The following is a 71,122-nucleotide window of genomic DNA, read 5'->3' as shown; positions in this document are numbered from 1 at the left end:
AGTGGGGCATATGAATGTTCCCTCCATGACTTTCTCATACAGACAGCTAAGGAGAGATGAAATCAATAATCAGTGGGTGCACAAATGCTTGGAAAACATGCTGAATTTATCATGGTTTGTCATCAAACTGAAAATTCATTGTTAATAGGGTCACCCAGGGTCTGTTTGGGGCCTGTTTCAGTTTGATATTTTCATTAGTAACTCGGATAATGGAATAAAGTATGCTTATAAAATCGGCCCATCACACTAAGCCAGGAGGATTGTGAGCATATTGGGGCCCAGGATTAAAATTCAAAATAGCTATGAAAAATTGGAGAGCTTTTCCAGAATCAACAAATGGAACCAAAGAGAGATACATGCAAAGTGCTAGGAGGTCAAAAGGCCTTGTATTGAAACAAGAAGTGACCAACCAGGCAGCAGAAGAGACCTTGAGGTGAACACACCCCATCTGACCACAGTGACACCCACAAGGGGAGGTGTGGGATGTGAGAGCTCAGGGCTGAGTGGTAACTTCATGGCATTGGGAACTTCTCAAGTTTTGCATCCAGCAACTGGACATCACCTTTTAGAAAAGACATAAATGAAATAAGAGCCCTGAGAGACCATCAAGGATATTACAAGGTTTGTAAAATCTGACCTGTGAGGAGAGATTGAAAGATCTTGGAGTTGTTTAGTCTAGTGAAGAGAAGATAGATAGGTCCAAAGGGAGTGGGATAACAGCCTTCAAATATTTTTCTGTAAAGAGGATGAAAATCTGTTATCTTTATATCCACTGAGAGTGGACATAAGGAGGAATAGATTTAACAGGATGCAAGGGAGATTTAGCTTAGATAGTAGGACAAACTACCCGGCTATAAACACATATACTCTCAGGAGCATGCTGCCTTTGTCGACTGCGGGAGTGCAGTCATTAGAGGTTTTTAACAATTAGATGATTGGCTGTGGCAGACAGCCTGTCACAGTTCTCATCTCAGCACCAGAGAATAAGCCACAGGGCCCTTGCTGGTACTGCTTTGCCTTTCCCTGCAGTAACTTGCTGGAGTTGCTGGAGCAGAAGGAGTTGTGCCAGTAGCTCTTACTCTGCTGCTCTGTCAGGAGGAAAACCCAGTCATCTGCCTGGGATGTGTGAAAGCACCATGGCTGGTACTCACACAGGCAGTAGACACAGCTGCATGCTTTTGCTCACAGAACAAGTCATTGCAGAGCTCCGATTCAAGCAGTCCTTGGGCTTCCTTGCTCAGTTGGATCTTCCCTTAGCACATCTCCTAAGGCACCCAGAGGCAGTGATGAAGTGCTTCTCTCAAGTCTCATTCCTGATGTTTTAGCAGATTTGATCTTGGACGCAGCTCAGACAGACACGGGTCTAACAAAACTGAGTTGTAAACCGAGTCAACCTCCATGACAGTTCCTAATTAAGGGAAAAAAGTAAAACATCCAAGCTGCAAATAGCAAAGGCAACCACACTGCTTTGTACATTAAAACAACTGTGTACCAACAACTCATTGTCTTGTGACTTCCTTTCTTTTTTTTTCAGAGTGATACAGACTGTGATAAAATATGTTTTAAAAATCAGATGGTTAAACAAGATGTGCAATCTGCTTATTATTTTAGTTTCTACCCCAAGCTGTGAATCAATGCCCCTTCACTCTGGCAGTCTGAGATTATTTAAGCATATAGGTTTGTGTTCTAGGAAACATTAAAAATTGTCTACGCAATGATAAATAATTGCTTCTTCTTTAGAAGCACTTGTTATCACCTCCTCATACTGAATATTTTTAGTACTAGCAAAGTATCTTCTTTTCAGCTCCCTTGAGACATCTGTTCTCCATATGGTGGACTTGCCTCTGCTTACACAGCCGGTTTCTGGGAAGGAGTCTCCTGGTATGACAAATTGGAATCATTTCCAGGTCTTCAAACACTCCACTCGTTCCTGACTCGTGTAATTGAGCCTAACAAGTTCTGCAATATTGTACATGTTTTAATCCCTCTTGCCTACCTAATTTTTGTCATATTACCTCCACTGACAGCAAGCTGCCCTTAAAACATCAACACCAGGCTGTCGGCAGCAAAGAGCCCCTTGGGAGCCAGCGCTGGTGCTGAGCCCTGCTAGGGCACACACACCACCCCACCGTGCTGGGCTGCCCCTCTGCTCCTTGAAGCAAATCTGCTGGAAGCAGCACGGTTACCCCGTCCTGGCCGTGACCGTGGGGCTGCCAGCACAGGAGCACAGCCGCTTTGAGCATCTCTGCCAGATCCTTAGCACTGTGACTAGTGCAAGAGAAATGGGGCTGCCCCATCTCGATGGGCCACACTGTTTGCTTCCTATGGTTTCTGAACTGTGTTCTATGAAGTGAAGGCTCCTACAATCACACAGAAAGGAGACAGGATTTTTTTTTCTCCTTGGTTTGACAGCAAATGCCAGAGGATGAGAGCTAAAAAATAATCACTCATGTTTGTGTGTTAGGCATATATCTACAGTTACCCTCTTATTCCCCACTGTAGCCCTGATGTATGGATACTCTCTGACCTTGTGGCTATAAAACACATGCACTCTTCAGATATATTTCCTCATGCCTTATTACAGAAACTGCCAGTTTGAATCTTTCTAGAAGCTCTTGCAGTACAAAGAGACACAAATCTCTGTCAAGTGATTCATTCCACACAACAACCTGATATTGCAAGTAACAGTGGAGGGAAACCACACAGATGATACTTTAGGGGCAAGACTTTCAATAGAGGACCAGTGGAAGGCACTGAATATTGATACTTCCAACTCACAGTGTTTGTGCATTTTAGTAACACTCAAAGCACCCATTTTCCTTCCATGCTTGGAGAATCTGGGAGGTGCCACATCAGCAGAAGGGAAGAAAGCTGTGTGCATGGGGAGGAGTGGAAGCACTGTGGGGAGCACTCCAGAGCAGCAGTGCTGAGCCCCCAGCATGCTGCTGGAGGTAGGTTATACTGAATGAGCTGTGATTTTGTCTTGAAAATCTAATGCTTTCATTAATTCACAGAGTATTTTTCCCCAGATCCACAGCTAAAAATCCAAGGATACAATATGTGGTCATGAGAAATGCATCCAGCCATACTATTTTTTCTAAGGTAAATATTAAATCCTTCTTAATTAGAAAGAAGTCAATAGTTTTGGCAGCAAAGTGCCACATACAAAGTACCTGGAGAAGAGAAGTACTCTGGATCCTTCTGAGAACAATGGGGGCAAAGTAAAAGCAGAGTAACCCAGATGAAAACTAAAACCTGAGAAAAAAATGTTTTTCTTAAATCCTTGGTTAGTGAGATATTAACCTTCCTGTCTTTTTATTATTTAAATAAGATATATGGAACAAAGGTTTTGTTTCTCACAAATTAATATGTGGACTTGCTTTTTTGAGAAAGCTCAGAAATCTGTATTTTATGGAGTTGCAAACAAACTTTGCTTATGAAGCAGCAGATAGGGCACATTCAGCAAGCATGTTATTGTTTAGCTTCCACGAATGAGATAATTTCTGCAGCTAAACAATATTAAATGTTTCAGTAAATCACTGCATCATTAAGGACCTAAAGGGCAAAGATGTGTCAAACTGAGTATGCTGCTTTGTCTCAACTTTTCCTACATCCAAGGTTACAGCAGGACAGTTCAGTGGCATACTCCCAAACACTGAGCCACTGCCAACATTTTCTTAATGGGATTAAATTCTGCCTTGTTACTGTACAAAGACACATTTTAAGTACACTTGGCCATTTATTTGATGTATGATGTCTTTGGCTGAATTATTAGCCTGGAACTGTGAATAGTAAATTCTTTATTTCATTTCTTGCTGTAGTTCTCCTAAAATTTATGCAATTAGCAATAGAGATTAGTAGAATGGAGAAATAAGATGGATCATTCAGAAATTTTTCCCTTCCGTTAGTATCTCTATCAATAATTGAATAAATAGTGGAAGAAGTAAAGCATATTGATGTACATACAACTAAAAGCCATTGAATTGATAAATAGCTGTCCAGAAGGACTCCTCTGAGTTGACACCCAGCCTTGCAGAATTGGAAGGAAAGGAATACATTTGGCAGTAATACTACCCACAGATGAAACAAGGCACAGGCTGGTCACAGACAGGACTCAGAGGCTGGGATGGAGATGGAGATGGGCATGGAACTTCTGTCAAATTGGGCCTCTGGTACCTTTCTGCTGCAGGCAATAGAGCAGCAGGGATCATCCCTACAAAGACATCCTTGGGCCATGACATACATGGCAGCCACAGTCACAGTAGATTAAACATGATGAAAATATTTGTGGTTGCTGCAAACAGTGAATTAAAATGTAACTAAAAGGTAGTTTTCTCCCCCTTGAAGCTGGCCAAGAAAACAGTGTACAGTGGCCCAGGTTTAGCAGGCTCTTTCCTGCCAGCTCAGCAGCAGTGCAGCAGCACAGCACAGCCTGGCTTCCCCTGCCCTGGAGCCCCCAGCAGGGACTTCCACCAGGTTCAGCAGATCATGGAGGTGCTGCCTGGTGCAGAGCTGGGGAGGAAATTAGGATATTGTAATTAGATCTGTTATATGTAGGTGACATCTCCAGGCAGGTGACACCCCTGCAGGACCCCAGCCCGCAGCTGGAGACCTCTGCATCCCCAGGAGTGGGTGGCTCACCAGAGGGCAGCCGTATGCTGCAGTCTTACACCAGTCGGTATCCACTCGGACACAAACTCTTACTGCAGAGTTGTTAACATCATAAAATACATTCTACAATAATTTCTGAGAACTCCACACTCACCATGAACATGTCACAACTGAGACTCCACTCCTGCAGCTGTCCTTTGCTTGCTAAAACATTGTTTTATTAAAGACTTGATCCTGATCTTATTTCACAGCTATATAATTCCACTGCTATGACATTATCCCAAAAGACTCTAGAATACAATGCATAAATGTGGAAGAATTAGGAGGATTGCTAAATGGTACATGGGCAGAACATCCCTGGGTTTGATCTTGCTACTGAAGACTATAAGCCTGATCCTCCATTCTTGGAGACTGGTAGAAAGCAGGGCATGTGTATGTTGCAATTGCAAGGGTAAATATGAGAGGTTAATTAAGATAATGACTTCTATCACAGATCAGTGTTGTCTTTCATTTGTTTATATTCTAAAAAACTTCCCATTTCTGTGTATAATCACCAAGGATGTGCATTGGTCACTAACTGTGCTTTGTAATGAAGCAGAGTTGTCCAGCTCCTTCCCACAAAGGAACAAGTCAGCACTACCAGGGTCTGCACTGCTAACAAGGACCGCACCGCCTCCAGTGCAAAAGCCACCATTGGTAGAATTAAAACAAATTTATGGCAAAAATTAAAACATTTATATTTTAACATCTCCAGACTTTATTAGGTGTTCTTTATACAGTCATCTGGTATGTTTAAAGGGTGAGCAATCATATAAAAGGAAATATGGTCATAACTGATTGAAGTAATAAAACCCTGAAACTAAATAACATCTCATAACTCATTACACAGCATATATTAGATTTCATTACATCAGTATATGACTTAGTAGTAAATTCTCCTGTTGGTCATAAACCTCTAAAGTGTTGTCATCCTGAAAAATGAAATTAAAAAAGGGAAGAAGACAATGCCAGGACATTCTGGTGGTGCTTGTGCTGTTACAGCACAGCCCCACCTTGCGTCAGGGCGAGCTGGCCTTGATTGGTGATGCTGGAGATGGGTGATGTGGTTTTCCCCACTGTTATCATTGTGTCCAGGACTGAGCCTGCCCTCCACCTGGGGCATTGGCATTGCCAGGGGTTCATTTTTGTGTAGCTGACCTAATGCTGAGCTTGTCACCCTTGTGTGTTGATGAAGCCACCTGCATCTCTGGCACTGGGCAGCTCTTGCAAGGGTGGTGGCTGAGCACACCCTCCCTGAGTGCATCCCTGTCTGTTCTGGGGTTCAGGAACCCCACTGAGCAGGTGGTGGGGAAGCAGCAAAGCGCTGGTAACAGAGGCCAGAGCCGTGGGCTGGGAGCCTGTGTTCCCTCTGCCGTGGCACTGGGCAGCATAAGCTGCTGCTGCTGTTTGCTGCTACCACCCCAGGCAGCCCATGTGGGGTGGTTGCTGCCACCCAGCTTCCTCATCCTCCCCAAGCTTTCCCCTGCCCTTGTTCACAGCCTGAGGCACGGCTGCAAGCTGGCAAACATGGCTCTGTCACATGCCCTGGCTGCAGGGAGCTGGATGGACACCCCAGATACTCACCACTGGGACTGATGCATGGCTGGAGCCCAGTGGGACTGTGCTCTGGGGCTCTCAGGAGGGACCTTGGAGAGGCAGTTCCCCAATTCATGTTACCCATGGAAACACCAGCATGGGGGATTTCCAAAATACCCTCTCTTTCTAAGGCTGAAGCATCTCCCAGCTGATTTCCAAAGGCCATTCAGGATGCTGGTCCCTTCCCAAATCCTTCAAAGGGCTGACCAGAGGGTCACTGATGACCTGAGCATGCTCTATGAGTCCAGTGACCTGCTGGTGTATTCAAGGGAAGTAGCAGTCACATGCAATGAGGAGAGGAGCCAGGCTTATTTCTGGCATAAACTCGCCATTCCCACCTCTTTTTTGTGCTACAAACAACAAATGCTTCAGAGAAACTGCACAAAAATGAACCTTGGAGCAGGGGACAGGCTCTGGTAAGTGTTTGAGCCACCCAGCTACAGCATCAGGGACCTGCTCCCCATCTTCTTGCAGCTCCCAGAGTCTTGAACTCTTGTTGCACTGCAGCACAGCACCAACACCTCATCTGGAGCTCTGTCCTCCAGCTGCTCAGGCCAGGTCTGAGCAGGGGACCAGCCCTGTGGCTGGGAAAGCTGATTTCCCCCAGGGCAGTTTTTACCCAGGTTGCCTCTTTCCATTTGAGTGTAAGGGCTGGTATCTACTTCCTCAGGATCAGATGGGTTTCTGCTAGTGAGGTGGGCAACAAGTCCCTCATTCTAGGCTAGGAGATTCTGCTAAAATGATTTCTGAGCAGATTGGCTAGGATCAGTCCACAGCAAACCCCTTCCTGCAGGGCTCATCTCTATGCAGCATGCCATAGCTCAGGTCTAAAGCTCTGAGACATGTCCACTCAGGCACAAGCAGAGACTCTTGTGGCTCTTGGTGTCAGCTGTGAACAGTGGATCTTCCTCTCTACAATTCCCCAAAAAGCTTTTATGTTGTTTCATTTGAGAACCAACCTCCCCTCCTCCATCTGACAGCTTATAATTACCCAGAGCAACTGATCAGCAACTACACCATTTGCAACATCTGGGAGATCTTAAGGCAGATCCCAGTCCAAGCTGCACTGATGTAATTGTTTTGCTGGGTGAAGGATGATAACTGTCCTCACTTAAGATTATACTCCTTCAAAATAATCCAATGGTTTTTTTGAGGCTCACTTATGTCAACACGTGCTTTATTGTGTCTTATGTGTTTTTAAAGTGCTGGGTGGAAGCAGCTGGAGAAGTCCCCTTTCAAAGCACACTCCCTCTTGCTCTTTTTGAAGTAGCTTGTTAAATAAGGCTTTAAGGGCTTTTTTTGGACATGTTCAGGTGCACCACTGGGTTTGATATACTTATGAAAAGCTAAGGATGGAAATTCATGAAGGAGATCTCCCAGAGCTCCAAAGGTGAAGGTGACTGCGCCCCTCTTTTCCACGAGAAAGAGCAAGAGTCTGTGATAAAAATCAAAGCTGTACTTCTGAAAGGAAATATGGTCTGTTACTTTTACTTTTCTCTAGATTTTTTTGTGTGTTGCTGCTATATAAAATATATAAATAAGGCATGTCTAGTTGCTGTCAGTGCAGCCCCATGTCCTGACTTTGCCCTGCCCTAGGTGCCCAGGTGCTCCTAGGCAGGGATGACTGCCTCCACAGAGCTCTGGAATGATGATCTCACCCCTCCTCTGGTACCTTGGCTTTTGCAGTGTGCAGAGCAGGGCTGTGCCAAGCCTCACCCGCAGCAGGATGCATCTTGCTTTTTAGCAGAGCCACCTCTACCCTGCAATGACACTGTGGGGAGCTCCAGCAGGCTGGCTGAGTGCTCAGCATTGCTGAGGGCTTGTTTGCACATTGATGGAGTTTTCACCCACCTTCTTGAGGATGAGACACTGCACTGATAAACGTGGAGAACTTGGAGAATTCTTAGTTTATTGAAGCAAACCAAATAGATCAAGCTGCTTTTATGACTATTTCATAATAGTATCTTTTTAAACTAATACTCCACTGGGGAACACAACTTGCAGACAGAAAACCTTCTGAAGTGCCTTGAAGAGATCTGAGCTTTGGACTCTGAACTTTGCTGCTTATAAACAATCATTTCAATCTGCTAGGCTGCAGTGCTGCAGTGGGAGTATGAGGCTTCATAAAAGGGCTTAGGTGTTGGAATACTGAGTGCAGCAGTGCTTAACTCCATGTCTCACTATGCAGCCGCCCCTTGCAATCCAGAAGATTTAGACACAAAGAGCCAGATCCATGCAGGCCAGTGGGGAACCACTTTAGGAAGGGCTGAGGAGATCACAGTCCAGCTGTGCTGAGTTACCTCCTTCTGATCAGGTTTCAGGCTCCAGGTCCTTTCCCAGCACAAGAACCAAAGCAGCACACTCTCATAAAGCAGCAACAATTCCAGCGCTTACTTAGGCTTTGGAAGAGAAAGATCCAGTGCTCCTCTTTTGCAGCAGAGATGTGAGCACCCAAAACTCAGACCTACCCTGTAATTGTGGGGGCATCTTCTTGAAGATGTTCTGGTTTTCATGAAAGAAACAGATGAGGTTGGGCCATGGGAGATGGACGCTGAGCTCATGTCTGGGCACCCTGGAGGCAGGGCGAGGACAGCTTGGGTTCCACTCACAGTAAGGTTCAGTGGATGATCTTTGAATATTCTTTAGGGAAAACTTAAGCCTCAAAGAGTGCCATGAACTTGGCATTCCCAAAGTTAGAACACACAGGTGTCACTCTGCAGTGGCCTGAAAAGCACTTTGCCTTTGTCAAACTACCTCATACCTCTCTCCACATGCCCATACTCAGTGGTCCCATTTCTCAAAATTTATTAAACTACATGTTTGCACACAAATGCATCAACTCCACCTCATCCTCAGCATGCACCTCCAAAGCAGGCAAAGGAGATTGAGGACAACTTATATCCCTTATACTTCCTTCAGATCCCTGCACATGATTCCCTAATCCTGGGTCTACCTCAACCCCTCACCCACCCTGCATTCCTCACTCAAGCCCTTGGCCTATCTCCCCGATCCAGTGCCAAGGCTCAGGTACTACAGGAGAGAGCAGGGCAGAAGCTGGTGGGCAGTAATTGCCCAGACAGGCAAGTGCCTCTAGGCAGGTGGAGTCAGGCATTGCCCTTGTTTTGAAGCACATCATTACCCAGCCTAGAGAAAAGCTCTAAGCAACTGATTTGAGTCCTCATGTCTCCTGGTACAGCTTATCAGATTTTCATAGCAGAAGAGAGATAGCCAAAAGGATTAACAGTCCCACTTGCACTCCTGAAAAGATGTAAATATTATGTAAAATATGTAAGCATTCACCAAGAAGGGAACTGTGAATCCACACCTTTTGTGAAGGAAAAGTAATTGAGCTGACAGGCTGCCAGCATAGCCTAGCATTAAATCACCAGTGAGCAGAAGGCATTGAGGGCTCCTTCTCCAGACATGTCTTAACACATACCTTGCCAGGAAGGCAGAGGTGCAGATGCTTTCTGCACTTTGGGACACCACACTTGCCTGTCACCTCATCCCAGTAACACCAGCAGAGGTTCTGGCTGAGTCAGGGACTTCTTGACACTGAAGGGAGCTTACAGCTCCACATGGCCTGCAGGGCAGTTTGAGGGAACAGTTTTGGGATCAGGCCCCATGGTATTTAGATGCTAACACACTGTTTACAATGAAGTTTGTGGCCTACAATTTTTCAAGATGTTGGCCCTTTGGGCCCTAGATAGCCAAGAGAGGTTATGAGAAGTGAAGTCACTCTGGTGTCACCCTGGAGGGGCTGCCTCTCCCTGTTCTGCTGCCCAGGAACAGCCTTTGCCCTGCCCACAGTTTCAGTTCATCAAACCCGACTGCCAACACTGGAGAAATCCTGAAGGTCATCTTTGACCTTTGCTATCTAGAGAGAAAATGCCTCAAGTCAGAATGTGTTTACCATATTAATGCTAAAACACTTCCACTAAAATGACAAGCACGATGTTTCATCAAAATTCTTATGGGATTTGTATCTGCTGTAGCTCTCTCTCAGATGGAAGTTGGATGTAAAACAAGCATATGTTTCTTGTTACAGTGCTGAAAAAAATCCATTGTTTTGGGGTTGACCAATTCAAAATTTAAGGAAATCAGTCTGATATAGCAAACATGATCTTCAGCAATCAAAATGTATTCTTATATTTCATTATGTATTTAATAAAGAGAATTTCAAGTGAAGCACAGGTTTGCTCAAAAGTGATGAAGAATAATTTAAGCTAAAACTATCATCAAACTGCAGACTAGCAATGTCAGCTCAGACTCTTAAATTTTATACACATAATTTGGATGTGGTGAACTACAAAAACACCTCAGTAATTTATGGAATCCCTACAAAATTTATATCCAAAAAACTACATTAACAAAGGTGAAGGTTTTGAAATCAGGAACAAGGAGATGCAAGATTTGCTGCTGCACTGTCCATGATGATATGACCTTAAATTGCAGGTTCACATTTTAGGCACTCTTCTCATTCAGAAATTGTTTACAAACCTCTTCAGTGCACAACTCATCCTTCGTTTCTGAAAGTACCAGGTACAGGCCACCAATACACCATCTTTTATGCAAGTATTTTTGCACTTACCACCAGAGAAACGAGGACAGCGAGAATCCCTGTGAAATTTGCTCCTGCTACCACCACCTGCAGTAACCATTGTGTGTATGGATAAAAAACAACACTTACCCCTAATATTTTCAGAACCAATTAACTGAACCCAGACACAGATGTGATTACTCTGCACTTCTGCAGATGTAGCCCCAAGCACAGATATATTAGCAAAATTTTCATGGAGCTTCTGTGAACCAAGTGTCTTGCTTAGTATTACAGAAGAACCTTGTGATAGCAGAATAAAGAAATCACAGTTCTCCAATGCAGAATGTCCTTTCCTTCTGCATCAGACTCTTTTCTCTTTCCTTTCTCCTTTCCTTTTTCCTTTCCTTTCCTCTCTAGCTATCTGACCCCCTTTACTGTTACTAAGCTTTTCCTTAAAATGAGGCAGCTTTGCAGATAGCAAGCTGATGGCTGCACAGGCCAGGATGATTCAGAGGGCAGGGTCCCACAGAGAGATTCACAGGTGGGGTAGAATCAATGCAGTGAAATTGCAGCTCTGAAACTCCATTTTTGCAAATGCATTCCTTCCCATCCCAGACATTTTTAAGCATTCAAAATTGGGAATCAGGCTGACCTTCCAACTTGTCACCAGCAGGATTCAAATCTTACATATAAGAAAACTCCCATTTCTTCTGGCTAAAATTAATGCTTGTCAACTCAGTGTGCACAGAGGAGAACACCAGAAGGTGAAACATGAAATGTCTCCCAAGCTACTCACTCATTAGCCAGTAGCAGGAGCATACACATCTCACACCACATATCCTAAAGAAGAGTTTGATCTCTAACACAAAGCTGCTATAGCTCCTGGTTCCCAGGCAATAGATGCCACTCTTACACCAACTCCTCCCTATTCCTCATCATTTTTAGATACTCCTAAATGTTCCAAATACACATCCATCTCTGCCAAAAAATGTCAAATAACATTTTCCTTACTAATAGCCTTCCAAAATACAACTAAACAATAGTAAATTTTTCAAAATGCTTCAACAGACTACTTTGGACATTATGGAAATTTAAAGTTAAAAATTATCAATCCAAATCAGAAGCATCTGAAAACTCATCTAAATGAAGCCTCAGTGAATAGGAAAGCTCTTAACAGGATAGCTTCCTTTTTCCTCTTTTCCTTGAGCTGCCCAAAAGATCACTTGGAAAGACGTTTTTCTTAACTTCTACTACTCACCTCTGACTCTTTAAGATGTTACACTTGAGAGTAAAGGGGGTCAGTGATTTCAGATGGTTTAGGCCAACTGTGGTGTGGCTGCTTTGCACTTCCCTCAAAGGTCAGTCTATTTTTAAGCACCTTATGCCAACAAAGCCCTTTTGTATAAAACAAGTAATTTTTGAGAGGCTTTTTTCTTAAGCAAAACCTGTGGTCAAATAAGCAGATAAGAGATAAGAGTAATTCCACAGAATTCTATCTTTAGTAGAAATTTGACCAGCTATGCTTTTAAAGTACTACTTTCACTAGGTAATTAAGTCTTCTAATATAATTCTAAGAGATAATGAAATAGTTCTAATTTCATTAGAAAGTTATACTCTAATAATTCCATAAAGAGAAGTGTGAAACTTCGTGCCCTATTTTTCTCTTGGAAGAAAATCATAAAGTTCCTAAAAACACATCAAATTATGTATGGTTCAATCATTAGATTTTACTACAGGAGAAAAATGAAACCTCAAATTCTTAATATATTTTCCATGCAGACTTTAGACGAATATTGGCAATGAAAGTATTTTTGCAGAATTTTGTTTTGCCACATCAGGCTGTCAAGTTCTGAGGGATCACTGTATCCATCCTACAGATGTAAGGGACTTAAGCAAGCAAGGGAATGTTAGCAACAGAGTGATGAGCAAAGCTAAAAGCTTCTAATCCAGTATTTTACTATTTGGTCATACCAATTCAAAACTGCAGATGTGGTTTGCTTCTTTTTCTTTTTGGTAAATTGAGTGTTGTAGCTGGCAGACAAGCATGCACAACAAAAGGAAAAAAGCAAACCTTGAGGCCATCATGCAAGATTCTGTACTTTATGCAGAAGGTTACACAACAGGCTCAGAATTTCATGCTTTATACCAGTATCTGTCTCAAATTCACACCACCATTGAACTGCAGAAGACTAAACTCCAGGTTTTCAGCCAGTAAGGGCCAGTATTTTCTGGATACAAACCACTAAAAACTACAGCATGCTTTAGGTGATGATAAAACCCCTGAGAAGTTAACTATGTTAAGTGCTATGTTGTTTAAAGTACATCAGAATACCACTTTTACTCTTTAAAAGAATAAAAAGTCTCAAAAAGCTGAAGTGAGACAGTCATCATGGTTTACATGAAAATAGTTTTTAAGGTTTAACAATGTATATGGTATAAAAAGTTAGTGAAACATTTCCTATTTTGTGATGAAGGAATCATCTCTATTTTCCACTTTTACAATATATCCCTGCTTGGGTACACAGAATATTACATTCTGTCTCACAATACCACTGTAACATCAATACTGGTTCAGTATGGTTGTCCACAGTGACAACTGATGAATGAATACTAAATCCTCTTTAACTTAAGAGAGCAACTAGCACCAACAGCCTTGAACATTTCTTACCTCATTCTACTACAGCAGAAAACAGCTGTATGATGAAAAGAGCAAGAATCAAAAGCTGGAATGAAGACTGCATACCACTAAGCTAATGTGTAATGTATATGCTCACAGGAAAGATCCGAACATTAGCTTGTTAACATTTAGAAAGAACTCTTCCAAGATTTTTATAGTTTGACATGTTTATTTTAGTTGGATAATCAGACTCAATGAACAAGCTGAAACAGTATTCCTCAGCCCCACAACTGCCTCCCTATGGACTTCTACAACCTAATGTTTAAAATATCAGAAATATCTGGATATTTGCATGAAGTGGTTCAATAGTTATTTCTTGTTCCATGCTTCCCTTTCTTGTCTTTCACGGATTACTTCTTTTAGGTATGGTTCAAGATAACGGTGATCCTGAAAAAGAAGAGATATATAGAAGAAATACATTTAAACTTAAAGCAAGGTACAGAAACACCTCAAGTCATTCCTACAGATTATTTCTTTCTCATTCATTCCCAGGTTTGCCTGAACACCCACCTATCAAGGAAAACAAACAAACAACCTGCCTTACTTGCTCTGAAAAGGTAAACTTTGTATCTGCCAAGACTGTGATGACAAGTTCTCAACTGCAGCAACCACTAATTCCTAATGCCTCATCAACATTAGCAGGCAAAGTGATGCTTCCAGCTGTGCCTTTAGAAACAGTGTTCCTTTTGGCAGATACTCAAATGTACTAGATCCACTTTAATTAGTTCAAAGTCCAACAATAATACTCCAGATAATCTCTTTTTGAGCTTAACTTCTAAATAGCACTGCAAACTTGTATTTGATAGAACACCCTGAGCATATTTATCACTTACAAACCAAACTGCTGCTTGAGGAAATATGTCACCAATTATTCAAAGCAGCAGCTACCTAAATATGACCTGTAAGACCAAAAGAAACAGCCTCTGCTTATTCAGAGATGCATTAATACCTTTATACTCTCCTATAGTCAAAAGTTTGATGATAAAATTCCTCTCTGCCAGGTAATCTGGAGAAAGCTGAGGTGGACAGTGATGCAAAGTCTGTCAACCAATTCATTACCAAAAAATAAAATTTAGTTACATCTGATAAGGAAAGTGCAGTTTGTTTTTTTAAAGTACAAGGTGACACTTATTTTAATGCATGATTTCCCTTCAAATTATTGTTCTTTGGCACCTTCATGAACAAAAGCTTTGGCCCAAGATTTTCTGCAAGATTAAGAAATTAATCAGAAAAGCAGGAGACCTTCTTTAAGAATTCCAAAGCTATTTACATTGTATCTGTTTATCCGACAGCTTAGAAGAAATATTTTGTCTGAACACAAACAATGTGCTGTGCTTCTGAGGTGCAGCTTAAGCTTCTGTCTTCTTGAGAAAAATTTAGTAATTCAAACAGAAAACCAGATTTTTAAACTGCAATCAAAAGTGTTTTCCAGAGGTATTCCATGAGCTACTGACTCATTCACTACAGAGAACACGTAAACACGTGTCTCCCCAGAGAATGAAAATCCCCATCACCAGTCCCAGCAGTGCCATTCGAGAGCTGCACCTTGGGAACACTGCACGCACATACCTCTTCATACTTCACCCACTGGTCTTTGGGAAGGATCTGATGTTTCAAGCTTAGGTCCAGCGCTCGCTTTATGCGGAACATTCTCTCGTTGTACAGCTGCTCTGGAAGTCTCTTCAGTGCTTCCTTCACATCATCATCTTCATACAATGTATCATCCCGCATTAACCCTGCGCCAAGGAGAATGTACAGTGCCACTGAATCAACGCTCCTCAGTAAGATTTAGGAGTGACACATGTACCCTGGGCAAAACACTTCCAGCACAAAATTATTAAGAAAAGTCAAACTAATCCAGGAGAGGCACTGATTACTCAGAGAGAACGCGCAATCCTAACACAGACTCCATTTACTTTTTTCACTCCTTTTCTTAAAGAGGAATAAGGAAAATGGGTATTTGATTCAATGTGTTTCATGAGAATATACATAGACAGAAAAAACGTCTCTGGATCTAAGGAGAGAATGTCTGTGCATCTAATTTTGTATCTCTGTTAAAGATGACTGTCCAGGTAAAGGGTTTTTGAGAGCTCTGAATCCATTGGAGTCAGTCAGCCACAGATGGGACTCCTTCAGTGCTGAAGAATTTTACTCTGAGCTTGTTCATGATGACCAGATCTCTGCTGACTATACGAAGCTATGGAAACCCAAAGCTCTATCTTGGTGTGTGAGCTCCAAATCAGAAGTTAAATCAGAGAGAAACACCCAGACTTCTCAAAACTGAGCACACTCGCACACCTTCTGTGAAAGAAAGGATTCTTGAAACTCAACCAACCTTTCTGTAAGGTTCAGTATTAGGAAAATAGGACAAAACATTACTTCTGTGGCATTCCAAGGTGATTACTACAACATACCTACTGACTTGTGGTTAAATGTTTTCATCTCATGTGACTGATTTGGCAGTAGTGTCTCAATAAAACAAAAATTTCTTTTGAGTCACATATTTTTAAATTCCATTTTGTAATTTAGTTCACAGGCACGGGGAGTACTGCTGCTAGTTTAATCACTATATTAAATTTGGTTTTTTACTCGCATTTCCAGAGAAGCAGCAGAAGTAAGAATTTCAGCAGACAGGCACTATAAAAGAGGAATTAAAGAGGAATTAAGCACTGCATCTCTGGAGGAAGGATCTAAGCTACTTGTTTACAGTTTTCTTGTAATTCTTCTCTAACTTCTCCAGGGCAGATATGTTAACTTCCTTTAAGAGATTTGTTTGTATTGTGGTGAGCAATAAATTGCAGCATCTGAATATTCAGATTCTTGTCATACAGGAACTGTTCTGCCATCTAAATGGTTGAAATAAACTTGGTAAGAACTCTGAATAAACTGAGGGCAATATCATTTAGGGACCCTCTTCTCCTTAAGGAAGCCCTGTTTTGACACCTATTCCACCCTGTGCAGGCCAGAGTGATGCCAGCTGAAGTTATGGTGACACAAAGGGCAGAACAACTACAACAATCCTTTCTGCACTTTGGATACTCTGCATAAGCACTGCAGATAGGCTGACTACTATCAGTGGGAACCTCTCCAGCTCCAAGGGCAGTCTGTGGGTTAGAAGACACTGCCCAGTGAAAGTGACTCAGCGGGGAAATGTAAATAATTGAGTTTTCAGGACTGCTTTGTGAAAACTTTTTCAACTGCCCCAGCTTGGCCTTAGCTGTTATAAGTTAATTCACTGAAACATGAGCAAACACAGAAATAATGGAAATAACAGAAATAACTGAAGTTATTGCCAACTTTTTTCACCACAGAAGTAGTAGCTAGTTTTGATCAAAAGGACTTATGCCAACCTGCATGTACATATGCCAGCTATGAACCATAACTAGTTTGAGAACTGTTACATTTGCAATTTTTAAAGCTCAATGAAACACTTACCATATTTGTTGAACCCAGCTGCATTATAGTACCACTTGCAAAGCCTCTCAAACAGGCGACCACCTCCTGCAACTGAACATGCAAATGAACATGAACATCAGTTGCACAGCAAGGTAAAATTCAACATTTACACAGTACTGTGCAGTACACAAATATCTGCTGGCCTCCACCACATGCAGCAATGTAACAATGCATCAAGTGTGATTTTGACCATACATGACTTGGCCTCCACTTCTCAGTATCCCATAACTGACACTGAACACATTACATACAAGAGTTTAACCCATTTCACTTAATCTGAACGTTAGGCTGCTTTAAGACTTGGAAAAATGCTACCAATTCCTCAGCAAAGACAGCAACAAAACTCTTAGACTCTGTAACACTTACATGAGCCAAACCCATAGTGTCTGCATAAAGCAAAACCATCAGGCTTTTCCAATAATTTATCTAGGTTCCCTGGCTGTCGCTATGTGACTTCAAGCTCAGCTATTATTATATTGTTAACCTTCTGCTCTCCTCTCCAGATACTTGAATGCTACTTCTTTTTCTAGGAGCTGCCAAAGTCAATCATGAAATCCACACTAAAACCTCAAAAAAATCCCAACCAAACAAAAAAAATTAACCAGACAAAAAAAACCCCAGACCTCCATACCACATATAGCACGTTCCTGTAGTTTGCGACGGCAGAGGTGCTTTTACACATAATCAAATACCTCAACAAGGGGTCTAGAAGGCCACGAACGGCACGACACGGGCAACACAGTGCGGGCGAGCTGTTTCACGTGACTTTTAAGTCATCTGTCTTACCAGGCTATCCCCAAAACACCCCAAAAGAGCTCATTAGAGCACTGCCTCAGCAGGTTGCTTAGTTATCCCTTCGTCCTTCAGGGCCAGACAAGCAATAACCTTAGCCCGACTGCGCGCCGAGTGGGAACCCGCGCAGGACAGCAAAGCCCGAGGCCCCGCAGGAGCAGCCCAAGGCTTCCCCCAGTGCTCCCGAGCGCTCTCTGCGCCCACACAGCTCAGCTGTGGGGGCCAGGCTCCCCCCCCTGCCGCGGGAAGGCCGCCGAGGAGACTCGCCCGGCGGCTCTGGACCGGCACTCCCCGTCCCTGTCAAGGGCACACGGTGCACACCGGCTCCCCCTCTCCCGGTCACGGCCCGCCTCGCTGCCCAGCGCGGGCCGAGGTGAGCCCAGCACCGCAGGCGGGAGGCAGCAGGGACAGACCCAGCCCCGCCGCCCGCTCAGCGCCCCTGCTGCCCCCCAGCGCCCCCGCCGCCTCACCAGGCGCCCTCGCCGCCATCTTGACCTCGGCGCCGCGCGGCCTCCTGGGTACGCGCGGGGGGGCGGGCCCGCCAATGCCGGCTCGGCGGCGGCGCCTGCGCTCTGGCCGCGGGGCAGGAATAAGTGACAGAGGAAAACAATATAAAAATAAAAATTCGCTTTGTAAAGCACGATAAGCAAAGCAACAATGGGTCACTCCAAGGAGTTGAAAGCTAGCTCTGCTCAGGTATCGCAGCCGCCAGGTGAGCGGGTGGCACAGAGCGCTGCATCTGCCCAGGCCTTCCTGGAGGAAGGGACCACTGCCGTCTGAAAGAGACAAAATGCAGACGTGGGTGGAAGAAATAGGTAAAAGGTAACGTAGTGGGTAATTTCAGCCAGAAGAGTTTCTGATTTGTTTTATTTTTAATCGTAAAGCCACAAAGTTTTTGTCACGATCCTCAAAAAATTCTTCGATCCCCTCTCCCCTTCCATTTTAGTATTCTCTTTAAAAGTTTTGTGCACATTCTTCATCGTGGTTCGGGGAAGCTGTTTCGGCGGAGGCTTGTGAATTCAACAATTCAAAGAACCTGGTTTCGCTCTGGCAGCAATCATTCCTACATTTAAAATTATTAAAGGAATTTAAAGCTCAACGTTTGAGACATTCAAAATATACAGACTCTGTAATACAATTTCTGTTCAATGGTTTGTCTCATAGTAATAAGGCTAGTGGAGAAAATCTGCAAAAGTTAACTCCAACATTATGAACCCACATATTTTCTATTAACATTTTTACTGTAAGCATTATTTTTTAAAATATTATTTGAAGATTACAGTTTGTTATTAGCATTTAATACAGTCAAAAATCCAAGTACGCATATTGGACTTTGGATACTTTTACTTAACAGGAGGAAATGGAGGGAAGTGCTTAGTCAGCACATTTCAGCCACCATGAAATGTGTTATGCATCTCCACCAAGAACAGTCTATTCAATAGAGTATTTCAAGCAATCTTTCCAGGCCAATGGAACAGAAAACATGAGAAAGAAGACAAAAGAGAGAATCTCAGATATATATTGCAGACAATGAATGTGGCTTTTCAATGTGTTTCAAGCACTTGTTTTTCTAATTCTTAATTTGGATGAATAAGAATTTATCCAAAGTCATACTCCAGAGATCATAACTATTCTCATTCTTTAAATCTCTTTAATCTTACTTTATTTGCTACCTACTAGCAGAATTTAGCCTTTTGGGTTTTATTCTGCTGTGTGCATAAAAATTGCTATTTTTAGCTTCAACGGTGAGGTTTTAAAACATTGTGGCATTTTCATTAAATAAATCCCAATTAAAACATCTGGATTTCAGATTTCCTGAGCTATTTTTAATGAAGGAATTCAAACTTCTAAACAATATCAAACAGTTCTGCATGTGGATTTAGGCAGCTTTTTTGTTTTGTCTGGAAATTTGTTTCACAAATACACTGTGAAGCATTTGATAATTCCATATTAACGTGCTTTGTTTAATGATAAGTTTAAGTATTTTCAATACTCCCATGATGCCCAATGTCAGAATTTACTCCAGCTGTTACAACTGACCAACTCCTATCACCTTAATATATACTATAGCCTCTTTTCACATGGTTACTTGTGTATTAAAGCCACATGGATCTCCTTGGTGTGGGGGGGAGAAAAAAACAGAACACAGGGAAAAGAAAAGTAACTAAAATAAAGTTCTTCTAGATTTCAGGGATAGTAACATCTTTATTTTTTTTTCTTTTTATAATTTTCCTAAATTCCATTTGCTGTGGGTTTTTTTGACATTTCTAACCAGCTTCTAGGATACCAATTTCAGCAGCCAGCTTTGGCAAGAAACACCTTTGTAACCTATTGATAAAATGCCTTTCTGTATGAGGAGCTTCACATATTAATGGTGTGATTCTTTCTACCATACAAGGAAAAGAATAACATTATTATTATTAGCTCAAGCAAGTAAACACATTACTTCACTATCACAGTATCTTGCTATTCTAACTTTTGGGGAAGAGAGTGAAAGGAGAAGATAACAGAGGGCAAGACTGGAAAACTGGCTCGTGACTTATTCCCTATCTCCCCAAATTCTGCCATTATCAAAAGAAAAAAAGAGGAATTTGAATTTACCTTTCTGTTAATGTGCTGCATCATCCACTCTGAATTAAGTTAGTGATTAATTACAAGGCTTGCATTAGTAGCAATCAACATATTGGCTCAATCCTTCTGAAATACATTTTTAGGCTACTATAAGTATTACTGTAATCCTTTAAATCCTACACGCTTCATAAACAATGAATTCTTAAACCAGTAATTAAAAAGTTAAGAGACCTTAAAGGGAAGTAGTTTTATAAAGTATGTTTATTTTGCAACTTAATTCTATAACTTTTTACATGTGTTACTAATCAAAGTGTTTTTAAGAAATTTTCAAAGTCCTGCATAGAGGCTTTGGCAATCTCTGTACAAAACACCTCATCGGGCAGGGATACCAGCTGATCCAGGGAGATGTAGCTGGGCTGGGCTGGGTCATACTGGGCTCTTCCCAAGAAGGCAAGAAACATATGCCTCTCTCTGATTCGTAATAGCTTTGAGTTGAAAACCTAAGAAAGAAAAAAGGGAACCATTTTTTAGGTTGTCTAAATTTCAGACCCCCAGGCATAAAAAATTAGAGCTTTTTTTTAGCTAAACTGAAGCTCTAGGAAGCAATATATGCTTATTTTCCTTTAGTTTACGTCAAACACCAGGTAGGTTACATTTATATATAAATTATCTAAACTCTAAATAAATACTCCAATACAATATGCTGACATACACAACAAAAACCAGGGAGTGATACAAAAAACCTAATGTGCTTGAGAGTTGTTTCTATATAACAACTCTATTACTTTGTAATTACTGTGTAATCACAGCCAAGACAGTGGAGGCATTCAGTAACAGGGAGCACTCTCCCTCTAGCATCAGACAGATTCAAATAACCACTGTTACAAGGAAAAAATGAAGAGGTGACCACAGGGCATAATGCAAATAAAAACTGGCACGGTGGCAAGGGCAGAGGTGAGTGGATGTGACTCCTGTCATGATAATGTGGGCAAAAGGCACAGTGTGGTGGTTCAAAGCAACCATTTGTGTTCTGCTGCACAGCAATGCCTACCTTTGAAGATACCTGCCACAAAAAATAATCGAGACAGACAAAGGTGAGAGCAATGGTAGGGGAAACACAAAAGAAATCAGCAGAACATTTGAAAAGAGAAGGAAGTGGGGAGGATGAGATGCACAGTTAAGTCATAAAAGCAAAGATCGAAGTTCATTCCTGAGCAGTACAACTGAACAGAGAGAGATGCTATAGAGGCAATATTGATGAACATATGAATGCCACTGGAAGAAGAGATTTTACTAAAAAAGACTCCATTGATGGAAGAAGAGTTCCATGAGGATGCAAACTAATTTGAACAAGGAAGGAAAAACAAAACTACTGTTCCTCCTCTGCCTTCTTGAATTTTAAGAGGCAGTCAAAATAGAGAAGAAATTAAAAAAAAAAAACACTTAATCAGCATTTGTAGCTGACAGAATGGTTACCACAGCAACTGTAACATCAGATAGAATTTGAAAAAAAAAAATCTTCTATACTTCCTATTTTTAACGTTACTGTCAATCAGGATAAAAGTGAGTATTGATGGAGATAAATATGTATTTGTGAAGGCACAAGTTAAGGCCCAACCATATGCAGACTGATGTGCACTACCTGTATCCTGGAATTCAGTTTTCAAGGGTGAAAGGGAACAACAAGAAAGAGAGGGAGAGACTGTGCCAAGAATATGGAATAGAGGAAACACTCACCTTACCAAACAAAAGGAAGAAAAATAATAGGTGAACCACCATAAAGCCAACAATAAGACAACTGAGAAGAAGTGAGCAAAACTTGTGGTCATTTACAGATCAAGGAGGGCAAAGTGACGAAGTTGAGCATAAAAGCAAGCATCCTTGTTAAGTAAAGATAGATTAAATAGCAAGATAATAAAAATACTGAGGAATAGTTTTATTCCCCCGTGCAATTTTGGCTTTCTAGCCACTTAGGTTCTCTACTAGACTTGCTTTAGAAAGAAAATTACTGCAGTTCAGAAGCTGAAATTTCTGCTTTCATTTTTACCTTGTAAGAAGATAGTGCAACAGCATGTAGGCATTGAATGAAGTGACTAACACTTTTAGCTTTCAATTTGTGAGGAAATAGCAGTAATGAGGAGGTAGGAAAAAATCCAAAATAGTAATCAAGAAACAAATCTATTTTCAATCCCGTGGTATTTTAGCAATTGCCGCAGCAATAAGAAGACCAAGGATAATCTAATTGTCTATTGGACAGAACTTCTCTTACCTTTACACTGTATTTTCAGATCCTACAATTTCTAAAGGTTATTTTTTAAGTAGACAAACTTGAAAGAAATATTTATATTTATATTTATATTTATATATATAATGTTACCTAATGAACAGATCTTCTTCATAATCTGTCTTCTCTTATGTCTCTTAGGTAAGATTTCAGGAGAAGCAAATCCCTAAGCAGGCAGTAATCTCTCTTGCATGAACACAGAAAAGATGAGCATGACTACCTCTGTTAAAAACCTTAAATATCACAAGACTGTGGGTAGTGATGTCACACGTGCTAATGGAAAATAAGCAGCAGTTCCATCGGAAATCTTCAATAGTTTCTGGATTGCTAATAAAAGTTTTCCCAATTAGAGTAAAAGCCACAGGCTAGCTGGAGAATTCACTTATGTTCTGCACAGAGCAAGGCTCCACCTTCAGCACATCAGTGAAGTGTCTGTGACAGGAGCACCTACAATTTATTCCCAGATCAACAGCTCACCTGAGGAAAGCGAGTAAGCATGTGGTGGGGAATGCCCATTATGTTGTGTAAGTAGTCAAATGTCTGTTTGAGTCTCTTTTTACTTGCAGTTAAAATCTTGGGCGTTTTACACACTATCTGTTGAATTTCATTACGTTGAAAACCAAGTTCAATTTGACAAACCTGAAAAAGAGCACAATTTTATCTTTGCAAGTCAGTTTATTTTACAAACAGCAAACTCAGCTTATTTTAATGTGCCACTGAAATAAAGTAATGCAAAATTCTTCTATTCTTTTTTACACAGCAACAAGAATGAAAACCACAAAAATATCTGCCACTTCAGTTCTTCTCAAGTCAGACAATACAAATTATTTATTGTTCTAGATTAAAGTGTCATTTGTTTATAAAATATCCCCAAAATAAGGATAACCTCTGTGAATATTATGTATTTTTCAGTTTGTCTGAGACACGAACAAAAAAGCCACATCTCTATATGTATGGCAGTTAAAAGCATAAAGATTTTCCCCAAAGAGTCCTGTATCATTTTCAATACCAAGCTGTCAAGAGACTTTCTTTCTGTGGAGCTGTTGAGCTTTGTAAAACACAGCAATCGAATAGGTAGTGCTACTTTTGCTAATGTATCCAAGGTACATTTTTTAAAATAGAGAGTATAATTTCTATAGTTTTCAACTTAAGTCTGCTGAACTTAAAAGAGATGTGTAGAATACATAGGGTATTTGATTTATTCTACAGTTCAATAAAGTCTAAAGTAAGATGTCTTTTTCAGAAACTGACTTGACTTCAATTATGATTTCCCAAAAGGAAAACAAAACACATTTTTTCAATCAAATCATGAGCACTCCTCCCAAAGTGCAGAATGGCAAGCAATTCATTGAGTTGTTGAGAAAGAATTCAGCATACAAGAGTGTCTGTTAACTCAGTCATTTCTTCTATCCTCCAGTGACACTTACAAGCAGCTTGTTTTCAGTCATGAAGTGGGTGTGCTTGCCAGCTAACATAACCAGACTTTCATATCAAACTAAGGTACTTCAATTGGCAAGAAGGTGGTGTTTTTGTTTGCCCAGTTTGATGTGCCAAGAGTGTGGCTTTTTTCCAGAACTGCTTGTCAAATATGAATGGAAGGGCTTAGAATCCAGGTTTTGAATTTACCTTAGGACTTCCAAATCCTTACAGGGAACTTTTTCTAGAGGCAACTATAATCAGGTCTTTCAACTCCTCATTTTAGCTTTTCTGCTTTATAAATTTTTGTGCACCACACAAAATACCAATCAACTGAGACAGCGTTCAAGTACGGAAATAGGTGCTTGCACATGAGTGGTACCTTCCACGGACCTGAGCTGGCAGGGGTAACTTCCTGCATCAAGATACACAACCAGAGTTAAGACCCTGTGTTAAATCAGTGCAGAGATAAAGCTGGGCTCACTATAGAGGTAACTGTGGCAAGAATCTTGAGCTTTTATTTTCTACTCTGTGACATGGAACAGCTCCCTCGACATGATCAGTGAGCTCAAGTGTAAGTTGCTTTGACTGCACTCAGTCTGACAGCAAACATGTTTAATATTCAATAACTCTCTAGGCCACACACGCTAATATCCTTATTGCGTAAGCCTCGGCAATAGTCAACAAAGTATGTATTATTCCCACAATAGGAGTGGTAATGAAAGCTTTGACAGGTTTTACCCTGTCAATGAATCTCTAATTGTGCTTGATTAAACCCTCAGAGGATGGACTAAGCAATCCTTCAGCACATTTAGTCCATGACTGGTATCTTACGACAACCAAGATCAGCTACTGTACTTGTTTCTAAATAACAGTCCATGCAGAATGAGGGATGCAACCTGATCACTTCTGAACTGTTGGTATGAGATTTCACTTTCCAAGTACTGTCCTCCCACCACCAGTTTAGGACATACAGGTTTGAACACAGATTCTGAATCCAACCTCCTGAAAAGCTTGAGCTTTTAAGAATTAGTAGATTCCAACAGTGGGGACCTAAAAATCGCTTCCCTTCTTTCCCTTTCTCACACATTTTAAAAATAGAGGTGCTATGCTGTATTTCTTGGTGGATAAACAAGATAGTCACATAGAACTAAAGACCTCAAAAACACATTCATTATAATAATGGCTCCCCAGCCTGTGGAAACAATGTGTGTTTAAAAGAAAGCACTATTAATTAGAACAGTCTGCTACTTTCCAGTCTCCTCCCTTACCACACACACATTTCAGATTGCAAGACTTCTAGTGTTTAATAGTTTCAGAACAGTGAGTCTGTCTGAAAATTATACATTTTGATTTATAGTTATTTGTTATAGAATAATGGAATTTCACAAATTGTTACACTACATCATGCTGTTTGGCCTCGATGGCTTTATAGCACAGTAATTAAAGCAATACACTTACATTTTCAAAAGGGAAAGGAATCCCCATGGGATTGAAGTTATTTACCCAACAGTTGTTAATAATGACCATCTGCTATCAGCCAATAGGTGTCAAATGCACATTTTGGCAGGCTAGTTACCTGCCAGGAGAAAAATAATCAACTGCACATTTCTTGCTCCTAAATACTCACGGACAATCCAAGTTAGCAAAAACCATAATAATTAAGGGAAGGGAAAAAAAGACTTGAGTATTTTTCTACTCATTAAAAGTGGGTAACCATTTATGTCATCATATAGCAACTTTTGGCAGGAAGGCAATGCATCAGAGTAGAAAAGAGAATAAGGTAATGCTCCATGCATTGAATGAGCTTGCATGCTATAGAGGAAAATACATGGTTTAACAGTTACTTTATATCACCACCAAAATTATTTCATTAAATTCTTTCTGTACACAATCCCCTACAAGAATTTTATCTCCTCACAACTCTTCAACTATATACAATACACTTTTAATATCTATTCATAAGCTCACCTGAAGATTTTCTTTTACAGGCTCTATTTTGCCAGTCAGTAGCCTTGGAAGACGAATTACCAGATCCTTTGTCTACAATCAGAAAAATACATAAATTAATGAGTTTTATGGAAGGCTTTGAAAGAAAGATCCTATATAAACTTTTTTTTTCATTTCATTTTGTATTTCATTTTATCTCTACACCAAAGATGAATTTGCATGAAACAGCAGTATGTTAAGATGCAAAACATTACTCAAATATGTTCTTTAAGAAAACAAAAAATAATACAATGTAAAGCTGATAGGAAGAGGGAGTAAAAGCAGGCATCAAAAGGAGAAAGTAAGCTCAAGTACTCAATTTCTCACAGCCCTCAAGTTGTTTCTTCCTATCTTTTTAAAAAAAGTAAACAACACACCACCCAATGGAAGCTATAAAAGGGTTTTTTAGTGGCAGTGGAGCTAACTTCTGAATCTGGTTAGACCACAGTGTAACAGCACTACAAGAAATACTCCACATTCCCTGAAGTGTCTGATTACTTGCAGTCCACCCTGAGTACAAGGTGGTGGCTAAACCTTTTTCCGAGGAGATGTCTCACCTCAAATATGGAAAGGCCAGCAACAGAGCACTGTAGCAGCTATGACTGTTCAGCTAACAGACGAACCCAAGATTCCACTTGGAATTTGGTATTCATTGCAATCCCCACCTACTGCAGGACACAACTAACACTGCCCACTTACTCCAGGCAAGTCCAGCTACTACCTGCCCTGAAGATCCAAAGCAAGGTGCTGAATACCTGCCAAGCACATAATGTGGTGTGCACCCATGAGCAAACACAGAGGTCACTCTTGGTGAGCTGAGCGTATGATTTGGCATTTATCTTGATAAGATACTCACAAATTAGACTATTTTTATAATTTTTAAGTATGTTGAAGTATCTTGAAGAGATGAAGAGCATCAAATAATTTTCCAGAAGTTAAAAGAGCTGCTTGCTTTTTCAGTAATTAATTCAGTCCTCTGACCCACCTCAAATAACAGAACTGGACATACACATCCTTATTTGATAATAAACTGTAACAGGTCATCTTCGGAAGCTGTACTTCAGGTCCTCTGAATGTCAGGTGTCCATATCACTTCCACAGACAGTTAAAACCATGTTACCCTCCTATAACCCTCTAGTGACATTGCTGGTGTTAACACAATGTTTGTTGATAATCTCCAAACACTTCGGAGTATTCATATTGCAAGACCTTACAAGTGTCAATAAAAAATACCTGAACACTTCAGTCTTTACCTTTTTTACACTGAGACCAAGTTCATTTTTGAAGAAACCCAGTCTGTTATCCAATCTTTCCACTGAAAACAACAGCAAATATGGAGCTCTTGAGACCATCTGAGCAATTTCTGACTTACCAAATTTTTTTGATTTTAGGTAAGCCACTCTAGAAAGAGAACAAAACCAAAATAAAATCCAGTGATGAAAATTATATTGCCTCCATTTATTCAGTGATCACTTAAATTCCTCAATGATATCTTATAAATGGACAGATGTTCTAGCATTAACATGCAACCTTGCCAAAAATAATTAAGGTGAAATCTGGAGTTATCGTAAAAGCAAAATACCCTCCCTTCCAATTAATTAGAAGTAAAATAAACCTCAGAGCAGAATGTCAATACTGAAGACAGATTTTAATTCCTTCCAGCTGTACTTAAGCAGATAACAATGTTAACCTACAGTTAACTACTAGTCTGTCTCCTAGACTGCAAACACATTAATAGGGTATGGACAAGAAGATATATACAGCCTTTTGCTATTTTAATGAATTCCATTTCTACTGCTGAAGGAACGGAGTCTATACCTCATACACGCCTGTTTTGCCAATAGCATTGGAGTAGAAATATCATACAAGGATGCTGTGTGTAGAGATATTGTTGAAAAAGATATTTCTACATCAGCTGAAGTTGTGTTTGCCCTATTTTCAGTCACTGGTCTAACAAGCGAGCAACAAACATCTGGTTGTCAGAAAGCAAGAGGAGTTGACTAAGGTTTTGATATTTAACAGAGCTTGCTTTCCTTCCTTCTTTCCAAGTCAAAACTTTTTCCAAACTTTGATTTCAGTGAAAGTGAAATCCTATTTCAAGTCCCACTTGCAGTAGATGATTACCACAGCTCCCAGAAGAAAATGCTTGAAGAGGACAAATACAGCACACCAAGTAAAGAGACACAATTAATCCACATACGACCATGTACTAAACAACTAAATTACAATTTGGAGAGGCTTCTTCTGGTTATAGATGAAAGTAGTTGCAATATGAGAAGTATTTGCAGTCAGATCAACTTAGAGCATACAAGAATTGCCTTATCTGGTAGTAATTAAGATAATAAATGGGTTGCAGAATATTCTGCAGAAGTAGATATTCAGTAAAAAATGGGCTTTTTGGTAAACTATGTCTTGTGGAGAGGAAAAAAAATAAAATTGCCTTCCAGTCACTCAACTTCCCTCTTTCCACAAATCCTCAGAAATTATCACAAGCCAAAAACTCCCAGGTGGAAGATATAAAAACAAGCTCTAGAGGACCAATTCCTAACTGAGCAGGCACCCCAACACAGAAGGTAGCACCCTAGGCTCCAGACAATGACAATGGAATTGGCACAGCTTCCAAGCATCCCAGAAACAGCTAAATGAGCAGAATAAAAATCAAATCTTTTGGCTGTCCCGACTCCACTTCTTTTCTGTTAACAAGTCATTAAGATTCACACTTGGAGTGTTTCTTCCTGGAAAGGCAAGAAACTTAAAAGAGGAATGGCAAGATTGTAGTAACTTGACTGTAGAAACTAAAATATTAAAGGAACACAACTATCCAACCTGGCCAAAGCCTGAGATACATCTGTGAGTGCTGGCACCAAGGTCAGCCCTCGTTCCACTACAGGGCTCAGCAGTTCTCTGTAGCATGTTAACAGTTTTAAGTCATCATTAACACCAGCATAAAACAAAGCATCTGGTGCAGCTGCAGTACAGACACTGATTTGCAACTGTCAAAATTGCTAGGAATTATGGAATGTTTTGACTTTTACAGTGTTTATCTGAAGTCAAATGCCAAACCTATTGAAATTTTGTTTTGTTTCCTGGCAACATGGGATCCATAGCAATAAAACATTCCAGAGTGATGTAACCAATACCACGTCCATCTGCACCGAACTGTTTATGCAAAGGTGATACTCAGCTTTCAAAAGACAGCTATTTGAGACACACTCACTTCACAGCCTTTACAGCACGCACACTTACTTTAAAGCTTGCAGGAAAGCATTCACCAGTGTCAAACTTACAGAAGAATCATACTGCAGAAAATTAAGAAGAAATTGGATTGCTCTGTTTAGCCCCTTCTTTACTAATCAGCCAGTGCCACAGGAGTGTCACTGAAAAGAAAATCTGACTTAATGGAAGAGTTAGGATATTTATCACAAAAAAACCCCCAAGCCTCTCTTCAGAAGAGCAGTCTGGTCTGATACCTAAACTCAAAACTACTTCTGGAAAAATGACGTTGGGTATTTTTTTGGATATTATTTCTGAAAGGCCACTTATTAAACACAAGATTAAAAGAACAGAGGAGAAAGAAGTTAGGTCTATGTTATACAAGAGTCTACTCTTGTGCCTGTTTCTAAATATTGGTACTTTCAGATAGAAATGCTACTACATGCAAGAGTCAAGATGACAGACTTTTTCTCTGGAGTACTGGGAAGTTTTGAGTTCATTAAACATGCACATACATACATGAGTTGTTCTGGGAAAAAAACTATCGAATTAAGAATAATATTACAAATTAAAGTCCATTTTAAGGACTGAAGAACAGTTTAGGGCCATAGAAGTGTGAACAAACACACACACACAAATTAGTTCACTGTAGTGTTGTGCTGAGTTTCAGCTGGACAACAGGAAAAAAAGTCACCAAAACCTCCTGTTGCTATTATATGTCAAAACAGAAGAAATCTGATCTGCTTCTTTGATTGCAGAATTCATGAGGTTTCAAATTGTGGCTGAAGAGTTTAATATTGTTCAACAAATTTATGTAAAGCCTCAGGGATGTCATTTTGGAAAGGAAGCTGACACAAGTAAAGAAAGTGGCCTACGAGGGCAAGCTGCTTCCTCTGTGGCAGAGAGACAGAGATGGGCATTAAAATTTGTTAATAGGCAGTTTTCAGGTGGGTGATGGTGTTGACTTATGATACCATCACACATTAGTGCCAACAGATGGGGAGGCACAAGAATATACAGCCAGGGTAAGAAAGGAGTAAGAAAGAAGGCAGCAGGCAGCACAGGTTCCTTCAGACAAGGTTAAACCACCTGGGAAACCAGATCTTCAAGCCAAGGGGCTTAACACCCTGCTACTACTTGAAAGGCTTACCTGGTTTCTAAAGCTTCCAGATCTTCACCAAGAATGTATGGATTTTTGGTCAGGAATGGTCCTAGTTGATTGTCTTCTACACCCACATCCTTAAGAAACAGAAGTATTTTTTTTACATCTTTTTCAAAGTCCAAGGTCAGTAAGAGCTGACCTGCCTTTTGACGTTTCTCCACTTGGGATAAGTCAACTCCTACAATAAACAAAATTAGAAGTTGTTTTAATTAAACACAGACCCTGCTTTCTCTAAGTGTTTCCCAAAGGCATGCTGGAATTTATAGGACTACTCAATTTTTTGCACTGATTTTGCATACTTTAATTACTCAACACAGGAAAGCTATACCTTGTATATTGTGGAAAGACTCCAGATAAAATAAGCAGTCATTTTAGAAGCTTTTGCTAAGTTTATTTTTTGAAGAAAGACCTTTGCAGTAAAACCTGCATGTGCCACATTTAGAGACCTGCTCTTGTTGCACAGAAGTATGTGCACATGAAATTTCCAAATCTGTTATAAAAGGGGAGATGACAATTTTGCAGTGAAGGGCCTTTGTACACTGACTCACACATGACAATTTCTTACTATATGGGGACAGATTCCTCCTCTCAAGTATTAATTTCTCCAACCTCTTTCCAGTCTTCCTTGCACGTTTGGGGAACAAGGTGGTGAGAAAGCTTGAACTTGGGCATCTCTGTAGTCCAAGTTTTTTTGACACTTCCCTCTTGCCTCTCCAGTGTACTGTGCCTCACACCTAATGTTATGCATAGCAACCATTCTTTTTCTTTCCTCCCAAGGATGAAGAGCTGCAGCTTGTTTTGCAGCAAATCAAAGCATTTTTAACCAGCCCAAAAGAAGAAAGACCAATTAAATTAAATTGCACAGTGATTCCCACCTCCTGAAGCTGTGGGAGATGCCTCCTTCTAACAGAGCACTAAGGGACTAACACCAGCCAGCTTTGTTTCCCAGCAGTATGGCACTGCTAGTGACACAGTCCCCTCCTTTTGTCTGTTTACCCTGGATAACATTCTGCAGCTTTTCACCATTGGTCACTGTTCCCATTTTCAAGTTTGCAAGGTAATCAGTAAGAGCAAAGCACAAATGACAGGATCTGCAAAGCTCTGCATAGGCAGAGCACACAAACAAAATCACACATACCTAGGTGGACAAGTTTTGTAAGAGTTTCTGAGTGATCAACGTAATCACGGAGCGTGGAAGACTGAAGGGGGAGAAGTGGTTCTGCAATGATCTGTACAGCTTCTTCCTCAGAAATCACTTCCAGAGCAGATGAAGGTGGGATGTCATCCCAGTCTGAGAAACAAATATAGAAAACCCAAATGCATTTTGTGAAAGACAAAGCTGCTCCCACCAAATGCTATACAGATCTCTTAAAATCCTTTCCAAAATGCAGGAACACTGTGCCATGTGATAAACAGCCAGCCTATTATTTGAAAACATGTAAACATAAACTCTGCTCCCCGTTTTTGCCTCTGTTCCATCTCCTGGTCACTGCCCATCAACTTTTACTCATATGGCCAAATCTGAGAGTAGCACCCAGCAAGCCTGCCAGTCTGCTGCCTAGACACTGCAGACAAGAGATCAAATCACCCTCTGGAAAAGGATCCTCTTTCATGTCTTCACAAATGCATTCTAGCCTGATCACAGCCAGATAAAAGGCTACTGCCAAGACTATTTTTCATAACCTGACCAGCCCACTGCTTTGTGGCTCTCCTGAAAATGCAGCCTGGAATGCAGCTGTTTTAACTTTCAATGTATTTCACAGCCAACTCCAGCCAGGCTATTATGTCTTATCCATTACAGAAAGGCAGCTGACTGCCACTATCTCTAACAGCAAAAGGAATAACTTCCTACTCACTAAGGTTTCAAAGGGAACATTATTATGCTTGTTTTCCCCCAAGTGTTCCAAGTCACAGAACTCAAGGTCTTTAAAAAACAAATTCTCTAAACAGATCTATTTTTCCCTAGATATGACTTCACAGCAACAAGATTAAGATTGCTGTTTACAGGCTAGCTGCTAGCATCCACATCAATCATCAGTTTGATTACTGAGCAGATGCCCTGATTATAAATTCTTTGGGAAGGGGATTTTCAGTGCTCTACACTTCTGTATAATGGCTTCTGAGAGACCAGGGTAACACTCTTCCAAGTCAAGAAACCAAGGCACACTAGAACTCCACATGTAACTCCAAAGTAATTAGGATGTGCCTAATGCTCCAGGAAGAGTTGCACACACTAGCTTGATAGCTATTGAAGGTCCTGTCTTTTTCCCACAGCCTCAGAAACAAAAGCACAGTACAATGCTTTCAGCAACATTTACACATTGAACAGGAACTCTCTAGGAATATATAGGAATATCAGGTGGTGTTTTTTTTCAACTTGTTGAGGACCAAACCAATATACAATTAAATCCATTCCACATGCATACATGTCTTTATTGACACTTTAAGGTCCTTACACTTCCTATTGGGAATCATACTTCAAGTTACCAAAACCCCCAAAAATTATCAATTATGTTTACTCCATTATACAGACTGACAACTGGGCAAAATGCTACACACACATTCTCCAGTCAGTCTGCTGGCAGATATCAATCTGGCCAGTGGATAAACTACATCACAGGTGCAGCCACATACCAACTGGCTGATCCATCACTTTGGTGCAGCACTGTTTCAGAACCAGCTACACACACAGATCTCTGCTGCAGGTCTGAGCCACCCCAAATAATAAGCTCTGTATAATCCAGGCTGGCTGGGCTCAAAGCAGAATCTGAACACACAAAGCTGCTCAGTAATTCAGAGCAGATTTCCTCAGCATACCTAAAGTAATTTGAAAGGATGGAAGTATTATATTTTTTGTTTAGATATAAAAGTAGGGGTAAAAAGTGAGTAAATTTCCTCAGGGCAACAGCACCAAGGCGCCGCTGCATTTATCTCCTTTCATGTCCTTTCCTCAGAAGACAGTTGGGTGAGCATTTCTCATCAGAGCAGCGCTTGAGGAGGCTTCACACCACTGCCTCCTGTTGGTGCTTCCTAATCCCTCAAACCGTGGAGTGTAAGCTGCTTCAGGCGTGCGGTCTCCCAGCCTCACTCAAAATAAAAAAAAAAAAAACAAAACAAAAACCCCCACAAAAACAACACAACCGACCAAACAAAAAAACCACCAAAACAAAAAAACCTAAGCCAAAAAAAAAAAGAAACAAACCACAAAAAAACCAAACAAAAAAAAAAAAGCAAAAAAACCCCAAACCAAAAAAAAAAAAATTTAAAAAACACCAAAACTAAACGCCCAAAAACCAAAACCTTTTAGTTTGTACCACCACATCTGTGGGGGAAAGGCAAACAGATGCAGGTAGGGTTATGAAAACTTCAAAGAGCAGCTCCAGACCTACATTTCTACCCAAAACATTATACCTTTATCTCACTTTAAAGGTATTCTTTGCATGCCACGTCGACCATAACTATCTGAATTAACTACGGAGCTAATCAGAAGTGAAAGTCAGGAAATCCAGATACATATTTTAGGCGAACAGGGCAAAAAAGGAGAACCCAGTTGGGGTTGAACCACAGCATACTGCAAACATAATTTGAGGATTCGGGAGAAATTGTATCCCTTAAAGCCTCTTACCTTCGTCCAGTATTTTTGCATTCAGATCAGGTAATATTTCTGGTTTTGCTTGTTCCTGTTGCACTGAAGGCAGGTTACTTTCGGGAGCAGGGAAGGCTGCATCCTTGGCGCTGTCGGGCGGGGAGCAGCTCCCTGCGGACAGCCGCCTGTGCCCCCGCAATCCGCACAGAGCCGCCTCCTTTCCAGCGGGCAGCACAGCCCGACCGGCCAGCTCAGGGCCGGCCCGTGCGGGGCAGGCGGCAACCCCGAACCGCCGAGGAAGCTCAGCAGCAGCACGGGCCGTGCTCAGCAGGCAGCCCCAGCGGGCGGCGTGCCGAGCCCACACGGCCATTACCCACGGCAACACGGCATCCTACGGGCAGGAAAAAGCCGCGGGGTGACACGGGCGCCGCCCGCCTCACCGTATAGCCGGGAGCGTGAATCCCCCGGCGTTACAGCAACCCCTCGCTGCAAAGCGCTACCTACGGCCTTCAGGCTTCAAACGCGCCACAAACGGAGGAGCCGGGTCTGAGGCCGCCGCCCGCCGCCCCCTAGAACAGGCGTTCCCTCTGGAGCACGGGGAAGCCCAGCCAGGACCTAAGCCCAGCCAGGACCTAAACCCTCCCGGGGGCACGGGGCCCTCCGCGTAAAACCGCACAGGGCGGGGAGGCTGAGTCGGGCCGCGCCCGCCGTCCTCACCCCGCAGGGCTCCCCACGCCGGTAGCCGCTACGTGCAGCCTGCGGGAGAAGAGACAGTGCCGCCCGGCCCGGGAACAGCGGGACCCACCGGGGCCTCACCTGCGCGGCGCGGCGCGGCCCACGTGTGCGCCCAGCTCCCCGGCCCGGCCTGGGCGACACCACTCGGAAGGAAACAGGGGGGAGTAGGCAGCAGCGTCCTTCTCTCCGCGTGGTATAAAAGGGCGGTATGGCGCAGCCAACTCCCCTCCTGCGCTCCGTTTCTCTCTCCCTCCCTCGCCTCGTGGGCGCGGCCGGGCGAGCTCCGCCCCTCGGCGCGGCGGGCGCGGCGCTGCCCCGCTCGGCCCGCTCGGCTGCGCTCGGCGGGACGCGGCACGGGCGGGCGGCCGGGCTGGTTCGGGCCGCGCCGCGCCGCCCCGCGCATCCACAGCCGCGCTGAGACGAGGGGAGAGAGGGGGCGAGATGGCGTCGTGCGTGGGGAGCCGGACCCTGAGCAAGGACGACGTAAACTACCGCCTGCACTTCCGCATGATCAATGAGCAGCAGGTGGAGGACATCACGCTAGAGTTCTTCTACCGCCCGCACACCATCACCCTACTCAGCTTCACCATCCTCAGCCTCATGGCCTTCGCCTTCACCAGGTGCGCGGCCGCCGCGGGGAGCCGCAGCCCCGCCCCTGGATGCCGGCAGCCCCGGCGTTCCCGGGCAGGGAATGGGGAGGGTCGGTGCCCGGCCCGGGGCGAGCAGGGGCAGCGCGGCTCCGGCCGGGCCGTGCCTGCGGCGCGCTCCCCGGGCGGCTCCTGCAGCGCCCCGCGCCCCCCGCTCGGCAGGCCCGTGCTGAATGGAGAGTGGGCATCATCCCCACTGGGTTTCCTGGGAACTTGGTCATCGTTCTGGGGATATCTGCTAAAGTCTCTACTAAAATGTGTGTTTCAAGGAGTTGCCAGAAATGGCCTTTATTAGGCTATCGAGCAGCCCCGCGGTGACATCACTCGTGTAGATGGTTTCCCAAGCGTGCGGTGCACGGCAGTGGCTGTTCTGTGGCACCGCTTCTGTACCCCACGCTGTCTGTGGCCAGTCTCGGGTGGTCTCAGGCCCTGTCACAGGTGGGCTTAGCACGGGTGCGCTTAGCAGGGTTCAGGCCCTGGCACGGGTGGGTTTAGCAGAGCTCAGGCCCTGGCACGGGTGTGCTCAGCACGGGTGGGTTTGGCAGGGCTCAGGCCCTGGCACGGGTAGGCTCAGCATGGGTGGGTTTAGCAGGGCTCAGGCCCTGGCATGGGTGGGTTTAGCCGCATCCTTGGCGCACCACAGGGAGGGAGGGTTCTGTGGGCATCACCCCTGCAGTCATCCGTGGCCATACTGCCAGGGACGGACAGGTTTTTCAGGAACGTTACTTTGAAAACAAGGGGTATAGCAGTGCAGTCTGAGGGGTATCCTGCATGTTTTTTGAAGCTCTGTATACTTTTTGTTGCCTCCCACTGGATGTGAAGATGATTGTATAATCCTCCTGCAGACTAAGTTGTGTTGTATGTGGGCAGTGATTCCTGTGAGGTTTTGGCTAGGTAGTGCAGTGCGTTTTAGACTCATTTAAACTTTTGTGGCACTGTGTGTACGCAGTCATGGATTTCAGTGGTCTTGTGGCTTAAACTCTGATTGTGGCGAATCCCCCCTTGAAAGCGACCTTAAAACATTAATTTATGACAACTCTCCATTTGATGTAAGAAGATTATTATTTGTCACTAAGCCTGATACACAGTTCAGTGTGTAATCTTGTCTTATTCTAAGAATCAAATGTTTAGTTTTCATCAGCTGTGAAATAATGGCCAAGCCTGGCTTGAGCTGAGACAGGGGCATAAGGAAAAGTAACATAGTGCAGATAGTCTGAGGTGTGCCTTTTCTTGTTTCAACATGTATATGGCCCCAAGGAAGATACTTTTGGTGAGCACATCCCTTGTTCTACTTGGATCCCATCTTAACTCCAAAATCAGAGACGTATTTCTGTGCTCTGTTACAATGTTTAATTACAGACCTTTGGTACAAGTGCTCCTCGTCCCTTTGCCTCATCACTTTTCCCCTGAAGGGCTAATTTAGGTCAAAGTTCTGACTCACTAAGAAATTTTCATCACAGTGTCATTCTGGAGGATTAATGGATTGCTCACCTTTGGGGAAGGAATTTTGCCATTAATTCTTTCAAGCAGAGGGTGAGCTAAGAAGCAATTTCAGCGCTTTGGAGTCTTCTAGGCCCAAATAAAATTGCTTCACTTCTGGTATGTTTGTTTGCATTTTTCCAAGAGGATTGCTGGTGTGTCTTTCTAACTGACTTCTTCAGTTTCATTTTTTTCCCTCTATCTCTGCCTCACTTCCTGTGTTTAAATACCAGTTGACTTCTGTTTAACTCTTCTCTATTTCTCCTCTTCTCAGATTATAGAAGGTACGCTGATTTTACTTTCTCCCCTCTCCTCCTGCTGTTTTCAACTATTGTAGGAGTTTCATAGATCTGATTGATATCAGAGTGCTGCCTCTGGGCCTCATTTGGGACACTATGCAAACCATATACACTCTTTGAGAGACTGGGGAAGAGGAGATACTTTCTCACATGCTTTTACAGTCTGTGCTCCTTTCCATCAGCTTATTGCATTGAGTCTACACTGACTCATGCAATTAAGGTGATGTTTAAGTTCTTTTTCCACTTCCTGGGCACAAGGCCCTGTAGACTTCCCTGTAAGGTGTCACAAGTGATTCTTTGCTTCCCCTGTGCTGTCAGTTGTTCCGTAGCTCTCCTGGGCACTTTGTTGAGTGGGGGATTTTCTATGATAGATTCATGCTGATGTTGTGAAGTAAAATTTATTCTTTCAGGAACTTCACCATAGACAGAGGAAATTCTGTGTTCCTTAAATTCTTGTCTCTTCTATAATTGCTTTGTGTCAAAATTATGTGGAGAGTTTTGAGGAACTTAGAAAATGCTTTTCCCTTGTGTGTAGCAAGCCATACATAACATGAAGTCCTCCTTAGGATCACTGAGAGCAGCTGCTGCTGTCTTTGAGCTGACAGATAAGGGTGAAACTGAACTTCAGATAGCAGGAATCTTCAGGTATGATGATAATAATAATAATAATCCAAAAGAAATGTGTTTTTTAATTTTTCTATGTTTAAGTGGGTAATAGAGAGTATTCTGTTCTTTAAAGCACATCCTTCTAGTGCTTCTGACAATGGCTGCAGCTTCCTTGGTTGTTTCCTGCTGAATGAGCCAGACAGAGGCTCCACTGCTTCTGTCCTGTGCCTCAGGGCAGAGGTGGGGAGTGGCTCTAGCTTTCCCTGTCCTCTTCCACCCTAGATAGAGGAGTGTGGCCCTCTCTGAGCCCAGAGGCAGCCTGCAGGAGTGAGTCCTGGAGGGGATATTTTGTGGGACACAACAGGACTGAGGAGGGTGACAGACTAGTGCCTTCTGGGATGAAGCTGCCTGGGTTTGTGGAAGCAGGAGTAGGACCTGTAGGATGTAGGGCTTTTGTCTTGCATGCCCCTTGATTAATGGGCTTGATTAAACTGGATTATTTAGTTGTATTTAGGTTTGGCTGAGTTTATGGAAGATGTTTTTCCTCTTTCTTCCACGTTCCAAATTTAGTGTCCTAGCTATTTTTTCCTCAATTGAGTTCCCCCCCCAGCTTTTTTTTGGTGACGTAACAACTCATTGGTTGACATTTTTGTCGTCTACTGCTCAGGAGAAGAACAGAAGAGGGATAAAGATTATGCAGTTTTTATGCTCTTTGTTTTTTCAAATTTCTTCTCTAAAAAGCCACAGAATTGATAAATGCCCTTATAAAGTGGGTTAAAATTGAGAATTTTCATCTGTCCTCCCATGTAAGCATTAGAGACCTTGCTTCTGCTGCATGAATGCTTGTATTTCAAAATCAGAGTCAACAATTCTTGGGCTATGTAAGGAGATGATTTAGTACATTTTCCCAATTGCAGCTTGTTATGATTGCATCTTTCCCTTTGGCATTCCCCAGAATAGTTCTTCCAGGTAAACACTATAATTCTTATACCAGCTAGTGTGCAGCAGCAAGTTTCTCGCTCACACCAGTTCTTACCTGCTTCTGGCAAGAAGATTGGGTGTCTATCCCTTGTGAAATGTACCTGCAAGCCAAAGTAAAATGCTTTGCCACTCACTTGGAATGAATTGCAGTTTAACCCTGCATACATCTTTGTTGATTTTGGCGGGAAGTGGTGCCAACATGACTAGGAGAGCTTTTCTGAAGCTGAGTAGTAACTCAGAATCCTGATATGCAAAGGGAGGACCTTTAGTCTCACCTGGTGCAGCAGTTAAGTGATGTGATCACAATGTCTTTCACTTCTTTGCTGGCTGTGATGAATTGATGTGATGCAACTGTACTTATTTGTTCTATCTAAAAGGAAAACACCAGTTCATCCTCTTGGTGGCAGCCATGACAGAATGTTTCAGTGTGTTATTTACATGTGTTAAAAGAGGGATATGGTTCTGCTGTCTGGGGCATCAGAGCTGCAGGCTCTGGCCAGGAAGTGCACTGGATGGCATGAGTCTTGGGATTGCCAAGGGAGCCTGAGTTAAGCTCTGGGACCTGGAGTTTATGGCTGGTATAAAGTGTCAGCCTTTGCAGCATGGCTGCTGGAAAATGACTGGTAAGGCTGAACTCAGCTGGTTAAAAAAAAATGCTGCGGGAAGTCCCTAAGGCCTGCAGAGAAACCATTTGTGTTTAATGCACTTTTTCCTTCCATACATTTAAACTAACACAGTGCTTAAATGCCTCACAGTGATGAAAGCCTGCTGTGAAGCTGTTAAGGTTCAGTTTTGAGGAAAATAAAAATAATTTGGCTAAGTGAGAAATATTTTCTAACTGCAGCAAGTATCTAATGTGGAGAGCATTTATGCTGTCATGGATTCTTTACTGAACCACCCAGAAATGTGACAGATGCTCTTCCAGGAAGAGCTTTATACCTTCAAAGTTTGCTAGGAATTATTTTGTTATTGTGTTGTGGATAAATAAACAAATATACTCAAATGAATAAACTGATCCTAAGTGCATGCTAACTACCCAGATAGTAAAACTTTGACTTTAGTTGTAGTGGGTATTATGAAATATTCACTGTTTATACTATGATAGACTGAAGTTTGGTTTTTTGTATTACTGAAGTATCTCAGAAACTGTCTGCTGGTTAGTAAAGTTAGGGGAGAGTTATTTTGTTAATCTTCTACCTGCCTGAAAAGAAAGGGCTCTGTCAAGTTTGCCTCAGCTTTCCAAACTGAATTCTTAGGTCTGTCTTCTGGCTATAATGTAACAGCAGCCCAACGGATGCATGATGCTATATTCAGAGCTTTGGCTTAATAGATCTTAAGTAATTGATATTTTTCTTTGGGTCTTTCAAGTTGTGCTGTGTCTCTGTTACAGATTCTAAGCTGTACATTCATTATTTCTAAAGACTGATTATAATAATTATTTCTGCCCTCATCTCAGGCATTTGATGTTGAGGATAGGCAAAAGGAAGTGAAGGATATTGCAAGTAGCACCAAAACAGCAGAAGGAAACCTAGGAATTGCATCCAGGCTTCCAGAAGTTTTAGTTTAGTTGTAAAAGTAAAAGTTGCTGTGTAAAAGTAATTCAATGATGTTTCTGTAAGTATTAAAGCAGGAAGATTTTTTTTCACCTTATGTTAAATTTGATCATTATTTCTACACTCACTTCTAACAATGCTAATGGGTTGCATGTGTTTACTGAATATTTAACCCTCTTGTAAGAAAGAGACACCCAGAAGTGTAGTGTGAAAATCATTCAGTGCAATTACTGTCTTAACTTGTAACATAATGGGCATGCATATTTCTTATATTTAATTTCCTTTTATTCTTTATTTAAATAATTTATCTTGAGAGCCTTTTGACTTCATCCTTATAATGTAATTTAATACTGTGTTGTCTGTTTCTTTAGGGATGATTCTGTACCAGAAGATAATATTTGGAGGGGTATCCTCTCTGTGATTTTCTTCTTTCTAATCATCAGTGTTCTAGCTTTTCCTAATGGTGAGTAAGGTTTATACAGCTTGTTCTTTGTGTTTTTTAAATGTTTCTCTTTATTGCCACTATATTTACTTGGACTTTTATTTAAATACCAATTTTCAGTGTATTTTTCTTTACTCACTGGAATTCTTTTATGTTAAGGAACAGTCTAAAAATGGGTTGTAGTCATACTGAGCAGAGATAAGTGTTATTTATAGCTTGTTATTTATAGTCTGTGTTTAACAAGGAAGTTAAGTTCTCAAAATCAGTGCCCTATTTGCAGATGTGCAGTTGCAGCTCAGATTGTAAGTAATGATGCTAACAGACCCTTAAATAATGTTTAGGAGGACTTTGCCTCAGTGTGTTTCAACAGAAGTATAATTCTAAAAGTTCTCAGACACAGCACCTTACCAGAAGATAGTAATACAAATGGTTTAAGTTGCATTTACAATGTAAAACCTCAGTTGCTCAGTAGAAATTAAAGTTGGACAAAAGTTTTGGTAGTTGCGTGAGGAGCAGAAAGTATAAAAATGTAAGAACGTTTCTGTGTCACTTAATTCTGTGGAAGAAATGCTTATACATGGTTTGTCTGGTTTGGTTTTTTTAATTTTTGCTTATTCCTGTCAGCAAAATAGTGATTCTTGGGTTAAGTCTAAACTGTATGACAGTTGGCAATGTTCAGGAAAAAATAGTGATCATGTGCAGGGCAGCTTTGTACTGCAGAGTTGGGATATGTTTTCCCCAGATGTTAAAGTTCTATATGCATGCTTTTCACAAAGTGCTGCGCAAAAAACTGAATGCCAGAGAAAAAGCAGCTTGATGCATACAGTGGTGGAAGAGTGGTCTGCAATGTGTGCTGAAAATATTTGTTGAGCCACTTCTTGCTACCTAAATGTCTGATTCATCTTTAGATGTTTTCCAGTTTCACCAGATTTACCTTCTCTGCTGTTCACATTAGCTGAGAGGTTTTTAGTCTAATAAATCAGTTTCATCCCTGGCTCTAAAGTAAATAATTTGACACCAGTAAAGAGCATAGATGTCTTCCTTCTTGTCAGCTATATATGATGCTCAGTTTGGAAAGTCCAGGAGGCTTGTTTGGTAACATTTCTTGTTGGTCTGAAGACTAAGGACCATGTTTCTTTGTTAACACAGACAAATTTGTATGGGATATCTTAACTGGGAGCAAGCTGCATTCTGGAAACCAGGTCAGGACATCCTCAGGTGACACCTGAGATGTGGTGTCTGCTGAACAAACAGCATGCTACTGTTCTGGACATGACTCCATAAAAACAGTGAAAAATTATTTTCATGTTACCAACTGGCAGTCTCCTTTTCCCACTCTGAAATCTGCTGGAATTTTTTTAACAGCATAGAGCTCCAGCTTTCAGGTGTATTACATAGTTTGATGAAGAACTGATCCATGCTCATGCCAAGTAGTCATATGCAATGACTCAAAAATAAATTTTGTGGTTTTTACTGACTGTCTCCTAATAAGCTTTTTGTTTGCTGTCTATAGGACCCTTTACACGTCCTCACCCTGCTCTATGGAGGATGGTTTTTGGTAAGTTTGTGTTTCCAACTTTTGCATTGATTTTGCAGGACCTGCCTTTTTAGCTTTCTGATGAACGGAATTGTCATGAAACATAATTGTGTGTCAAACTTGTGTGAATGTTACTTTCCTCCTGCTCCTGAGCAGTTGCTTATAATCTATTCTTAGTTATGTCTGGGAATTTCATTGTAGTCACTCTGTGTTGGGATGGTGTAAATGAAATCACGAAAAAGGGATCATTAATTCTGTTACAAATCCTGTTTTGTGCTTCCCAATCTCCTTCCCCCACACCTTTCCTACTTTCAGCTCTTCCAACCCCAGTTACTGCATATGCTGTCTGATTTTTAAACACAGTTGAGTAGTTGGTTTCTTTTCCTTATTGGCAAAATATGCTGTTACTTTATTTGTTTGCTAAATTGCATAGGTTAACATTTATGAATATTCTTGACATGTATGTATCCATATTCTTAACTTATTTCATTAAAAGTACCTGTAAAAATCAGTTGCATTTACAGTTCCAAAAATAATTCTGTTAGCTACAAAACTCACAAGTGAAATCCTGCTCCTTAAGCATCTGAATTACCCAGCAAAATCATGAGGAATTTTATTTTTAAATAATTCAGGGTTCACAGAGCATATACTAGACTGCACATTTCCTTATTTTTTAGGCAGACTGAATGTTCCTCTCTCCTGCCACCTTATATCTAAAAATAAGTAGGTTCCTAAAGTAGCTGATTACTCATCTGTTGACATTGAGAGGATACTGCTGATTAGACAGTTCTCATTAAACAAACCTACTTCTTGGAAAGTTTGGGAAACACTACTCCTACTGCAAACACTAGATCCTACTGCTCACTTCAAGTTTCACCACATGTAGAGTGAAAGGTCATTCTCAATGTTGATGCTGTCAGAGCTTGACCCCTGTACTTTTGGGAAAAGGCTGCATGCAAAATCAGGAGCAGCATTTTTCCCTGAGTAATTCTCCTTCTGGTGTGGTTCATTTAGCTGTGTTTCAGTTCTCAGACCCTTCAGTAGATGAAGGGCAGGACTGGTACATCCTCAACATTTCCAGATGCACCCTGGCCTGCAGGCTGTGCTTCATTTAGCAGGGTGACATCTGTTGCCCTTGTGTTTCTGGGAGGGAATGCAGGTACTTCCTGTGCATGTATGTGTCTCTGAACAAAAGTTGCTTTCTGGTGTACACTGTGGGCTATCAGCATGTGAGTCCTGGTTATAGTTTAAAAGGCCTTTTTAAAATTGCTGCAGTTTATTTTGAATGGCAGATCCTAAGTTTATTCACATTAATCTTTCTGCCTTCCATGACATTGCTGCAGGATACATTCGAAGCTCTAGAAATGGTGTTTGTATGCCTCCTCCAAATGTGGTCTTGGATATCTGGGATCTTGTGAGTAATGTGAAGATATGGTCCCAACAAAAGCTTCATCTGCCCACAGTGCTACACCTAGGGCAATAAGTTTTTCTTTTTTTTTTTAAAAATCCTTATTCAGACTGGAAGAGTGAAATGGTACTCCTAAATGCAGTTGTGTTCCATAATTTATAATGATGTGAAAAGAAATAATAATCATATTTATCTTTAAAAGGTTCAAGCAGCAAATTTTCCAGCTCACAAAAGTAACTCAGACATGCATTAGTTTATAATTACTCTTTATTACCAGCACAGCTCAGAATTGCCGGGTGGCATTATTAAGTTGATCTTTATGTTGAAATCTGTGTAAAGGCTTAGGGACTTACATTAGTGACACCAAGAATACTTAAAGCAAAGGGACAGAGCTGATGCAATCCTGGATCCTAAGGTATCTCTTACTAAGGAGCGTCCTGATCACAGCCTTGTACTGCACATGTCTAAATTGATTAGACTGATTTTGTTCCTGCAGTTGAGCATGTGTTGTATCACTTGTCACAGGAGGGGATATGAAGGGCAGAGTGCTCAGACATTGCCATCTGACTGGGGTCTCTTCAGCTTTTCTGTATGTAGCTGCTGCATATAGAAATTCATTTGTAGAACAGCTGTTTGAAAAGAGCTTTTTGAACTCTATGTTCCAAGCAGTTTTGAGCATGATTTTAAAACTGAGTCTTTTTGCAGGTCTCAGTGTGCTCTATTTTCTGTTCCTGGTGTTCGTGCTCTTCCTCAACTTTGAGCAGGTAAAAGCAGTGATGTACTGGCTGGACCCTAATCTTCGATATGCCACAAGGGAAGCAGATATTATGGTATGTATCCATGGCACTTTACTGTACATACTTTAGGCATGTTTTATATGAGTGGGAATGGATAAATCTAAATTTGTTTCCATGACCAGTGCAAGTTTGTGCCTATACTTGACAGTCCTTTGTGTCAACAATTTATTTACATTGAAATCAGGTGGTGTGAAAAAGAGTCTTCTCAGTATTTTTTTTTTTTTTTTTTTGCTAATGTAGATGTTTGGATGAGTGTGCAATTTGGAATAGGATATATGTTTGCAGTGGGGTAGTTTTAGATGCTTTTTGGTAATAGATATGAGGATGGATACTGAAAATAGACTTAGCAAGGTAGTATCTAAATGAAGCCTGTATGGTATGTGTCCCAGATCAGGGTTTTTGATGCCACAGTGCTGCACTCAAAGAGCTTTGGTCTCATCTTGTTGCTCTGAGCTTAGTACATTGCTGTTGTGCTATGGAGCCTGTGGAGTATGTGTTTGTAGGGCAACTGCAGGACTCTGCTCCCTTCCAGTCAGTCAGCAACTGAGCACTGATGCTGTTACCATTGGGAAATTATTTCCATAGACCATAATCTGCAGTGGCATAGAGAGCCAGGCTTGTTCTTCTGCTCACTGAGCAGCTTGCAAAGAGTTTTCCTTATGGAGAACATTCCCCTTCAGGTGAGGACACGAACACAGAGAGCTGAGCTTGTAAAAGGAGGCCTGAGAGAAGGGTGTGAGTTATGCAGGGAGGCAGGCAGAACTGTGTGAGCAGTTGGGCACCAAGCAGAAGAGGAGGCTGTGTGGGGAGGCAAGAATCACTGATCTTGCCCTCCTCACTATCACATCAAATTACTCCTCACCATCTGACCAACATGCTCCCTTGACCTTGTGTTTGTGCATCTCTCCACCGTGGTCATCTGTTGACTGCTAGGTGCTTCTGTAGGGCTCATGCCTCATGAGTAGGGAAATTGACTGGCTGTCTTTCACACGTGGCAATTTATTGCTTATGCAGACCAAGGCACAGCACCTCATCAGCTGCAAACTCGTGCCCTGTAGCACGTGGGGGAATGGAAATCTTCACAGGGCAGTAAGCTCATGCTGGCTGATTGATAGTGAGGGCTGCATGCAGGCTCCTTGCCTGGAAAACTGCATGCTTCAGGTACTGCACCTCAGCCTGTCAGCAGTATGTGCTGTGAAGCTCTGGGCTGTGACTTTGGGTTCTGCAAGGAGCCTCCTGTGCTGCTGGAGAGGTGAGGGCAGCCTGCCCTTAGGATGGGGGGAGGGCACATGGCTAAATGGAGCCCCAGCAGCAGTGTCAGTGGTGTTGCTGAGACAAGGAGTCTGTTGGTTTGTCAGATTCACCTGGCTCTCCTGTCATTTAAATTAGAAATTTATTCTAGCTAGGGGAGGACTAGTATTACTGCTGGCACAGAAGCACAGTACAGCAGATTCCCTGACTGTAGCAGTCAGTGGAAACTTGCCCTGGTCTGCTTTGCAATCCAGGTATTGTCATTTGAAGTTGGAGTAAATTTTTAAAATGCAGCTGTAATGAAGGCTGCAGCTTGGTCGCTTGCTCAGGACTAGCAAAGTTGCTTGGGTATAAAAAAAAGTTCAACACATTTCACTGTATGACTGGCAGCACTGCAGCTGGAAAAATGAGATAGGAAAAAGTAAAAATAAAATAAAAAAGCAAGAGCCATGGAAAAAATCTTACTTTTGAAATAGCCTCATTGTGCACTCATCATAGGTATCATAGTGTAGCAAGGAGCCTGCACCTTCTGTGGTGTGTTCCATGCTTCTCATGCTGGCAAAGGAGCCAGTTTCAGTTCTCTTGGTGCACTAAAGCTGCAGGTTTACCATCCTTAGAACAGGTGGTGCACCTTGCTCTGGCCAGCAGCACAGGCACAAGAAAGCACCAGCAGTAAGGGTGAGTTACAGTAACCTACACAACTCCTATCATCCCACAGCGGGACTTAGCTGCCTGCTGCTAGACAGATTTATATGAAATTGTGCTTTCTTCTCTTTGTGGTGGCCAGGATTTAAATCTTTCTCTGCTATCTCATCTTCAACGTGATTAGTGTTCGTTTGTGCAGGATTAGCAATAGTTCTGGCCTGAAAGAGAATTCTTGATTTAACAGCACTGAGCAGTGCTGAGTTGTCACCTGCAGGTGGCAATGTGTATTTTAGGAGGATTGAAGAGCAGAGATTTTTTAAAATGTGTGTTTCCTGTTAGGAATAGTTCAGTTTGTGCCCAGTGATGAGACAGAACCCCACATTTGCAGCCTCCTGATGGCATGCATTTTTTCTTTCTGGGCAGTGATTTCTAGCACTTGCTGTACAACATGTTTTGAGAACCTGGTTCCTTTGTCATTGGTGACTAGAATATTAATTGGTCTTCTTAAGGAATCTGCTGCTCATCTGTGAAAAAACGTTTGCAAGTTCCCTTTGATCTTCCCCGAATTTTTTTTTCAATCCAAGCCTGTGGCTGAATGTCCTCAATATGAATGGGTTCTAGGAAATTGCTTTCATAAGGAAAATAAGACACAAAAGATACTCAAGTGAACATTGACATGAGTAACATTACATCAGAAACTGAGGAGGATTAGCCACTAATGAGCCCAATTTGAATACCAGGCAACATGAATGTGGAGAAATCAATTTCAAATCAAGACTCCAAAGAAGGGCAAATAAGTATTTTCTGGAGTATTGTTTGCTGGTTTTATTGTTATGGATTTTATTGGTTTCATTGTTTCTCTGTCACTTAGGAAATACATGCTTCTTCAGGCACCAAGGTCCATTCTGTTTCCCTTTAAATTAGAGCTGTGATGGCAGTACTGAGTCTTAATACTGGAAGTTTTTTGCCACAGTTTAGAAGGATAAGAAAATGAAATAATGCTGATTTTAATACCTTATAATTCCAGGCTTAATGTACTGGATGGAAAGATGTTTCTTCTTTCTGAAGTTGTGTGTTGATGGAGTAATTTTGTTCTGGGTTTTTTCTTTTCCTAACAGGAGTATGCAGTGAACTGTCATGTAATCACCTGGGAGAGAATCCTCAGCCATTTTGACATATTTGCTTTTGGACATTTCTGGGGCTGGGCCATGAAGGCTCTGCTGATCCGCAGCTATGGGCTCTGCTGGACTATCAGCATCACCTGGGAGCTCACTGAGGTAGGGCACTTCATCTTAATTATCTGCAAAGGGGAGAGATGTGCATTGGTCTTGGGGGAACAGTGAATGTTACTAGAAGGATGGCTCTCTACTTCTCAGTAGAGGTTTACAGTTTAAGTCTTATAAGCCAGATGAATAATTTATGCAGCTGAATGAACAGACAACAGCAAACTGGGTTTTTTGTAAGTGATTTATTACTGCTTGAGTAGAAAAGAAGTCTCAGTCAGCCTATTTGTGCCATTCATAATTTGTTTTCTGCTGTTATAAGGATCATGCTACTTTTTCTATTTCACATATTTCCTGATTCAGAGCAACTGTTCTCCTTTTTCACTTTGCAATATCTGTGATCTACTCTCTTGGTCCCTCACATATAACAATATCACACATTGTGTATAGTGATGCAAATGTACAAGTGAAGTGGAGTTGAGGAATCTTATTGATGTAAACACCCGAACTTAGTCTTTAAAATCAGTTTTCTTTAAAGCTTGCTGTCTTGAGAATGCATGGCTTATCTGATAAAGCATTTGTAATTTAGAAGCATAGATGAGGATTTATTAGTCTAAAATTAAATTTTGGGTTTGAAAATCCTGGTGCTGTGAGTTCCTCTTCAAAATGTGTTTTTGTTCTGTGGCATTGAAGGATACTATGTTTTCTAAGTGATTTTGAAATTGATGAAGATTGGAATTTCACAAGTACCCATTCACAGAAAATACCTCAGCTAGTTCTTGTACTAATTTTTTCCCTCTGGAAAATAATGTATTTGGACTTGTTTCACTCATACTCTTGCTGTTCATCATACAACCCTTGTCTTCAATTTGATACAGCATCAGGTGTCTGGTATTCCCCTTGTTGGAAGGCACATTATTGGAACAGATAATGTGTTGGACAAGGTTCAAAACACAGATATGTTATCACCACTCAAATGGATTTTTGATAAATCAGATAATTCAGGAGAGTAATTAGAAACTTCCAGAAGTTATCAGGGCAGTTACTTAGGGATTTAGCTGAGTATTTCCTATTAGCATTCATGGATTGCAGCCAACTCCTTGGCTCATGCTCCATACTTTTGGATTAAAGTTGGAGAGCAGGCAGACCTTGGTCTCATTGTGAGAAAGCAGCTAGAGAACCTTAGAGGCTGTCAGGCTAACACCTGTGCTCTGGGTCTTGCTGCCTCATTATCTGTGACTTCTGGTGTCCTTGCCTGGATGTTACTGGCATTTGTGGGCTATTGCCCCTCTCAGGCTAAATTAATCAAAAATATGAAAGGGAAATTTTACCAGGACAATGAACAACACTGTATCACTTGGTTCCTGAAGAGAAAGTCAAGTTTTCTTTTTTGTAAAGGTTGAAATCCACATAGCTTGGTCAAAAAAAAAAAACAAACAACTGCATTTGATACATTTTTGCAAGAGTTTTCACAGGAATTGTCATTGCCAGTATTAGTCACTGTAATGTACTGTAAATGAGTCAGCATTCATTCGTGTTGTATACAGAAAACATCCTTGTTCCTTTTCTCAAATCTGATATTTTTCAGTGCTTTATGCTCACATCTCTGAACAAAAGATACTTTATTACAAAATCACACCAAAAATCTTCCACAGCCTCAGTGTACGTACATTAACTGACAAGAATTGCAGTGTGTTTGTGGAGGTACATTCTTTAGTTTGCTGTGTATTTTTTTAATTTTTTCCTTGAGTATTGCTGAGGGACTGCTTAACACATGGCTGTCTTGATTTCCTGTCCATAGGTAACTTCTCCAGTCTATTTTTTTAATTGCAGTGATTTTTCTCATAGAATAAGAAAGTAAAATTATTTTTCTTAGAGGAGAAAGAGAGACAGTGAACCTTTTTTGTAGCTCTTGGTAAAATATATTTACATCTTGCCTTAACTCTGGCCAGTTGTTCCCCTCACTGCATCAGTGGAATGAAATGTCCTCTTAACTTCTTGAGCCATTCTGTATTAAGTATAGCAGCAAAAATTGTTGAAATGCTGTTGAACTCTTAATTTTTTTACAGTCACTAAATTTCCTGAAAATAGAGTTGAAATAAAGAAGTCCTATGTCCTGAACACCACCATGCTTTAGTACTGGCAGTTTTTACAAATGCATCCATTTTACTTGCTGCATCTTGTTGCTGGTTTAGAAAACATACTAGTTAAAACTATTTAGCAAAAATGAAACAAAGATTCTCTTAATTTTATTTTTTAAAGCACGAACCACGTTATTTCCTCCAGGAAATGCAGTTGTTTGTGCTTGTTTCATACATTTCTGTTAATGTATTGTGTATCATCTTTGAGAAGCAAGGGCTGCATGATATCCTTATATACAGCATAGCCTCAACAGGGAACAGGGAGAAGGAAACCTCTGATGCCTTGTGTGATTCTGTTCAAGGCCTTCTGAAGTTCATGGAAGGATATCCATCAAATTTCAGTGGCTGTGGCTCATGTCCTTTTGAAGTATGCTGTGTACTGAAAAGCTGATTTTTGAATGTGTACTTTAAAAGTGAATTTATATTAATTCTGTGCTGTTCCTCACCCAGAGTCTTTTTGTATTCTGTAGCTCTTCTTCATGCACCTTCTGCCTAATTTTGCTGAATGCTGGTGGGATCAAGTCATTCTGGACATCCTGCTTTGTAACGGGGGTGGCATCTGGTTGGGCATGGTAGTTTGTCGTTTCTTGGAGATGAGGACCTATCACTGGGCAAGCTTCAAGTAGGTCTAAATTAAAGCTTGATAAGCATTGTTTTGCATGTAAAAAAGTAGCATGGAATCTGCCTGTGCTAACAGTGCTGTAATTTTATTTTAAATGTTGAATATCAGTGTGATAGTAATGTTCCTGTATGTACATGTTTGTAAATGTGACTCTGTATATGATTTTCCTTTGCAATTTCAAGTTACAAGCATTGATGCCAATGGACAATACAAATAGTAAACTTATTTGCATTTTCAGTTTATTTTGTGTGCATAAAACTTTGAGGAAGTCAGGGAGCAAAACAAATTGTGATTGTTTTTTCATCATATATTTTTAAACTAGATTTGGGCTCACCTTGGTGCACCATTAGTGTGGCAATCTGTCAGCACTAGTAATTGCAGTGAGGGCATGGGGCTGATGGTACCTGTGCTGTGAATTGCTTTACCTCATTGCTGACCTTCTAAAATAAATGGAGTAATTGTAAAATAAAGAGGCATTTGCTGTGTAAAAGGGCAGCAGCTTATGGCCTAATATGTCAGTTCCTAGCTGTCCAGGTGTGGCTTCTTCCATAGCTTTTTGGCCCTGTCCTGCCTTCTGCCCTGCTAGCGGGTAACAAGCATGGATGTCTGCACATTACCAATGGTATGCATGAAACAGGGTCAAGTGCAGTGAATTGCCTTGAGAGAGGGAAAAGGAACTCAGATCTTGATTTCCAAATTTGTATCTTGTGTGAATTTCTGTACTGCTTTCTTTTTTTGCTCGCAGATTTGTTAATTACTCTAAGAACCATCCAGCCTTTAGTCTGAATTCAGTTCTCCTGCATTTCTATTAGTGTTGATGGTCCTTCTGTCTGTAGAGGGGCTCACTGAAAGTTTAAACAGCAGACTATCTATGGCACAACTAGTCTTTACTGTCTTTGTGAAATAATCTTTCCTCATATTCTTTTTAATGCATGAGTAGATTTTTCTGACCTTTAACATGAAGATGCTGCTTCATGAGAATGAGAAGCTTTTACTTGTGCCCTTTTAGTTTTTCTTTTTTTTTTCATTTAATAAATACAGATCTTAAAGTTTAGAAGATTCTCCCTAATCTAAGCTCTCTCTAGCCTAGAAGAACACAAATATTGGAATTATCAAATCTGAGAATTTTTTGGATTTTTTTTTTTATCTAGAAGGGCCAGAGAAATAACAGGGTGAAAAATGGCTTCTAGTCCTGCTAGTCTTCCTTCAGAAGAGGAAGCTCTGAGTTTTTCTTAGATTCTGTGTCCTTTGGATGCTGTTGCTCATCTGAATTAATATTATCAAAAGCAAGAATCAGTAACACGTCAGATGAGCCTACATTATAATTCCCTTTTGAAATGGAATTTAAATGCTTTTTTGCTTTTAACAGTGTTATCACTCCTCTCCAGGAGATCCACATGCATCTGCTATCAGAACAGCAGGACTTGTGTGTGCTGGAGGTGTAGTATTATCAAACCTGTGGAGCCCAGTCCCTGATACAAATAATGAATAATGAATCTTACAGATTCTTGAAGGATTGATGTCAGTAAGCTCTAGAACAAGGAGTGTTTGGGGCAAGAGCAGTAGCAACATAAACTAGGAAGAAATAACCTCTAGATTTTCCAAGGAAGTTGCAGAATTACTGTCCTTGTTTCTTTGTGAAGAGAATGATAAATGTGTTTTGTAGTTAGTTACTGAGTTATTGACTGAGGATAGAGAAGGGCAGAATTTTCTAGCAGAATACACACTTTGACTGAAATGCTTAATAGATTATTTTTCTGAATCCTCCCCCTTGCCTGGTACATAGTTGTGTCTGAGAAGATCTCTGCTGACCAGAAAAATGTGGTTGTTCCTCAGAAGCATCTGTAACAGAGCTGTTGCTTTTTTGGTTTTCTCCTTCTGGCATATTCCTTGTATTTACTGCAGGCATTATTTTTCCCAGGGACATTCACACAACCACAGGGAAGATCAAAAGAGCTGTGTTACAGTTCACCCCAGCCAGCTGGACCTACGTCCGCTGGTTTGACCCAAAGTCTTCATTTCAGAGGGTGGCTGGAGTCTACCTTTTCATGATTATTTGGCAGGTAAGAAATCAATTCTGTGAAATCAGAGCTGCCATCAGCTCAGTTACTTGCTGCCTGTGTTGGACTAAAAAAATATTCTGATGGACTGTGTGTCTGTTACTGAAGTACACAGTTAAATGAAGTGATGATGAGGAATTGGACAGGGCACTTTCATGGGAGTTATGTGGTAGTTCAAGAGTGTAATTACAGAATCTGTGGAAAAAGCCAAATGTTACAGATTGCTGTATTGGCTTTTTGCAATTGACACAAATTTAAAAACTGCTAGTTAGTAGAGTTTAGGTGGTGGAATTTTAATTTATTTTTATTTTGTTGTGTTGATGTGACGGGATTAAGTGTGGTTTGTGTGGGGAGTGTGTGTTAGTTTGTTTTGCTTTGCTTTTCTTGGATTTTTTTCCTTTCCCATTGACTGTTGAATGGATCAGTGATAATCAGAATACTGTCATTGGTCCAGCAAGACTCTATAGTGTGTCACAAATGCTTTAAGATCCTAAAACTAAAACTTTTGTGATTTTTTAAAAAAAATCTTAATTTAGTGTTTTAAAGGAGAACCACAAATATTTGATATAGTTGTTTGAGGTTTTTTTCAAATGTATGATCTCTTCTGCTTCTCTCCCAAAATTGCCTTGGTTATTTGTACTTGATTTAGGATGTGCAAGTTATCAGACGATCTCTACAGGATGAATTAGTGTCTGGTCCCTTAAAGAGTTTTGGGAAAGAGAGCAAATACTTTGATAGAGGTTTCTAGGGGAGAATTCTTTGTTTTACTAGTATATTACTTGTTTGTCCTAGCAAAAGACACAGCAGGAATTCCTTGTTTTAGTTTCCATATTAATCTTTGCACATTTTCTGTACTAATTCATTAGGAATTATGTAAGTTGAACATTATTAACTAGCTTTTTTTTTGATCTAGCTAACTGAGTTGAACACATTCTTTTTGAAACATATCTTTGTGTTCCAAGCAAGCCACCCTTTAAGCTGGGGGAGAATTCTCTTCATAGGAATCATTACAGCACCCACTGTAAGGTAATTTTTTTGCTTCAGCGTTTTTTTCAGTTTAAAGTAGCTTAAGTTCTAGGCATCCAAGAACTGCATAAAGTTTGTGAATAAGTATGGCACATTTCACAAATGTATGCTTTTGCCACCATAAAATGCAAAACAATACTCTCTTGTCAATAAAATGTATTTCCTCACAAATAAAATAATGAGGTAAAATGTACATAACAACTGTGTTGCCATAGGGATGCAGAGCCAGTCTGTTCCTTCTCCTGTTTGTGTAGGATCTCCCTGTTTTGTGAGGTAGCTGCATATGTTATCCTTGAGGACTGCATGTGAAAGTATTCAAGTTAGTGAGTCAGGTGCTCCCAAAAGTGTAGATGAGGAAAACCAGAGCTGTTGATTATTTTAACAGCTCCTGATTGTGATTGAGCAGTAGCTTATTGTGAGAACAGAGCAATATTTATGCAGCGTTGACAGCTGTATAGGAACATGAATCTGCTTTTGGTCATGCATGCTGTTTTACCTTGTTAGCAAAGTTCCTTAATTTTCTTTTTTTCCCCATTCCATAGTTGGAGGTAGACAGAATGCACACAGATCTGAATTTAGAAGCAGAGAATTCCCTGTTCATGTCCAAAGTGATGTTACCTTGGACAGTTAAATGACAGCTATGAATTGGTTTATTCCTCAAAAATAGTGTCTTAAGTTATGTGCAGTGATTTCACACTATTAATTAAATCACCCAAAATACAATGTGACCTCTTGTATAGGTGAATTTGCATGTTTTTTTTTTTCCTTTGTAGCACCTGCACTCCTGTAGAAGTCTTAATTCTTTAGCAGTCCTTGTATTGTTGGAGTAATAACACTTGTCTTCTCCATCTGTCAGTGGAAATCAGAAACTGAGAACAGAAACTTTGATTCCACTTCTTTGGAGTTCCCCTCTCAAAACTCCTAAACTTCTGGAGCATAGAGAGCAGAGCAGAATGGCCTCCATACTGTTTTCAGAATAGTGAAAAATTTTACTGTTCTTGAGAGGAAAATATGCCAGTGGTTAGACCATTCAAACATAATATGGAATAGCCATATTCTTTAAAGATTCAAGCCCACATTTCTCAAGAAAATGTGGTTGTTAATAAATAAAAGACAAACTGTGGAAAAAAATGAGGGATTCTCTAATTCTTTTGAAACTGTTGCAGTTTTTTTATAAGAATTGGAGACTCTGGAGAGGCAGGAGACAAATGTTGCTAGCCTACTAATTTGGGTACTTTCCCAGTTCTTGCTCTCAGGATTGTTTTCTGTGTTGTCTCAAGCTATTTGATATATGTGATAATCTGTCCTGCTAGAATTGAAGCCATCTGGTAGACATCCAGAATGATTACATGTGAATTTAACCATCACCACTTCATTTTCACTATAGATACATCTGTATCAATTTTTTTTTCTAAATGTAAATATTCTGGAGACTTTCAGCTTCACTGAAGAATTTTCTTTCTTTCCTTCTCAGGCAATACTATGCTTACCTCACAGACACACAGTGCAAGAGGGTGGGAACTCAGTGCTGGGTGTTTGGGTAAGTATTCTTGCTGCATTCCTGAAGCACTTGGACAGTTGTCAAGGATGGGTCCAGCACAGGAACTGGCAGTTCCCATGAAGCCTTGTCTTGTTTTGGTTTTGCAAGCTCAGAGGAAAGGGAAATTCTGAATTTGGAGGAAGAACATGGGAAGTAATGGAATGGGAAGTAATGGAAGTAAGGACAACAGAAGGAATAACTAGGAACTGGTGGATAAAGCTAGGCTCTTTCAAAGCACCATTGGCCTTTCTGCCCATTCTTAGTCAGGTGAGAAGGAAAAAGCTCTTACCTCTACAGCTTGATGGCTGTGAGGGTGAAGTTTCCCTGGCTGCCAAGGTGGGCATTGCTGCTGTTAGCAGCATCACAGCAGAGGACAGTGAAATGAGGCATGGTTATCCACTCTTTCTGTGAGTGTGCTATGAACCATGGTGACCCTGACTGCAATCTCTTTTCTCTTTGAGAATACCTTTAAATGAAGAGTTTGCATGCTTGCTTCTGAAGAATTGTTAAGGATACAGAACCCGTCATCCTTGGTCCAAAGCTCTCACTGAACGCATTAATGTAATGTGTCAATAAATAGATACCCAAATATGTCTGCAGGATTGCTTCTGTGTCTACTGCAATAGAACATTGACCCACAGTCTGATCTGTACTTATTCCATACACACTTCCCATTTCCATAGTGAGAAGTGTGTATGGAATAAGTATTCTCCTTCCTACTGCTTACTTCTGTAATCTGCTAGAAAGAACAGAGCATCACTAGGAGTTGCTGTTGATTGCAGAAAAAGATGAAATCTTCCAGTAATGTAACTATCTAGAATATAATTTTTGAAGCAATTAAAAGAAGTATATGGAACATTCATCTCTGTGGTAAACAAGACACTTCTAAAGGCACAAATGGAATTTTAAGCAGCCTAACTGTGGGTATAATTAAAATTAGTGCCTTTCATTAGTACAAAACTGTTTCCTTTCAACTTGACATAACTATTGCATCACTCTTGATAGATATAAAGTGATGTAAAGCATGAACAAGGTCAGTGCAACAGTCTTGCTGAAATTGCACTATTTTCATTAATATGACGCCTTTCAAAAAGGAAAATCTGTTAGAATGTTACAAGACCATTTTGCTTGAAAGAAAACTTACCACATCTAGTTCCATGGAGTGCTCTCATCACCCTTCAGTAGGACACTAACACCCTTCACTGTTAGCATCCTTCTTTCTCTTTTCATCAGCTGTAATAGCTTTCCTATTGTAAAATGTGCTTAACCCAAGTATTCTTGACAGGAATAACAGAAAGAATGTTTAAGTTCAGGGCAAACAGCTGTATTTTTGGAGTCCTTATTAAAAATAGCCTATTGTTTTGTTTATGCCTTTGAGTATATCATAACCCTGTGCTTGTTTCCTGATGGCGGTCTTTCTCTTCCCCCTCTGGTTTCATGATTTCTTACTCTGCAGCTGGATCAGTACAAATAATATAAAACAAGAAGGAAAAATAGTTACTAAAGAGAATAGTGCTGCTCTCAGTTTTTTTGCTAATGTGCATCTCATTGATTTGTGTATTGGTCAGTTGGGTGTTACTGCCACATTTTTAAGTTTTGGCCCCATTTATCATGCTGGAAGTCACATTGAATAGTACAGGGAAAGCTGTGATTTATTACTTATACCAGGACCATCTCTGCAATACCAGTGATTTAGTCAAGCACACATTTTCCTTCCTCTTTTGTGGGGGAAACTGAGTCTTCCCTGAAAGGCAGTAGTGCCATTTTTTGGTGAAATGGTAATTGAGAGTGCTGGTAGGGAATGGGTACTGCAGTGTCAGACTTGGGAGACTAGAACACTTGATGTGAAGTGTGTCTGCACATAGGTGAGGAGGAGTTTTCATGCATTGCTCAGATGTACAACCTGAAAGCCTCTATTGAGCAAGCTAACTATTACACTTGAAATTTAATAGTGTTTTTCATTATTTGCTTCAGATTGAGATGAGTCAATTTCCTGCACTTTTAATGCAGGTTTTTAGTGTCACTTTTCTACACTTATATTGTTAAACCTACCTAATTTTCTCTTCAGGACCTATACAAACTAGATTTATTTTCATGGCAAACAATAGAAACTTTGGATTCATAAACAAGTAGTGGAAAAGCCTTCATAGCTTTTGATCCTGAAAAGATGTAAACGCCTGGTAGCAGGGAGAGAGATTGAGATACTTTTTTTGATCCTTTTAATGTCAGAGAGGAAAGTAAAAACTGCATTTTTTCCTCTCACATTTCTCCCCAAATCCTCTGAGGCTGTTGTGTGGACCTGAGTTACAGATAAACCTGAGCAAATGCATGGGTTCTCAGAGAATTTGAAATGTTGTTTCATAGGAATTTTCTCATATGTGAAAATATGGGAAATACATGTGAAGCAAACAAACTAGACAATTTAGAATTGTAGTAAATTTACATCTAGTAGAGAAATAAACAAAGCTCAGTTCTAGTTCATCCATCAAGGGAGTCTGTTGGGTGTTCAGCATGGAAAAGAAATTCATATGTGGTGAGAACTGAAGCACAGGGGTAGGCACAATTGAAGATTCTCTGCTATTGACACACAGTCCTTGTTCCCTTGAGCCCCATGGAACAGTGAACTGTCAGTCAATCACTTTTTGTGTGCTGTTTATGCTGAGAAAAGTGTAGATAGAAAATGACATTTGTCAGAGCTTCAGTTAATGGTGGTGTCAGGGAGGTGAGTGCTCACTAGAGGGTAGTGCTTGTTTAGAGCTGACGGTCTGGGGTCTGAGTTGTGAACATGTGAGTTAAATCCTTAGTGTTTTTAATCACTCTCCTCCCTGCTTTCATTTACCCATAGGGTAATTGCCTTCCTTGAAGCTATTGTGTGCATCAAGTTTGGACAAGATCTTTTTTCCAAAACACAAATACTGTATGTTGTGTTTTGGCTTCTCTGTGTGGTAAGTGAAATTTCTCATGTGAAACATAAAGCATGACAAAAGCATTGAAAGCATCTAAACAGCTTCCTCTCTGAAACATTGGCAGCAGAGGATCATTGTGGGGCAATGCTGATTAAGAGCCTTATGCATGTCCTAGTAAAAACAAATGCTAGATGGCTTAGAACTCTCATTGAAGGGACTAGAATAACTTCTCATTTCTTGACATAGCAGATTACTGGTGCTTAACAATGAAACAAACAGTAGTTATAGGAGGCTTTATCTTTATGAGAGATGATGTCAGTTTGATTGAGCCTAGCTTTGGTGGAGCTTGCTGTAGTGCCTGCTGGAAATGGATAGTGTTAATAAGCAATGTGTGTTGTGCCACACTGAAGTCTTACAACTACATAAACAACCCTCATTTATCAAGCAAATCATTCTCACTAAGCCTGTAACTTTCTGTACTTCAGTGTGATTACTGCAAATGCAGCATGAAATGCCCATTTTATAACAGTAAATGGACGTTTGTCTTGCCAGACTTGTAACTCTGATGCCAAGCACATTTTTCACAGTCAATGAAAAAGAAGGCATTTATAATGGGCTAACAGATAAATGCTTCTCCCTTCTAATTGGGAACACAGTTTGAACAGGTGATGGGGAGTCAGAATTTATTGTTCTCTTATTTAGCCAGGTGATTTTATTCCTGCTACTTCAGAGGAGAGAAGTACTGAATTGCTTCTCAGGTCAGAGTACCACAAAACCAAGTATGTAACCTAGCCTGAAGCATGGGGCAGAGAAGGAGAATTTGGTTTTCTCCCAGTCTGGTGGTTCTTGATAATATACCTACAAGTGTCTACCAGCCCTTGTGTGATGACTGTACAGAGTGTGGACCGAAATCCTGCTGGGAGTGTTACCTGTGGGTGATCTGGATATATTTTCCTGCTCCCATTGAGAATTGTTCTGCATACCCCATGGTGGCAAGCTCTGTGTGTAGCTTGAAGTTGACACATGAGTCTTACTCATCCTGACAAAAGATGCAGGGAGAAACAGAGCATGAAAGTCTAAATGTGGCATCTCCAGGGACTCTGAGACCTTGAATCAGCAAGGAATTTGGAAAAAGTTTTACAGATTGTTTTTCTTTTTGTTCTTTTTCTTCTCCCCCCTTGTTTAGGCCTTTACAACTTTCCTGTGTTTATATGGAATGGTTTGGTATGCAGAGTACTACGGCCACCGAGAAAAGGTACTTATATAAAAGAAGCCTGGCTTTTTTTCATTCCAGAGTTAAAACTCCAAAGCTCCTAGATTTTGGAATTCTTGACCAGAGTTAGCATAAATAGGGATAAGGGGGGATGGTCTAGAGTGTAACTGAAGTCAAGAGAAAGAGCTCTGAATTCAGCAGGCCTTGGACAGATCCCAAATTACACTGTGGTTTCTAAAGAATGCTGTCCTCTTAGTTACTCAAAATGAGGCCGTAATTTTAGCACAGCATTCAAGGATGAATGGTTAGCTAATGTTCCCATTGTACAGGTGGAATGCTAGGGGAATATTAAGAATACTTGGTTACACAACAGATCACGTGGCAAGTGGTGAGTTCTTACTGTATCATCTATGTGGTGCCTTCTAACTAGGAAGGGAAAAGTCCAAAGTACTGTCTGAATGTTTTATGAGGACTTCTGCTACGGTTTCTAAGTCCATTTCCAAGTGGGAGGAGTACTGATAACATGAATCACCAGCATCTCAATGACATGTGTCCTTGTTTTGCAGACCTTATCAGAAAGTGAAGACAGTCCATACAGTCCAGATGCTTCCTGGCTTCATTCTAAATTCAGCAGAGGTATTGGTGCTTCTGTAGCTGTATTCCTGAAATGGTATAATTAAGGCTCAGCACTAGAAAATGAGGCTTAAGAAACTTACCTAGTTTCAGCTGGACTTGTTTTAACATCTCTGCAGGACCAATGCAGATAAATCATCTACAGAGCTATTTTTCTTTGCTCACTTTTAAATTCTGATTCTTGGAAATGTATTTTTTTTTTTAATTTATCAACTGATTTTTTTCTGTTGTTACTCCAGGCCACATTGTAGGTGTTGGGCATTATGCATTTCATAACTGTTGTGAGCAGGTTTTCTCTCTGAACATTGCATGTTTTGTTTGCTGTACTTTTATTTCTTCTTGCTAAGAAATAGTCAGCAATGGGCCCTGGAGCTTGTGTTCTTACTGACTTTTGCCTTGTCTGTGCAGTCCTGATGGTCATAAGCAGCTTTCTTTGCACTAAGCAAAGGCAGCTTCTTTCTGACTTCTTTTCCCTACACTAGAGGTCAATTATCTGCCTCCTCCATAGGCTTTTTGGTGTGGTCTTGCTTATTGAACATATATCAAAAATTCACACCTGGAAGTTATCTGTCAGAGTTTATGTTCCAGATGTTTGTAAAATTAAAAATATTTCTTATTTATCATAAGTTTGAAAAGCACCTAAACCAGATCTTCTTTATATTTCATACATGATTTTTCTGGATGTTTATTCTCAGTTTAGTAAATTTGTGGACTTTTATATTTTGGAGAAAAATGATTTGCACTCAGAATGTTTTTTCCATTTATGCATGCTGGAGAAATTTGACTAAAAAACCCCTTCTCTGTAACTTCCTGTTACTTCATTAATTACAGGCTTCAAGCTTCTTTCACATTTTGTTCTTGATTTTGCCTAAAGTCTTATTTAAGACTTTGCTTAAATAATTCTTTCCTCTTATTTAGGACTTTGCTTAAATAATTCTTAACTTCTGCCACTAAGAAAAATGAGGAGGCTTAATTATTGATATGATTTAAATTTGAAGATGTTTCACCACTGTACTCTTCTATAGCAAACTTCAAATTTTTTTTTGGGTGGGGGAGGGAGGAGAGGGAAGAATTTTACAGGAGTCTTAAGAATTGCTTTAAAAAAACTGGGCCACTAGATGGAGTACAAGTATCAACCAATTTGTATTAGCCTGAAATAATCCCTATTGTTAACACTCTAGCTCTAAAAAGCCTTACTGCCTTTCGGATAGGAGCTTGACAATGTCAACTAAATAAATAAATAAATAAATATGAATTAAATTTATATTTATTTCTCAGCAGGTGCTGACAATAGTCCACCAAAACATTCAGTCAATAGTGAAAGCCATTCATCTAGAAGGAGGAATCGACACTCCAAATCAAAAGTATCAAATGGAATTGGCAAGAAATAAGAGTGGTATCTAAAGACATTCTACAGTGTGACCAGAAGTGACAAAGAAGATCAGACCCGGCTCTGAATTACGAAATGGAAGACCATTTTTAAAATAAAGTTTAAAAAAGGAGGTGTTGATGAGAAGGATGATGAAGATGGAACCACCAGTGTAGCGCAGATTGTTGCCTGATGACACTTGCCATTCACTGATCTAAACTGTTGCCTGATGACACTTGCCATTCACTGATCTAAACTGTTGCCTGATGACACTTGCCATTCACTGATATAAATCTAGTTTCTTCAGTAGGTGGCATCAAAAGTTCATGAGGGGTATACTGGAAAAAAAAGTTGTTATGTCATAGCAGGTACTCCCTGGTTTGTGTTCAGGTGTTGCAAGGTCATTTTTAATAGATTAGTTGAGGACTTCAACCCAAAGGTTAGTAAACTGATAGTGAGTTGGTGTAGTTGACTGAATTTTTTGGTTTGGTTTATTGTGTTGTTTTCTAGAAGAGTATGCAACCCTTTGACTAAAAGCAGCTCTGCCTTTTCAGTTTCACAACAAAACTTTCCCATGCAACTGTTAGTAAGTATTTAAAAATTTCATATTGCTTGTTTTTATTTAAAGGCTCTTTAGGCCTTATGTCAGGGTTCAACCAGGAAGGAAATGGGTCCAGGTTTCTTGTAAAGGATGTGAAATTGATTTTCAAACACAGGGATTTTTTTTTTCTACATTGTCCTCCTGCTTAAGTCATACATATTCAATTTTTAAAAGTTTTTAAAATACATATATAAAAATTGCTTCATAGTAGAGGGCCATGCCTCCTGTCCTCAGTGACAGAGGTCATGTTATTTCATTGTTTTTCCTCCTCTACTGTAGTGTGTTTTGCATTTTCAAGTGTAAATATGTCTTTTTTTCATGTGTGCCACATTGTGTGCAGTGTTTCTTCCTACTTCCTTCTATTTGCTTCCATCCTAGCTGGACCCAGAAATCAGTTTTCAGACTGATATCAGGAACTGCTTTGAAGGCTCAGATGCCCTGCTTGAGCTTGGTGATAAGGCAGTTTTTTGCTGAAGCTGCGTTGCTTACTATCTCCATAAACAATTATTTGTGAAGACTTGCAGTAGTGTTTGGTGTCTGAGAGGCAGCATGATGTGATAGAGCCCATTGCTTTGGTGTTTCCTGTCATGCATCAGATACTCAAAAGCAAAGTCTCTTTTTTCTGTCTTGCAGTTTGGTATTTTTTTTGAGAAGGGTGATTTACTTTTTGTCTGAGTGTTCTTTTGGGTTTTTTTAATATATTAATTGTGACATCTAGCAAAGTGGATGATTCTCCAGCAGTGAATGTAATGATTAAGTCAAGAGGTAAGCAATCATGAGCAATGAGTTTCTGTATCAAGTTATCAAAATGTTTTAGTGCCAATTAAATTTCGAGATTCAAGGCATTCAGAGGGGTAGGTAGCTTAAGCAAGGATAAGTGATGCCCATTAGTTACTTAGTCTTTATGAGAAAATAGGATTTGCTTTTTCTTTGACTAATGTTACTGTGATTTGCCACAGGCTAGGTACTAAAGAAAAAATGCAGCAGAGATTTTATGCAAATGTATGATACTGTAAATAGAAGAAAGTATCCTGTGTAATCCATCAGTTCCTATGTGCCACAGATTATCAATGTTTTCAATGCACTTAAGTGTTGCTGCTGAGCTCTTCAGAGGCCTTTAATTTCCTACCCTGCTTTTCAATCAAACATGGAGCTTGGAAAGTGATGTAGTAGGAGCTGCTGTATCATCATTGCCACAGTGACATTTAATGTTACATAAAAAATATGTTAGGAAGACTTTCAGGCTCTCCTACAACTACTTGGTTTTTATTCACACTATAGCAATTCCATATATTGCCTTTGTATTTGTAATGTACTACATATTGATGAATGTATTTGTAGATTTCTTTGTATACTGAGACATGTTATTTCTTTTATTTCCTTGGTTAAAAACTCAGTCTGTGTAAGACTGAAGAGTGGCATTGTAAATTTTCTATTGATTCAATACCAAAGCAAGAGATTTGAAATCTAATGGTTTGGGTATTTTAAGTACTGTGGATTTCCAGTGTGAGAGCCTATTTTGTACTTGCAAGGGGTATACACACCAACTATGTATACAAAGCTTACATGTGTAAACAGATGCTGAAGTACATCATCTACCTGCCTTGGGGACAAGCACATGTTGTGCAAATGTAGGCCTGGTGCTCACATTGCCGAACTGCACCCTAAAAATACTCGAAAGAGAAATATTGAAGTGTCATCTTGATGGAAGCTGACTTCTGTACACTATTACAACAGCTTTGTTCTGAAAAAATGTTGTTTGACAACACATTTAAGTTATTTCCAATTAAGTTTTTTTACTTTAAATGTTTGTGTTTGGTTGGGTTTTTTTGGTTGTTGTGTGGTGTTTCATTTGGGGAGGGGTTGGGAGGGTGTTGGTTGTTTGGGTTTTTTTGTTATTTGTTTTCAGGGTGTTTTGGGGGTTTTTTGGTTTGGTGGTTTGGGTTTTTTTCTTGTGTTTTGGGGTTTTTTTCTTTCTTTACTTTAAAAGAGAGATTGCTAGGGGAAAGGGAAACTTAAGTAAACTATTCAAGTGCTGCTTGGTAAATGGCACTTTGTCTCCTGTATCAGCAGTTCTGGCTGGAATTCTCATGTGTTCTCACAAGTCCTCCACTGACTGACAACTGTATTTTCAGCCCATTTCTTTGGATGTGAGCTTTGCGCTGGAAGGCATCGGAAAGGTGCTTTTGATCACTGCTGTAAAATTAGTGATCTCAGTTTTATCGGCTACTGTGCTGTTGCTGAATTCTGTACGTGTGTAACACCTATAAATGACAAATCACTGAACTGTTTAGCAACAAGCATCCATGTGTGAGTTCTGCTGCTTGAACAGTGTTTTGTAACAGTCACAGATGTGCTGTCCTGTTTTAAACTACTTGTTCTGCCACAACCTCTCATTCCTGCTTCCCTGCTTCTGATGTTCTTTCCTTTCTCTGTCCTCCAGTGATCTCCCGTGCTGCTGTGGAGAGATTGGAGTTGGCTCTCCAGAGGCTGTCCATCAATGTCAGTCATTGAAGGGAGGCTAATTTGAGGCAGCGTGGTGTAAGCAGAGGGTGGTGGCAAGAACCTGAAGTAGATTAAATAAAAATGGAGAGTTTAAAAACAGATTTATACAATGAATCAGAGCTCGTGTTGAGTACTGAGTTGCAGTATTAAGGTTGCTGCATGGATTATACACCACATCTTGTTAAATATTTTGAGCGTGGTTTCGACCAATTCTTTTGTTACTCTTCTGTGAAGATCATAATTTTATGTTCCAGCTTTTAAAACTTTTTTTTTTACTTTGTTATCACAAGAGGACACAGATGTTACCACATGTTTAATAATTTTTGAATAGAATTGCTTTCTATTGGTTGCAAAGTATTGTATTTAGCAATAATTGTGTAAACCAAGCCATGTCACTGGAGTGTGTGTTTGTCTGTACCTGTAAGGCATAGGAAATTGACATACTGCCTTTAGAAGCTCTTATGTTTTATTCTAAGTGAATGAATTTTGACAAATGCGGTGGTTCCTGGGCAGCCTACAGTGAACTCTCAGGTTTTGCTGTAATTTATTATTTTGGGGCAGCAGATCTGATAACAAGAACAGTTACATTATCCCTTCTGAAGTTTTTCTAGTATACAGGATCAGTTCTTGTCTTACTAGTTCTTTTGGGGTTTTATTTATTGTTGGATGGGAGAGCTGAGTTGCAAGATGGTCGCATGGCAGACCTTCAGGGAAGAAACGAGGCCTCCTGTACAGGGGACTGCAGGACAGGCTGTCACCAAGTAAACAGCCAGTACAAAGTGCCACTGAGTGCCTAAATCACTTTGCTTTGCCTTCTACTGCTGACAGTTCCCACAACAGGTCTTTACCTAAGACCTGTTGTGAGCTGTTGATTGCTCTTCAGAGCCAGATGTGTAGTTTGTAAAGGAGCGCAGCTTTCCTTTTCTTCAGTTCCTTCTCTGTACAGACATTGAATACTGGGACTTTCTGATTTGCAGGGAAGGGCTTTCCTTCAACATCTTTTTGAATTCTGGTTTACAGAGAGGCCATAGTTTCTGAGGTAGTAGTAAAGTTAGGGATAGCCTAACTTAAGGACTTAAGCTTGTTCATAGTGTGGGAAGAACAGCTGAAGTCAAGTGTTCAGTTTGTAAACCTCTTCTGAAGGGTGGGAAAATACCTGATTAAAAATTTGTAGGAGCCACCTCTCTCAGAACACTGCTTACTACATTAGAGAAGGGGAGGGTGTTTATCTTTTCATACTTCATTAAAGCATTAAAAATACTGGGGAAAAAATGGAACAATGGAAGAAACTTTGTGTAAGAAGCAACACTTCAAAAATGTGCTCCTTGATAAGCATGGTGCTCTACTGCATTTGAACAATCAATCTTTGTTTTATGTCTTGGTAGTTGCTGTTGAGGGTGGAGCTTAATCAGCAGTGTCAGATGGGCCTAGTGGCTTCATTTGTGCACAGTCACCCTGTGACATAACTTGCACACTATTAAGATCATATGATTTGGCCCAGACTAGAAGCTGGAGCCAAAAGCTGGCAGCATGATTGAAATAGGTGTTGGTGTGCCTAATTGAGTGTCTGAGTGCTCACATTCAGCTCTGTCCTGTTAATGTCTGCATGGGCCTAAGCACTACTCTCCTGAGGCACCTGTTCCCTCTGGTATATGCTGGAGCATTCTAAGGTACACACAATTGATTTTAACCAGAGGTTTCTGAGCTGCTTGGATGCTCAAAGTACCTCCTGCAGTACCCTGGCTCCCTTTGTCTGCAGGTGTGATCTGCCTTCTTATCCACACCACAGTTTTGTTCTCTGGAGCCATGGCAGGCCTTGGTCCTAATACAGGAAATAATTGTAGTTCCCTCAAGGTGCAGTTTCCCATTTTAGTGGAAATGTGTTTTGGACAAACACCCTGCCCATGTTACTCACTTTTGCTTTAGTGTGGCTGGTCAGGAATTGGGCACTTACATATTACTCTAAGAAAGTAGGAGTAGGAAACCAGAAGCACTTCATGCAGTGGGCTGAAAGGTACAAGGACACCCAGACTCCTGGCTTATGCCCAGCAGGGCACATGGGCTGTTACCTTTATGCCTGCTCACTCCTCTGTCAGTGCTGTGGCTGCAGGTGCGCCTCAGGTGCCTTCCTGTGCTGCTTTCATGTGCATGAGCCCCCCTGAAGCCAGCTGATAGTCAGGCTCTGCCGCTTCCAGCTTTTTTTGGACTGAGTAACACGCCTTTCAGACATGTCAGCACAGAGGGCTTCCCACTGGCAGTGTGAAGATAATACATAGGCTTTCAGGCTTGCTCCCATTTTCTATTGTACCAATGAAGCCAGTTACCTGCCTGTACATAAGAGCCATATGCATAAACCATGAGGGTGACTCTAGGAACCCAGTTTGGGTCTGGAGAAAGTACTTTGGTTTGGTTGGATTGTTTGTTTCTGGATGATTCTAGATCTGCTGTTGCTTTTTTGCAATGATGCTATCCATCTGAAGAACATCACAAAGAGTAGATCCTGCACAAGTCTCCTGTTGTATGTTTGAGACCTGTCTGTTCACTTTGGGCAGCTGCTTAGCAAAATGTATCAAATTCCTTTGTACTCTGAGTCCAAGTCATGATTATCTCAAAGAACTTTGGAAATTTGAGGTGTTAATTTTTATATCCAGCTCCTTCCTGTGTCTTTAATTTGGACTGTATCTTTTCCTGTTACTGTCATTTCTCAGTGAAAGACAAGAATTGGTCTCTCATGCTTGGATTTTGTTTTTCTCATAAAGGAGCAGTCTTGCTCTCAACAGTCTAAATTGTATTATGGTAAGACCAAGTGAGTTTTTACTTCAGTGCAGAAAAAAAAGCAAGTGTGGGAAAGAACGCAAATTATAAACATTGAATTCCTGTAATCAGCAACAGTATGAGTGCCAGACTATACTAAGGATACACATGGGTTCAATTTTCATCGTTTTTGAGAATCTCAGTTTTCAGATGATCATGAAATAGCTGCATGGCTTATTTAATGTTTTTAGAGTAGGGGAATTTACAGCAGTAGCATTCCTGTGGCTGTGATCCAAAGTATGTTCTACAACTGCTGTGCCCTCCAGTTCAGTATTTTAGTGGTTCTTGCTCAAAAAACAATGCATAAAATAGCTGTGTGTGTTTGTATATGTACATATAAATCTACCAGATGAACTTTCTCATCGAAATGCTTAGAGCCTGGTTCAGTACAGTCTCTGTGACAATGACTACAGCACATCTGAGCATTTGGAAGCATCCAAGTCTGTCTGTACCCCTGGAAGCTCCAGGAGCAGTAGGCATTGATCTCAGTTGCAGCCCCTAGGTGATGCTGTAACACAAACACACAAAGAATATTGACCTGCATTTTCAAATGTTGCTTCTAATTTTGGGCTACTGGCTTGAGCCACCCAGGCTTGGTTTTAAAGGTTTCATAACTCCCGTTGACTTTAATTACAAGTGCCATGCACACAGTCCTGCAAAGTGCCCTTGTTGTCAAACTTGCTGCAGAATAACCAAAGCAAAATAAAATCAAATTAATAGCTTTGAGAAGACTTTTATTTAAAGCCTTAAATGATAGCTCTAGGCTTTGGAGAGCAAGAGCAATAGACTTCTCTTCTGGTTTCCACCATACAAAGACTACCAATTTCTTGTCTGAAGACCTTGCTGATTTGAAGGGAGCACTACTTTCTCCCAAGGATCTTTAGGATGAAGCTCTGTGCAGGGCTCTTACGGCTTTCCTCGTATTCCCACTGGGCTTTGTGTAGGGCACTGGAAGGGATAGGATGACTGCTGTTTGAAAAGGTGGTTTGGTGTTTGCTCCCAGGAGCTCAGCTGAACCAGGGCATGATCTCCAGTGCTGCCCATTCCCTTGAGTTTGTGGCTGTAGCCATGGAGTTGTGAATTTACTTCCTTGCTCGGATGAGCCTGTCCCTCATCTCTGCTAATCTCTATGGGACAGGGAAGCCACTGGGTGCAGATTGTTATTGCTTCATGTGTTTATGAGGCTCAGAGTTTTTGATGACTCTGGGTATTATCAGCAAGCATTCAAAACTTCATACCATCTTCAAAATATTCTCATTTTTCCTTTAAGTGTCTTTTTTTCCAAAGTTTTGGAAAATCCTTCTGGTCACAAACCTCAACAAGGCACCCAACTTGTACCAATTGCTATGACTTCTAAGATGGCTTCTGGGGAAAAAGCTCATTTAACTTTCATATGGTCAGCTGGAAGAAGAAATTGCAGTCATCATTCCTTGCAGGAAGAAACAGTGTCCTTGCTCTTCTCAATCTGGTTCTGCATAGGGAAGCCACTAATATAGGTAAGCCTGTATTAGGTTTTTGTTGTAGCCTGACTTCAGTACTTAATGGAGAGGAAAAAGAATACAGTGAAAAACATTGCTGAAGAGTCATATTTTTCCATTAATCAAATAAATAATCTGGAAGAAAACCAAGACCTTTTATTATATTAGCTGAGACATTTAGGTTTGTGTTTTTTCTTATTTATGTGCTGTAAGGGTTGTAGGTGATGCAAAATTATGTTTGTAACATTTTAAATACTATTATTTCTGCCCTTTTGCTGAGTTCGCCATATTTGGCTCCCAAATCCACATCTATGCATTCCATTTGCCCACATTTAAAATGCATCTGGAATAGCAGGACAGAGGTTGGGGTGGAGAAACCAGATAGAGCTGAATTGCAATTTCCTGGTGACATGTTCTCTAAACATCCCAAAATATCTCAGGGTGAAATGTTCCACTTGGTGACTTTGGGTTTCGGCAGCACACACTGTTCATTCAGTCCCAGTGCTCCTCACGGGGATGGTAACATGATTACTAGTAATGATCTTTCATGCTGCAGAGTTTTTTTCCTTGTTCCACTTCCATCTTGAAGAAATCTCTTTGGAACAATGCATAGGTCATTGCAAACTTGATGGGGGGAGTGGCCAGTAAGTTCATGTTAAAGAATAGAAATGGGGACAAGGGTAAGTCACTTGTCTACACTTCCTCAGGAAGCTGAAGACAAAGAGAAGAGTAAAATCCCAGAACTTTGGGTTCCATGCTGTTATCTGAAAATTACCATGGGACTTCCTAATAAAGGGCTTGTGTAGTAACTCCAAGAATATTATCCACATCTCTTAGTCCTTAAAAATGAAAATATAATGTAAGATGGAACAGGAGCAAGGTGATACCCCATCCATTCTTATATTCTGATCTTCATTTCATTTTGTTTCCCTAGCTTACTTCAGTTTACCTAGCTTTTCCAGTGAGCTTTCTGACCAATACCTTGGCTGTTGATGTAAAATTAGGATTTGCTAAAGGTGGATCAACACACACAGGGCAAAGCAGAAGATCCTGCATACAAAACTGGGAGGACTCATTGAGAGCCCTGTGGAGGAGGACTTGGGGGTTCTGGTGGCTGAAAAACTGGACATGACCCAGCAATGTGTGCTCCCAGCCCCGATGTGTCCTGGGCTGCACCCAAGGCAGCATGGCCAGCAGGGCAAGGGAGGGGATTCAGCCCCTCTGCTGTGCTCTGTGAGACCCCGCCTGCAGTGCTGTGCACAGTTCTTGGCGGGACAACTCCAGAGAAACCTGTCTGCTGTGGGCTTTTTGCCCAGGCATGCAATGCCTTCCTGCATGAAGAAACTGATTTGTGAAAGCTGACGATTTGGTAAAGGCCTGCCACTAACTCCAGGACCTTAAGGCCCTCATGGTTTTTGTTTTGCGTTTATTGCAATTGCTGAGTGAGCTGATTTTTGCATGAGGGCGTTTTCCCTGTTTTGTTACAGCAAGAATTAAAGAGATAATGACCCAAGTGCTTTTGCACCAGGTTAAAAAGTTTCAATTTCTGCTTTTTAAATACTGTTCTTTAGCCTGTCAGACCCTGGTGTTTGTTTCCATCAGCTATGCTTTTCTGCCTTGACACATCAGAGGTCTTTCACTAAGGACTAATTACTTTTTGAACTTGATAAGAGGATAACAGCCATTTTATAGTGAAAAGAAAAAGGAACTAAAATAAAGCCTTTGTTTCTGAGCTGGTTCCTGGCTCGTCTCTATCCTTCCACCTAATATGGTCCCACAGGGCTTCAGCTTTGAGCAGGTGACAGTCTGGATCAGCCTCTGTTCTGCTCCCCTAACAATGACTTCTCACTCTTCTCCCTCAGCAGCCAGGTCACTTTCTGTCATGCAGCAGTCAGCCCCTCCCAGCAGCAGGATGGGATGCTTGGATTCATCTCCACTTAAGACAATTGACAGAAGAGCCATAATTAGGTGCAGAGTCCCCATAGGCTTCCTTGCCAGTCAAGAATATTCTTTAGGCATCTTCAAAGAGCAAGGGAGGTTGTAGATGGTTTAATCATTCTCTGGGGTTGCAGGTGGTCTCCAAAGGAGCCTGCACTGCTGAGAGCAGGCATGTAGCTACACCAGCCTTTGTCACAATGCATCACCTCCTACAGGCACCCAAATTACAAGGGATGAGTCCAGGTACATGCTCCCGGTGCTCCACTGATTTGAGGCATCCATCTGTTTTCCCCATTGGTCCTCACAGCATGATGCTGTTTTCTAGATGCAGGAATACTGTACCTCAGCAATGGATAATTCCATCTGATGAGATGGGAATTACATGTTACCCCTCTTCCTGATGGTGTGCTTTTGGGATGCTGCTGATACTCTGAGCCCATTGCAGCATAAAAATGGAAACTAAGGGTTATGACATTCACCTGCTTTCTTACAGGACCTGCTAAATCTGAGGCTGTATTCCTACCAGTGTGATAAGCAGTATTCAGCATGGCAAAAGATAAGAAACAAACGTTTATTTCTTTCTGCTTTCAACTCTCCCAAGCTGTAACTCATCTTCTCCAGCTTCCTTCAGCTGTTAGAAGAGGGTTAAACAACCTCACTAGGAAGGAGAGAACTTTATCATAGCTAAAGAGGATTAACGCATGCATAATCCCCTTACAAAGCCACTTGCCTTCCAACTCC

General features: G+C 40.9%; 3 protein-coding genes across 4 annotated transcripts; 1 reads left to right on the top strand and 2 right to left on the bottom strand.

The window, feature by feature from the left end:
- Positions 1-13,612: 13,612 nt before the first annotated feature.
- LOC131080906 (cytochrome b-c1 complex subunit 7) lies at positions 13,613-18,257 on the bottom strand. Its single transcript, XM_058019578.1, has 4 exons — positions 18,182-18,257; positions 16,899-16,970; positions 15,033-15,199; positions 13,613-13,850 (listed from the first exon to the last, which is right to left on the bottom strand). The coding sequence occupies exons 1-4, from the start codon at positions 18,198-18,200 to the stop codon at positions 13,773-13,775; spliced, it is 336 nt and encodes a 111-aa protein (XP_057875561.1). The 5' UTR covers positions 18,201-18,257; the 3' UTR covers positions 13,613-13,772.
- Positions 18,258-18,546: 289 nt separating this feature from the next.
- MTERF3 (mitochondrial transcription termination factor 3) lies at positions 18,547-34,901 on the bottom strand. Its single transcript, XM_058019563.1, has 7 exons — positions 33,972-34,901; positions 31,485-31,637; positions 30,335-30,524; positions 27,225-27,372; positions 25,954-26,025; positions 23,044-23,205; positions 18,547-20,782 (listed from the first exon to the last, which is right to left on the bottom strand). The coding sequence occupies exons 1-7, from the start codon at positions 34,300-34,302 to the stop codon at positions 20,588-20,590; spliced, it is 1,251 nt and encodes a 416-aa protein (XP_057875546.1). The 5' UTR covers positions 34,303-34,901; the 3' UTR covers positions 18,547-20,587.
- A 134-nt stretch (positions 34,902-35,035) lies between these two features.
- On the top strand, positions 35,036-67,694 carry PTDSS1 (phosphatidylserine synthase 1). Of its 2 annotated transcripts, none has more exons than XM_058029578.1 (13): positions 35,036-35,287; positions 40,604-40,695; positions 42,188-42,232; positions 44,325-44,449; positions 47,431-47,589; positions 50,147-50,298; positions 52,220-52,361; positions 53,272-53,384; positions 54,859-54,924; positions 57,770-57,869; positions 59,017-59,085; positions 59,610-59,679; positions 60,958-67,694. In XM_058029578.1, the coding sequence occupies exons 1-13, from the start codon at positions 35,109-35,111 to the stop codon at positions 61,065-61,067; spliced, it is 1,422 nt and encodes a 473-aa protein (XP_057885561.1). In that variant the 5' UTR covers positions 35,036-35,108; the 3' UTR covers positions 61,068-67,694. The 2 variants fall into 2 exon arrangements, with proteins under 2 accessions (XP_057885561.1, XP_057885554.1); XM_058029571.1 differs by having other exon boundaries at positions 60,955-67,694.
- Positions 67,695-71,122: the final 3,428 nt, after the last annotated feature.

Source organism: Melospiza georgiana, chromosome 1, assembly GCF_028018845.1.
Source record: "Melospiza georgiana isolate bMelGeo1 chromosome 1, bMelGeo1.pri, whole genome shotgun sequence".
In the NCBI taxonomy this organism is placed as follows: domain Eukaryota; kingdom Metazoa; phylum Chordata; class Aves; order Passeriformes; family Passerellidae; genus Melospiza; species Melospiza georgiana.
Note: the sequence above shows the minus strand (reverse complement) of the source record. Positions and strands in the feature narration are given on the sequence as shown.

Excerpts from the sequence above, each read along its gene's own strand:
- LOC131080906 (XM_058019578.1), bottom strand. Across the intron at positions 15,200-16,898 it reads AGCTGGGTTCAACAAATATG|GGTTAATGCGGGATGATACA; the intron begins GTAAGTGTTTCA and ends TCCTTGGCGCAG. Across the intron at positions 13,851-15,032 it reads AGTGGGTGAAGTATGAAGAG|GATCACCGTTATCTTGAACC; the intron begins GTATGTGCGTGC and ends CTTCTTTTTCAG.
- MTERF3 (XM_058019563.1), bottom strand. The coding sequence starts at position 34,302 with ATGGCCGTGTGGGCTCGGCACGCCGCCCGCTGGGGCTGCCTGCTGAGC. Across the intron at positions 31,638-33,971 it reads TGCAAAAATACTGGACGAAG|ACTGGGATGACATCCCACCT; the intron begins GTAAGAGGCTTT and ends TTTGTTTCTCAG. Across the intron at positions 26,026-27,224 it reads TTGGTCTCAGTGTAAAAAAG|ACAAAGGATCTGGTAATTCG; the intron begins GTAAAGACTGAA and ends TTCTGATTGTAG.
- PTDSS1 (XM_058029571.1), top strand. The coding sequence starts at position 35,109 with ATGGCGTCGTGCGTGGGGAGCCGGACCCTGAGCAAGGACGACGTAAAC. Across the intron at positions 50,299-52,219 it reads TATCACTGGGCAAGCTTCAA|GGACATTCACACAACCACAG; the intron begins GTAGGTCTAAAT and ends TATTTTTCCCAG. Across the intron at positions 52,362-53,271 it reads TTTTCATGATTATTTGGCAG|CTAACTGAGTTGAACACATT; the intron begins GTAAGAAATCAA and ends TTTTTGATCTAG.